The sequence below is a fragment of the Pinus tabuliformis genome, chromosome 1_1, assembly GCF_031772625.1.
Source record: "Pinus tabuliformis cultivar Carrire ecotype Pingquan chromosome 1_1, CPIR1, whole genome shotgun sequence".
NCBI lineage: Eukaryota > Viridiplantae > Streptophyta > Pinopsida > Pinales > Pinaceae > Pinus > Pinus tabuliformis.
The window spans coordinates 318,290,958-318,363,046 of record NC_142297.1 but is presented as its reverse complement, the minus strand read 5'-3'; the positions used below and the strand labels follow the sequence as shown (position 1 = coordinate 318,363,046).

At 37.6% G+C, this 72,089-nt stretch overlaps 1 protein-coding gene and 1 pseudogene across 1 annotated transcript; both read right to left on the bottom strand.

The window, feature by feature from the left end:
- Positions 1-27,993: 27,993 nt before the first annotated feature.
- Positions 27,994-28,488, bottom strand: LOC149212825 (wax ester synthase/diacylglycerol acyltransferase 4-like). The gene is made up of 2 exons (XM_089390673.1): positions 28,355-28,488; positions 27,994-28,179 (listed from the first exon to the last, which is right to left on the bottom strand). The coding sequence occupies exons 1-2, from the start codon at positions 28,478-28,480 to the stop codon at positions 28,021-28,023; spliced, it is 285 nt and encodes a 94-aa protein (XP_089246799.1). The 5' UTR covers positions 28,481-28,488; the 3' UTR covers positions 27,994-28,020.
- A 210-nt stretch (positions 28,489-28,698) lies between these two features.
- On the bottom strand, positions 28,699-55,369 carry LOC149212824 (wax ester synthase/diacylglycerol acyltransferase 11-like; annotated as a pseudogene).
- Between the last annotated feature and the right edge of the window lie 16,720 nt (positions 55,370-72,089).

The window sequence follows — 72,089 nt, the reverse complement described above, 5'->3', positions numbered from 1 at the left end:
CTCAAACTGATGGCCAGACAGAGGTTGTCAACAGGATGATTGTGCACATTCTGCGCATGTATAACTCAAAGCATCCACGCACATGGGACGAGAGCCTCCCCTATGTTCAGCACAGCTACAACCGAGCTCTTCACAGCTCCACTGGCCATAGCCCTTTTCAGGTGGGTTTGGGATTCTAGCCACTATGCCCCATTGATGTGGCCATGCCACTTGCAGCTACTCACATGAATTCAGCTCATGTCCAGTCCGAAACAGATAAGGCCACCAGCTTCATTGAGCGCATCCAACATATTCGCCAACAGGTCCATGACATTCTTGTGAAATCAAATGCCAAGTACAAGCAGCGACATGATCAACATCGGGTGCCACACAAGTTTCAGGTGGGCGACAAAGTCTGGTTGCATTTGCAGAAGGAACGCCTTACTGGAGCCTATCGGCAATTGAGACCACTCCGATATGGTCCCTACACCATTACTAAGGCCATGGGAGACAATGCATTTGAGCTCAGCATTCCCCCATTCCTTGGCCTGCACCCAGTGTTCAATGTGGACCGCCTTCGGCCATACTTTCCACCATTGCTAGACACATCCGACATTGCAGAACAGCTCAAACCCACAGAATTAAATCCAGATTGCATGGAACAAGCTGCAACTGATCGGATCATGGACACACAGATCAAGAACACTCGCCAACAGAATATCCAACTGTATCGAGTTGTCAAAGCAGGCCAACTCCTTCAACAGGGAAAGTGGCTCACCAGGGAACAAGTTCAGCAGAAGTTTCCTCATCTCATGGAGGAGCTCAACGCAATGGGGACCATTGCTTCCTAAGGGGGGAGGAATGATCTAGGTGGATATTGGTGGCCACCTGCCAAGTCCACCTGGACCTCCACCATTGTCTGTCTCAGCATTTTCAGTTTCCTTACTTGTAGCACAACTCACTATTTTTAGCAGTTTTTCGGGTCCTGAACTTCCGGAGCCGTTTTGAGGCCCTAAACGATGTTTTTTGGGGAATCCAGGGGCAAGATGGGTCCATGGAATGGACCGATGATGCCCGTTCCAACAATGATAGCGCTCAGATAGATCTTTCTAATGAGCTATTGTACGCGTCAAATGGAGATCATATGCCAAAGTTACGACCCCGGGAAGTTGATGTACCAATTTACCCCCAAACGGGGCCCACAGTTTGGCGTTTCATCTCCTAGGGTTAGGTTTTGGAATGTTAATGGTTTTCCATTGTTTCTCAACAATAAATAGGCCTTCGAGCCTCATTGTAACACAGTTCAGAGGCATGTAGCCATCACATCTCTTCTCAGAGATAAGCTACCATCGCCCTAGCTGGTTTATTTCCATTTCTGGTTGTAAGCATATTTCAGTATTTTCCATTAATGAAATGAAGTATTATTTCCGCTGCATCTTTGTGTATATGGTTATCTCTGTAATTTGTTTCGTTCCTGTTTAAATCCGGATCAATCCATATCCCGATGTGCCTCTGAGATAACGCAATACATGCTTTCCAACCTTCCAGAAGAGCTTGGTTGGCTTAACCATAGCTTGTGAACGCTGGTTAACAGCATAGCATATATCGGGTCGTGTATTGACCAGATACATAAGCGACCCCACCAACTGTTGATAAATAGTGGCATCCACTACCTCCGCTGAAGTAGCATCCTCCTTCCTCCAACCTCCATGAAGAGGAGTATCAATAGGCTTGCAGCCATGCATGTTGAACTTCTCCAGTATCTCCCGAGCATACTTACCCTGAGAAACAAATAGTCCATCACTGCGCTGCCAAATTTCCAATCCCAGGAAATAATGAAGGAGGCCCAAGTCCTTCATCTCAAACTCTCTAGCAAGATCCTCCTTGCATGAAAGTATCAACAGCTCATCTCCTGTCAAAATCAAATCATCTACATAAAGTACAATGATAAGCAACTTACCCTCCACCACAATCTAGTATAGGTTAGGATCCGCCTCACTCTTGGAGAATCCAAGTCCGGTGAAATAACTGTCTATCCATGTGTACCAAGCACGAGGTGCTTGTTTCAACCCATATAGCGCTCTCTTGAGCCTGCACACATGCAATTCGCTGCTGAAGATCTTGAAACCTTCGGGCTGCTCTATGTACACCTCCTCCTCAATGACTCCATTGAGGAATGCAGTCGTCACATCCATCTGATGAATGTGCCACCCCATTTGTGCTGAGAGAGCAAGAATCGTTTGTATGGAAGAATACCTTGCGACAGGTGAAAAGGTCTCCTCATAATCGATCCCCTCTATCTGTGAGAAGCCTCGGGCAACAAATCTTGCCTTGTACTTCTCCGCACTCCCGTCAGTTGTCTTCTTCGCTTTGTAGATCCATCTTGAACCCACCACTGATTTCCCCTCCGGTCTTGGAACAATCTCCCATGCACTGTTTCTGACAATCGAATCATACTCTTCCACCATGGCATCTATCGATGCGGGATCCTCCACAGCTTCCTTGAAAGAGGATGGCTCAGTCACGACACATTTGTTGACAAAAGCCATGTATCCAATGTACCGATCAGGTGACTGTCTCTGTCTGCGCTATCCTGTAGGTGGTCCTACAACCTTCTCTGCATCTTGAGCCAATCGCTCAGCTTCTGTAGTGCGCTTTCGCCCTTTGATGGTTGGCGTTGCATGAGTGGTCTCTTCCACTGCATGAACTTAATCTTGTGGCTGATCCACGTCCTGAAGCTCATCCTTAGGAACTAATAGCTCCTCATCTGCATGCAAGTGTGGCTCCCTCTCAAGTGAACACTTCATGGCTTTCTCCTCCTGAAATTTGATATCCCGTCGAACAACAGTCTTGCGACTGTTTGGAAAATAAACACGATAGTTGTGGGGCGTATCAGTGTACCCCACAAATATCCCAACCTCTGCGGTCAGCTCCAGCTTCTTCTTGGCATCCTTCGTCACATGCATGTAAACAAGAGAACCAAAAATCCTCAAATGGGAAATATCAGGCCTCTTACCAAAATGAGCCTCCTCGGGTGTACTCATCCCAAGTATCTTGTGAGGAAAACGGTTCTACACATATGCTGCAGTATTGCATGCCTCCACCCACAAGTGAAGGGGTAGGCCCTGATCATGCAACATCGCCCGTGCAGCACCCACGATCGTTCTGTTCTTCCGCTCAAAAACCCTGTTCTGTTGTGGGTTATGGGGAGCTATGAGCTCTCTTCGAATCCCTTTTGTGCTGCAGAAGTCCTTGAACTCGCCAGAGATGAATTCACCACCATTGTCGCTCCTAAGATCCTTCACCTTCTTCCCCAATTCCTTCTCGACCAGTGCTTTGAACTCACAGAACTTTGAGTATGTCTTGCTCTTCTTTTGCATGAAGAAGATCCAACACTTTTGAGAGAAATCATCAACAAAGATCATATAGTACCCATGCTTTGTTGTCGAAGCTACTGAGAAAGGTCCACACACGTCTGTGTGAATTCTCTCAAGGATCGTCATGGCACGACTATCCTTCTTGTGAAAGGTGGCTTTCATAAATTTTCCCAAAGCACACCCCTTGCACTGATCCGACTGCGCAAGAGTGCCTTTAGGAAGCCCAGTAGAAACCTGCTGTAGTATCTTCAAAGCTCCATGGTGAAGGTGGCCCAATCTCCGGTGCCACAGCTCGCCATCATCCCGGCTCACCAATCCTTCTACCTTGCATGCCATTGCTGCACAGTCATCTACATGCAATTGATAAAGGTTCCTGATTCGAACCCCTATCTTCCGGGTTTCTCCAGTTGTCTTACTGCGCAGGAAAGCCTTTCCCTCACTGAAAACAACATCATATCCCTTGTCTTCTAACATCACCACAGAGATAAGATTCTTCTTCAATCCTGGAACATGCATCACTTCCTTCAATACGAAGGGTTTACTAGACTCCCTCTCAAAGGAAATGGTACCGATACCGGTCGCACTGTATCTACCATCATCGCCCATCTCGATGTGCACTCCAAGATCTTTCTCATCCATATCAGAAAACAAATCTCGATCTCATGTCATATGAAAAGACGCACCACTATCCAAGAACCATACCGATCCCATCACACTTGATACCAAGCATGCGATCAACGAAAAATTCAGCTCAAACTACGAGGCTAAGGCCTCTCCCGTTGCAGATCCAGCAGCTTGCTTATTTTTCTTCTTCTACGGACAATTTGTGGCATAATGTCCGTGCTGGTGACAGTGAAAGAACTTCACCTTGGACATGTCCTGCTTCTTGCCTTTCACACCAGAATGAGAAGCTTTCTTGTTCTTCCCCTTCTTTGCTTTGGCAGCCAAAGCGCAATTTTCTTCATCAGATGCCTTTGATGAAGATACGTCCCTGGTATTCCGCCTGATCTCCTATTACACAAGATCTAACCAAAGTCTCTCCCATCCTGGCAATTTCTCCCGACCATTAACAAAGTCCCGATAGGGATGCCAACTCTTCGGAAGACCAAGGAGAGCCAAGCTCACCAAATCCTCATCATCGACAGTCACCCCCACACTTCCCAGCTCATCCTTGCACTGGGTGAACTTCGTGAGATACTTGGGCATACTGTCTCCTTTCTCACACTTAATGTTTCTGAGTTTATCCTTGAGCGCCAACTTCCTTTGGTCGCTCTTGCTTTGGAATAAATCTGTCAATGCTTTCCACATCAAGTATGGAGAAGCCTTTCCATGCAGGCTGGATACAATGTGATCCTTCATGCCCTCCAACAGAATCCTTCGACACTTTGCTGTCTTCTCTTGCCAAACCTCAACGTGAGCAGCATCAGTAGGCTTTGGGACCTCAGCCTCTATTAACTCCTTCAACCCATTGTCATCTAACACCACCTCCATCCTGTCTTTCCATGCAATATAATTCGAGCTGCCTAAAGGGCATACTCCAATCGCAATCCGTTGAAAGACATTTCAACTTTGACACCAAGAAAACATTGCTGCAAATTCGAATTCCACCAGCTCAAAACTCAACCGCTTCTGATCTAAAATTCTTGAGAACAAAGTATTTCTCATACAGAGATTGATTGTATGGGCTTTTACCGGATATCTCACCTTCCAAAAGAAGGATGAATCCAGAGGCTACCTAGCCCGATTACAGACTCTGCCTGAAGAAATAAAATGTAATCACCTTCTGAATAATAGATCTGATGATCAACTCTCCTCTGATACCATGTAGAAATTTTGAATAATATAACACTTATTCACAGAGATTATCCCGATTATACACTATTTGCGGAATGCATGCATAATACATAACCTCCTCTACGTTGATCATCAATTTTGCAGAATTAAGAAACAATCGCATGCGCACATTGAAACATCAATCACACATATCAACACAGTATGTACTAGGGAAAGCATACAACTAAAAACCCCCAACTATCTGTATATGATAATGATAGAGAACATGTAACAATACATAGTACAATACTCCTCACAAGTACCTAGTACTATCTCCACCTGCTTCACACAAACTAGCTTAGATCTTAATCAAGTCACAGGTTCAAATCTCCTCCGCTGTTTGCTTGCCTCTAATGTGCAATCCAATGTGAGAATAGGAATGATCCAAGCTCGTTTTCCTTGGCTTGTACTGCACAATCTCAATCATTGATTGTGCAAATCTCATGCACAGTTATAGTCACAACTGATAGTAGTCTCCACCTCTAACACTTGTCTCCACTGAACTGTCCATGCACTGAGTTAACTGATGTATTCTTTAGTTGATTTATGAGTTAATAATTAGTGAATTAATTAATAATTAATTCACATCACTCATCACTAGTGTATTCTGCAGTTAGACTAAATAAAACTAGTTCAACTAAGTCAAACTGAACACAACTCCATCAACTCCACCAAACTCAATCACTTGAGTTCTAACTGAAGTCCATCATGCAATAGCTCAACTAACCCATAAGAAAAGCGTATTTCCTTCTGGCAGTTGCATGTGCCACATCCGTAGCTCGAACTAAAGTTCTCCAAGAGGATAAGATAATGTTTATAGTCCAAATATTATTAAGAGATAATAATATTCGACTATTCTATTTTTAGCCTGGCAGTCTAAAAATAGACTCCGCCCATATGTCTAAAAATAGACATAGTCTAAAAATAGACTTTGCGCCAAAAATAGCCTGTGGGCCCACTTAGTGAAGGCCACTTCTTTTCACTAAACTCCATCATCTTGTTGCATTTTCAACAACATTCATCAGTGGTATGATTGAGAAGAGGTGTATATTGAGTAGATAGAAGGATTTGAGACTTCAATAGAGAGTCACATGTGTGCAGACTCAAGAGAACACTGTATGGACTAAAACAAGCACCTCATGCTTGGTACATGAGGATTGACATTTATTTCATCGGGTTTGGTTTCACCAAAAGTGAAGCAGATGCGAACCTTTACCATATTGTGGTTGAAGGTAAATTGTTAATTATAGTATTATATGTTGATGATTTTATTTTAATAAGTGATGAAATTCTAATAAAATATTGCAAAGAGAATCTTGCAAGAGAATTCAAGATGAAGGAATTAGGGCTCATGCATTATTTTATTGGTATGGAAATGTGGCATGGAGATGCGGAAATGTTTGTCTCTCAAGCCAAATATGCCAATGAGATACTGAGGAAGTTCCACATGGAGAGAAGTAAACCCATGGAGACTCCTCTAGCAGGTAATTGGTAGAAGGAAGACACTACCTCAGGTGAAGTAGTGGAGGTTACTATTTATAGACAGCATGTGGGTTCACTTATGTATTTGGTGAATGCACGTTGAGACATGTATTTTGCAGTTACCCCACTTAGTGAAGCCATGGTTAGGCCAAGCAAACTCTATTCGAAGGTAGCTAAACAGGTGTTGAGATACCTCAGAGGCACCACTCAATTTCGTATTTGGTATAAACGAACACAGAGAGTGAAGCTTCAAGGCTTCACAGATGTAGATTGGGCAATGAGTCCATCTAACAAGAAGAGCACATTAGGGAGAATCTTCAGTATTTGGTCAATAACAGTTTCTTGGTATAGCAGGAAGCAGAGATCAGTTGCACTTAGTTCAGCAAAAGAAGAGTACATGGTTACTATTCAAGCCGCTTGTGAGGATATTTGGGTGAGGAAGATCCTTGTTGGATTGTTTGGTCAGCACATGGATCCTACAGTGATTTATTGTGACAATCATAGTTGTCTCAAACTCTCTGAGAATCCAGTTTTTCATGATCCGTCCAAGCATATCGACATCCGGTATCACCATCTAAGATATTGCGTGCAAAGGAGAATCATGTTTCCTGAAGTGCATTCCTATAGAGGAGCAAGATGCATATATTTTGACAAAGACAATTTTAAGATGCAAATTCGATTTTCATAGAGGTAGGATCGGGGTAGCAGATAATTCCTTTCCTGTTGAGAGGGAATGTTTAAAATGCAACATGAAAATCCTAATTTAATTTGTCCTTGAATTAAACTGTAATTCTACATCTCATGAATACTTGTAATAGTTAACTAAGTTAATTTGACTTAGTTAGCTCAGCTAATATGAGTTGAGGGTCTAAATAAAGTCATGTAGAGTGTCTCCTACAATTAGAAGCACTAGTTGAGTTTATTTTGAGTTGTAATTATTTAAATTAGTTCAACTAAGTTAAAGACACTAAAACTAGTTCCAACTGATGGATGAATTAGCGGGAGATCCAATAGTGAGGTGTAACCTGCGGTAGTGGGGTGTACCTTACTGTAGTCGGGTGTAACCTGCAACCGTGGGGTGTAAATTACTATAGTGGGGTGTAACCTGCAGTTATCAACCAATAAACTGAAGATTCGCTCATAATTAACTCATGCATGTGAGGTTAGAGAAAAACCTAGTTGAGATTCGAGTTTAGGGAAAATATACTATCAGTTCTAAAATCATCTAAAATTAAACCAATGGTGCATGCAATCAAAGGAAGGCTTATGAGGATTGTGCAATTCATAATTCTAACATTTCCCAATTAAATATGGGCTAATTCCCAAGGGAACGACGCAATAAAGTAAGGATTTGGGCAAGCAAGAATTCGGCTAAGTATTGGTTTGAGCTTGTTTGGGAAGCATTGAGATAGATAAAAATAGTGCAGAGGTTGTTCGGGCTTGAGCAAAACAATGTAATCTTCTCATATTTAATAATTAATGCAAGATATAGATAGTAGGGGTTTTTAGATGTGGCTTTCCCCAGAAAATCATTGTGTTATGTGTGATTGAATTCTTTCTCTTATATTTTTTGTGATTTCATTGACCATTTATTGTTTTCACTAACGAGTAAAGTAGATTCAACTCAATTATTTTAACATATTATAATTTGCAATTTTAACCTATAAAAAATTTCTACATAAATAGTTTACAAAGCTCTTCCTCACATTGAAAAAACAATGATTTACAAACGCATCGTCCCTGTAGTCTTACTACTATTCTCATTCCTATACTAGGCAGTCGAGGTCAACGCCTCAAAATTATTAGCAGATAGGAGATGACATGGAGGAAGAGCCTCACTTTCAATTTTTTAAGAGTGTTTCTGGGGCTATAAAAATGCAAATGATGAGAATGCCATTAAATTGGAGACTGCAAATATAAATACAAATTGGAAACGTTCCGATGTGCAAATTACGAGGAAGAAGATGACTTATGAGAAGGGAGAAGAGTGTAATGAAAGTATTGGTAGAATCCTACATACACACACATTGTCTTTTAGTCATCATAGTTAGTCCCATACATCAATGTGCCATAATACACCCAAATCTACCCGTGGGCTTTGTATTCTGCTGTATTTATATCACAACTCGACAAGCTTGGTTAAAAGACAAGATCGAGAGAGGCCAAAGCTATTTTAATATTTTTTTGCAATTAGACATGTCCTAAGCAAACACCGACGAAAATTGGATCTCGCAAATTGGATCTCGCATTTAGACGTGCCTATGGATTTATTTTTGTCGTGCTTGAACAACAATGGAATTTGGATGCCAAATGACCATTTCAACTTTATACATATACCACTCGTGTTAAGACACGCTCCATTTTTATCTTTACCTTCAAGATGCTTCATTAAAATCCCCCGTACGTGTATATATATATAACTCATCAGGTTTAATGGCAGGTTCTTGTATTTATTATTATCATTAAGAATATTTTTATGTTTTTTTAATTTTAATTAAAATAGTATTAATTTACTTTTATATAAATTAATTTTTATTTTATATATTTTTGTGACTGTATATTATTTTATTTTTTTAATAAGAGTTGAAGTATTCTCATAACAAGTGTATATATTCAAATTATTTAAATTTGTTGTTACCATGGAGTACAAGTTTTGAATATCTATAAAAATATACATTTACCACTCATGGAAAGTATTTTTTCATTGAAAATTTTAAATTATAAGATCTTTATTTTTAATGAGAAAGAATATTTTTTATTTCATTTAAATATCCTTAATGTGAAATGTAAAAGACTTAAATTTTATTTCATCATAAATATTTTTTGTAATTTGTATAGTTGTTTTTTTAATCAAAGTTGATATTATCTATTATCGTAGGTTTATATTTATAGTATTTAAGTTTGTGGTTATGATTGAGTTCAAATTTTCAAACATTTATATAAAAGGTGACTTTTGTAACTAAAAAGGTGTGTATTTTTATTTTAAATTTCAAATTAAAATGAAAGCTGTCTTTTTTATTGAATAAATTATAAGATATTTATTCCAAGTTAAAAGATAAGATAAGATTGGTTAATATTAAATATATAAAATTTTATTTTATTTTATTATAAATATTTCTGTGATTATTTTATTTATTAATTGAAATTGAAATTTTCTACTAAATATATATTCATATTATATATATTTTATTTATTAATTGAAATTGAAATTTTCTACCAAGTGAGTGTATATATCATATTATATATATTGTGGTTATAATTTAGTGAAAGATTTGAACACTTATGAAAATTCACTTTTGTAATTTATGATTTTTTTTAATTGAATATTTCAAATTATAATTTATTTAGTTATTTTATTTCAAGGAAGATAAGATTTATTAATATTTAATGAAATAAATTAAATTTCATTTCATTATAAATATTTTTGTTGTTTGTATATTTTTCTTATTTTTTAATTAAAGATGAATATTTCTTTCCTAAGGATAAGGTTGGTTAATATTTATGTAAAAAATTAATTTATATATATATATATATATATATGTTTGCTTGTTTTATTTTTAAAATAAAGTTGAAAGTTTTTTATTATTAAATACATATGTTGAGACTCATTCTATAACTAGTATAATTAAGTTAGAGCTCATTGAGTCAAGAGGCTTATTCTACAACCCACTATAATGACTATGTGTAATTTTGTCCATGCTCAATGTAGAGTTGACATTTGTCCTTTTTAAAGTAAAATTAAATTAAATTAAAAATTAAAAAATAATGTTAGTTATGCCCACGGGGCATAGAATAGAGGATGATGATGATGAGATGTCACATGAAGGTCACCAATTCGAAATTCTATGGGAAAAAATCCAATCATGTTAAAGGCTGGTGTGGCAGAGGCTGGGTGTGATTCTTGACAGTGCCTCTTGGTTCCCGTTTATCAAGCCAAATATTAAGCCTGTAATTAAGGTTAAGCTTGTAGTTATCTCCCAAGGAATTAGACAAATCGACAAACAAAAAAGATAAGATTTTCTATAATCATATATATATATGGTTAGTTTTACTTAAATGTAATATAAAACGTAGTCCCGCTCTAATTGTGCTTATTGATATTACAACCAAATACAAACAAGAGATGGTAAAAATATTTCATCTAACTCTCTATCATAAAGGAAATATTTCCATGTCCACATCAAATAAGACACTTTTATAAAATTTGTGTAACTTAATTAAAACAAAAAATAAAAATTAAAGTTTATATTATTTACATTTTCATATTTAAATAAATAATTTTGATATCCATGTTAACTAATTTATTTTAATATCAATGTTTGAAAGAAAGAAATAATATATATATATACCAAATTAAAATATTTCAATGTCCAAAGAGAAAAAGTAATTCAAAGTAAACAGATCCAATTCTTTCTTTATAACAATAATAAGAGAGAGTTGTAATTAATTCAATGATTAATATAAAATTAATATATAATATTTAAAAAATATTAATAGTAATTAAAAAATCAAATTGCACCATAAACAATATATTTTGATATATATAATTTAGCAATATCGAAATGTATCTAAAAATAATTAATACAAAAAAACTTAATGCGGAGAATGTAATCTATAAATAAAGTATCTGAATGCTCATGTTAAGTGAATTATTTCAATTATTTCAATGTCAACAATTTAGATAGTTTAAAATAATAATAATAATAATAATAAATTTCTATATATTATATAAAGTGGTGGTGGTGGTGACGAAGACGATGAATAAGAATAATGTGATTACCAGAACTTAAAAAATTAAAAGATTAATTGTGACGCTTTAATATGTTATTTCTATTATAAAAAAGAAGTTAAAGAAGTGTTCCTACATCACCATAGTTTTGTTGAAATAACAAGTCAAGAATCTTGGTAGAGGGATAAATGTTTTGGGAATGAGAATGGATGTGAGTAAAATAGTTTTGTTGAAATAACAAGTCAAGAATCTTGGTAGAGGGATAAATGTTTTGGGAATGAGAATGGATGTGAGTAAAATTATAGCAATCCAGGAGAAAATATTTTTCATCTTCAACTCTCTTAGTATCGCAAAAGTGATAGATTTTTTCGTCCCAAGATGTTGAAGGAATTGACCAACCCCTAATTTCACTTCAAAGCTCATAGATATTAGTTCTTATGTTCACAATATTCCTTTTCTTCTTAGCATAGATCAAGACAAAAATATAATTTTGGTTAGTAAGAGTGGTGTTGATCACCTCCTTACGATACTTTAGCTTCCTTAACATCCCACAACTTATCCTTAAATTTTGAATTAATAGTATCTGTAATATTATCCTTATCCTCCAAAATGATCTCCTCCTTTACCCTCCAACGGTCAAGCCAAGATTGGTTGACCTTATGCTATTCTCGCTTGAACCAGTAATTGAAAAATTATTTATTTATTATTATAGCATCTCAACTATCATTATTTTACATGTTGCACATTTTATTTAGGGTTAATTATTAATGGAGAAAATATTTTTTGAAATTACATGTTTAAGCTATTTTATTTCAGGTATTCCAGGGATATCCAATGGGTTGAATCCATTTATGCATTGAAAAATGCAATTTAAAATATATATATATATATATGTTTTGCACTATAAAATGAGTTTACATCTAAAAGAGACTTATCCCTCTATACTCTTACTAAATCCATGATTAAAATAGATCTATAATAATATTATTTAATTTTGTAATTATAATTAAGTGCAATTTTTAAATACCTATACAAAAAAATTATTTTTTGTAATTCATAAAAGATATCTTCTTCATTGAATATTTTAAATTATAATATGTTTATCTCAAGTTAGAAGATGAAACTTGTTAAGGTTAAATACAAAAAAATAATTAAAAAAACTATAAAATAATATATATTGTTTTTATATATAATTATATTTTTAATTCATTTTTATTTATTTCTAATTACTCACTTATTAAAAAATAAAAATAAAAAACATTTATTTATAAAATGTCTTTCGACATTTTTTCAAAATTAAATAAAGAAATTATATAGTTCTTTATAATAAAAATAATAGATATAAATATTAAATAATAAAGAAATATAAAATAAATATGATACATTACATTTCTTTTGGATAATCTTAAATTGAAATTAAAATTCTTAGAGGTTTTAAGTAACTGTCTTGCCTGTAAACCAGAGTGATTTAGGAACGAACAAAAAATGACCTTTTGGGTACTCTAAGTGCCACTTCAAAATGGATTTTAGTAAATAGAGTTGGGTTTTCTCTCCTTAATTTTAGTTTGAATCATACTTTATTAAACACACTCTTAAACCTCTACATAGTAAAAAAACAATTTATAACCACCAATCAACTTGTATTTCAAAACCTTTTTAATACCTCCATTTTAATACTTTCAACATTCATGCTGATCTAGAAGGAAAAGATTAATAAAGTAAATATTTTAGATCATCCTCGACCTTTATCTAGAATAGTTATATCTACGAGATTAAGCCCAAGTTATGCTTTCAAGGCTTCTTATTTCATCCAATTTCTACATTACTTGGGAGAAGTTTCCTAGGACCTAAATGTTATTTTTTTTGGTACATACTTGTGATAGAAGTTGTCTAGGACCTAAATTCTATTATTTTGTATAGTGTTTTTCGTAAGTATGATATTTTAGCAAGTAGTTTTTCCTATTCAAGAAGCATAAGGGTTCTCCATATATATATGGTTTTTGGAAGCAAGAACAATTCTAACTATGTCAAATTACCATGCCAACTTGTATTTAATTTCTGTGAAGGATTTCTTACTTTGGATACAAAGTTCCCTTCACTTAAACAAGAGATTTAGTGGCGAGTAGTGACTAAATATTAAATTAGGTTTCTCCATGTTTACAATAAAGTCCTAAGTTGATGCATATTTTTATCAAGCTCTTTTATGCTTCCTTCCCTTCCATTGCTCTAATGATCCATTTGGCACAAAGAGCTTGTCCTTTGTTTAGGGGGAAATGACTATAATTCCTTTTCCTTTGAGGGTTATCATAGAGGATCCATATCAATCTATGAAAAAATTTGGCTCCACTAGAGTTAGTCCATAACAAAAAATCATGAGAAGATTTTCTACATTAACAAAGATACGAGCTAATAGAGGTTGTCATCATGAGTGATATATATAAGTTTCAATCAATACTTTAGTACAATTTAAAAATTTTCTTGCAAACAATAAAAGCTCCTGATCCATTTAACAATAATTTTTGAACTCCTAAAAACACTTTTCACATATTTCCTTTAGGGAGGCTTTCAAAAAGGAGGAAATACCAAAGTAATTGATCACCTAGCTAGGCTATATTTAAGCCTACCCTTGATACAATAAGAAATCGGCAACATCCTTAAAGATTTTTATATTACACTAAGTCTTTTGTTTATAGCACTAAGTTTTGACTATTTGTAGCTTTCATAATTAGGTCCGACCAAAAGTTTCTAGGTAGCACAAAGTGTTATTAAAAATATTATTTTCTTCAATAATGCATGAGAAAGAATCATCTAAGAAAATTCCATTCATAAGTTTACTTCCATATTGATTTGAGAGGAATGCCTTTAATGAGGCAGTTATGTTATTTTGAAATAAAATATTTGCACACGCAAATTATATCGCATACTATTAAACATCACATATAAATACATAAAGTATTGATTTAAGATAGAAATATTATCTTAACCACACAATAAACAAGTTGATATAATATCTCAACTAAACACTAAAATGGGAGTTATTTTAATTGGACTAAATCTCTCAAACTCGACTAACCAAATTACATTTTCTGATGAGGAACACCATTTAATATGCACCGGACAAGTAGGAGTTAAATCTTCAATACCATAACTTAATGAGTACTTATGTTTTCTTTTCTTGTTTGGAAACACTGCTATATATAAGGGGGCTATAAGACAATATTTAAGACATTGTTTGAGTAAATTGTTTGAACTTGAGACAAAAAGAAACTTGTAAATTGTCATAAATATTGTCTTTAAATGGATGTCTCAAACTATTGTCTTAAAAAATTGTACCTATAAAGAAAATATATAACATAAGTATTATTGTCTCTTAAGAGAAAATTCATTTTTGTCTCTCAAGAGACTATAACTACGATTAAATACAGATTGTCTCTATATTGTATCTTAAGAGAAAATTCATTTTTGTCTCTCAAGTGACTATAACTACGACTAAATATAGATTGTCTCTCTAAAGACACTAAAACATTATATTTAGAAACAAAATATGGAATGTGAATCTTGGTGTTTCTTCAGTCGTTAATTCATATTAGGGAATGATGGAATTTACCCACCAACCACCTTCTTGCAAGGAAGGTTCTCTTCCATTGAGCTGGCACCCTTTAAACAAATGTGATACCTTGATTAGAAAATATTAGAATCAACAAGCCAAAATGTCAAAAATAACATAATATCACAATTTATCCAATACAAGAGTATTCAATGGATTCTATAATTAAACCTGCGTATGTTTTAAAGTAGGCTAGATAAACGTTTATTTTTTTATTTGTTTTGAAATGCAAATCCAAGATCTGGGCATGGGATAGGTTGTTGAATTGTGCAAAACCATGACTCATCTACAAAGCTTGATCATGAACAATCAAGGTAGAATACATTAGGGATATTTCATTTCTTATGTTCTCTATGTGTAGGCTGCAAATCTACTAGATGCAATATTCTCGATGCATTTTTTGAGAATATTCCAAAATGACCTATCAAATTTGTATAATATTGAAATCTACAATAAATCTAACAATATCTCATAACAGGAAAAATACCTTGAAGCACTTATGGGAAGATATTGGATGGCAATTCTAATAATACCTCCACACACCCAAAATGATTAGAAGACTTAAACTGGTTCTTTTGCATATCTATATCTCAATGATAAACTACACTTTCTTGGACAAGTGCATCAAGAGGAAAAATGTCTTAGAGCAGATTGGGTATTAATCAAAGAATCCATGTGGTTAGAAAAATAATATGCATGTATGTGGTAAGCTCGGGTTTACTCACCCGAGCTCCATGGTGAATGTAGAATTTCTTCAGCTACAGGAGGACCAGGCTCACTTGATCCTACATATACCATCGCCGTTGGAGCTACAATATTGGGAACTCAAGCAACAAGAACATACGACAAATGTGCAGGGTGCATCGTTCATGGTGGATGGGGGCATGAGTGTTTATGGGGTTGACACATATTTTTTTTTAAATTAAGGAAATAATGTACAAGGCTTAACAGGAGCCGACCCCCAAGGCTCGAGACCTCCTCTCGCGACACACACATTAGGATGTTTTGTTGGAATTTCTTGTCAGGAACAAGGTAATGAGGACACCAGAGCTTCAGACTCAGATGAGTATTAGCCTATGGAGGATGAGCAAAACCTGGTAGACCACTCTTAGAGGTTAGGGGGAAAGAAAAAATCAAAATGTACCAAGGTGCATGAGCGGGGGCATTTGCTGGTATTTGGAGAAGGAATCAATATGGCACAAGCTGCCCTCACTAAGAGTATTGTGCTTGTCGGCAGGGTTTGAGGCTAGAACTATACGCCTACATGGTTGAAGCATTGGAGAATGGAAACTGGGGACACTTACTAGACCAGTTTCCACCTATTATTACCATGACGAGAGGATGGTTTGCACTTATATTCCTGCAACTAGACCAAACCACTTAGGTGTTGTCAAAATATTGGCATATCGAGATGACCCCAGTTCTCCTCAAGAGGTGGTTAGGATTGATGTATTACTACTACAAGAGACATTGGGAGAAGGTAGCATTATCAACAATATTTTGTCGAACATGCTCCTGGGTTGGATTTTCCATACTCTGGATGTGAGAGGGAGATCTGGGGGATGTGCATTGGGTTTCAATAACAAGACTATCAAGATCAACAATATTTGGGGTGGTGAAGGATTTTTGGGGGCTAACTTTACAGCCACTGAAATTGATGTACCTCTTAGATTGATAAATATTTATGGACCCTGTCATAATAGGGAGGGATTTTGGGATAAGCTCATGACTACATCATTTATGAATAATGAAAATATCATCATAGGAGGAGACCTGAACTTCTCCTTGGGTCATGTCGAATCTTGGGGTAATAGGGCATAGACTGACCCCTTGACGGAATACTTTGAACACCTGTTGGACTACAATAACCTCATGAACATTGACTCGGCCAAGATATTGCCGACTTGGCGGAATAGGAGAACTGGCGAGGATGCACTGGCTAGAAGATTGGATCATTTTATTATTATTATTAGACAATGGGTGGGATCGGGGGTTATATCTAACAACTCCCCAATTTATTTGGAAATTATGAATTCCAATTACAAGCCAAATTCTCCTTTCAAATTTAACTCAACGTGGCTTGTAGAAGAAGAATTTCACAAAATAGTTATGGAATCCTGGATTTGCTGTGGACAAGAAAACAACTCCACTCCGGCTGTGGTGATTGCCAGCAATTTAGCCCAAATTAAACTCAGGACTATAAGTTGGGCTAAAGAAAAAAAGAAAATGGATGAGGCTTCTATTCTAAAAATTGAATTTGACATATCAAAGTTTGAGGGCACTGATATTTCTATTTATTCATCTAGGGATAGTAAGGAACACCTGATAAGGTTAGAAACAGAAAAGATTCGCCTTCTGAGACAACAAGAGGAGACATGGAGATTGAAGAGCAGAGCCACTTGGCTAAAGGTTGGGGATGAAAATTCAAAATTCTTTCAACAATGTGCCAGGGGGTGGAAATTAAGTAATACAATTTGGACTCTAAGAGACCATACTGGAAGGGAAGCCAATACCTTCAATCAGCTTGCCGATATGGGTATTAGACATTTCTCCCAAATGTACAGGGCGCCTAGAGAAGCTACCATTGCTGAGGTACTCTGCATTGCAGGTACATTACCTAGATTTGTTGAGGCAGAGGATATAGAGACACTAAACGAGTTGGTTACTTTGGGGGAGATCGAAGTTGTTCTGAAGTGGTTTAAAAGAGATAAAATCCCGGGACCAGACGGTTGGCCTATGGAATTCTACCTTACCTTCTTTGAGCATATTGGTGTTGATCTCCTAATTGCAATTGAGGACTGCAGACTTTCGGGGAAGATGCATGAGGGGTTCAATTCAACTTTTATTGCTCTCATACCCAAAGTTGATAACCCTCAATCATTTGATGATTATTGTCCTATATCCTTATGTAATTGCATATACAAAATTATATCAAAAATCATTGCAATTCGTATCAAGCCTATTTTATCCAAGATGATTTCCAAGGAACAATTTGCATTCCTCAATCACCGCCAGATTCATGAAGCCATTGGGACTGCACAAGAAGGGATCCACTCGATTAAGCTCAATAATTCTAAGAGTATCATACTCAAGATTGACCTATCAAAAGCATTTGACAGAGCTAGTTGGACATACCTTCAGCTTATTCTAACCCATATTGGATTTCCTCACTCATTCATTAAATGGATTATGTGTTGTTTCACATCTGCATCATATAGCATACTCATTAATGGGGTTGCATCTGATTTTTTCCATACTAAACATGGACTGCGATAGGTGTTTCCTTTATCACCTCTATTATTATTCCTAATCACTGAGGGTTTAATTAGACTTATATCAAAATCTCAGGCTGAAGGGACTTTAGGTGGTGTAAAGATGACAAATGTTTCCTATCTTTCTCATCTATTATTTGTAGATTATGTACTTATTTTTTTAGAGGGAGAGGCACCAACAAGCTCAAAATGGGATTGGGGAGAGGCACCAACAATTTTTTTGAACTCAACAGTCTTAGACATCATCTCATTTTTGCACTGGAACAAAAATGCACTTGGGGACTCTAATATTGTTATAAATTGGATCAACTCTGCATATCATTGTCACGTGGACATGCTCAAGGGTTTACAAGATGAATTCATCACCTTAAAATCACATTTTGATTTTATTGTATGCTCACATATATACAGGGAAAGTAATTTGGTCACTGACTTTCTTTCCAAGGAGGTCGCGCATCAGATCACGGAGCAGTGGATGATTCAAGAACTCCAAGACATGGAGACATATCAGTACTCCCATCGACCATTCATTGAACTAGATGGGGAAGATTCTGAATGATTTGCCATGACCATTCAGTGGCTATAAGAATTTTTGTGTTTTTGTGTTTTGATCTATATGAATGGTTTATGTTATTAATTGTATATATTTATGTCTTTTAATGTATATAATGGATGATTTATATGAACAATGATTTGGATAGAATGGTTTGGTCCATTTATGCGATTTTGCATATTCACATACAAATGATACAACATGTAATTTTCTTATCTCTAATAAAAATTACAATTTTTTTCTTGGAAGAAAACATACCTTACTAGAGCTACATCTATTAAATGTTTCTTACGTTGCTTGTATTTTTCTTCTCTCCAAACCCTAGTGACTCCCATTGCTTCCTACCAATACAATGAGACTTTGACTTTAATATCTTTGTTGAGAAAATGCAATATATTAAGATATTTGTGTTCTCTATCTTTTGTGAAAGTAATGACCATTCTTAAACACCATCCAAAGAACTTCTTTGTCCGCGTCTCATCTCTTTAGATGTGATAATTTAACCACCAATGGCAATGGCACTACAGGGTGATTATACATCACAATTGAAGTGCACATTGATTTATATTTGCGTCTCTTTATTGTTGTCGTTATCAAGTTTTGTGCCACTAATTTAAAGAATTTATGTTAACATGGAATTATTATGTCAGTGGATTTACTTCATGAACTTCTTTGTCCACCTGTCATCTATTTAGATGTGATAATTTAAGCACCAATGGCACTACAGGGTGATTATACATCACAATTGAACTGCACATTGATTTAAATTTGCATCTTTTTATGGTTGTTGTTATTAAGTTTTGTGCCACTAATTTAAAGAATTTATGTTAACATGGAATTATTATGACAGTGGATTTACTTCATGTCACTGTTTTAAAGAATCTATTCTCACAAGAATTATCAAATTAGTGGTTTAAAAGAATCTATTCTCACGTGAATTATCACGTTAGTGGTTTAAAGAATATATTAAAAGAAAAAATAAATATATTATTTTAAAATTATAACAAAGATAAATTTAATCAAACTATTATATGCATGCATATTTGATTGCCTATTTGTATGGAATTTGTCAAAATACTGATTAAATCATTTAGTTTGTGTTACAATATATTAAATTTTAAAAAATATATAAATATTTTTAGTTGTCAAAACACTAAATTAGTAGTTTAATTTATGTTGCAATATAATAAATTTAAAAAATTATATTTTTGAATGATTAATCATTTAAATTCTAATTTAATATTTTGTATGTTAAAAAAAATCATATTTTTTATAATTTTAAATTTAAATTAATAAAATGATAAAATTGTAAAAAAAATTATTAATTTTTTTATAAAATAAAAATTAATTTAATTTCCAATTTCTAAATTCCACTCAAACAATAAATACATGTATAAAATGAAAAAACTTGTGAATTTAATTGGAGCAATATTCTCCTTTGTTACTCTGCAAAAAAATATGCAAACAATATCCAAGGTTGCAAACTATTGATTACATGTAACTAATTCACAGTTTGTCTCTTACAAATACCCAATATTTTGGTTTTTAATGATTGAAAGGCATATCGTTTCGCCCTCTCATGCGACCAGTCATTCGTTATATTTTTCAAGGCTTGCAAGTAGAAACTCTGATTAAAAAAAATGGTTATATTTTAATAACTATACTGAAATTAGGTTTATCTTTGCTTATTTTTACTGAGTAAGGCTATTTATATTATATGTTGCACAAGGAACAATTTTCAAAATTCTGGGTAAAATGTGAAACTAAATAAAAAATGGTTAAATTTGAGTAATTATATTACAACTAAGCCGATTCATATCTTTTTTTGGATTTTTTTATTCTCAATCCTCAAATTTATTAAAATTTATTTTTTCCAACCTATAAATGTATCACTATTATATATCACCATTTTGAAATTAGAAAGTTATCACCCATGCTCAAACAACATAACTCTAATTACACTATCATTATCCTTATTGAAGATCTATATGACTAATATTAACTTAAAAACTTGCCTTTCAATTTTTTGGACAAAACCATTCCCTATAATATCTGGGAAGATCCATATTGTATATTAACTGTCACTATTCCAAGAGATATGTTTGGAAGAAGATGTCATTAAATGTTGTTAAAAAAAACTCATGTTTCCAGCCCTGTTGCTTCCTTCAGATTAAAGTTTCAAACGGAATAAATCACAAAATTATAAGGCCAGCATTACAAAAATATGATGCGGGCATTCTAACACATAATTGCATATTCTGTTAATTGCAGATAAGTATAAACATTCTAATAAATAACAAAAAGTTAATGCGGACATTTTAATACATCATTGCATATTCTGTTAACTGCAGATAAGTATAAATATTAGAGAGAAGGTCATGTGCTGGTTCCATGATTCTCCAATACAGGATTTTGCCTTTTAGAAATGGAATATCAAGAAAAGATTCTCCTGCAAAAGCTGCGTTCTTCGGCTTCGATTTTCAAATGTAGAGCATGCCTTCGTTCAATCATTGGGGCAGCTGTTCCAGTACTCTCCCATCCCACTGCAAAGCAGGACAGTCTGAGGCATCAAGCTTCTCCAACAACATCAAATGTTCAACAACTTCCAGCTCTTCTATTTCTCTGCATCCATGAACATCTAGTTTAAGCTTTGTTAGCTGCCCCAAACCATGTATTCTCTTCAGCTTTTTACATCCAGATGCCCGCAGCTCCTGTAGAGATTCCAAAGTTTCAATACCTACTAGTTCCTCCACTTTTCTCCACCCGCTGATGTTTAGCATTTGAAGTTTGGCAAGGCCACAAAGGCCATCTATTTTCTCCAAATTACTACAAGAAATCAAGCTCAACTGGATGAGCGTACTCGGCAATGGTCCAACCTCAACCAGACGACGACAACATTTGACTTCCAACACAGTCAACAGTCCGTGGGAATTCGGTAAATGTTTCCATCTCGGGCAATCCACCAGTCTGAATTCCTTCAAATTCCTTAGGTCGCTGAGCGAAGGCGGCGGCATTTTCGACAAAGAGCCATCTAATTCCAAAACTTCCAGATTGCAGAGGTTTTCCACATTACTGGGTAATTCTGCTATATGTAATTGTTGGAGAGACCGTGGACGTTGGAGAGGCAATAATTGCTTCATCATTACGGTCCTCCGTGCCTCCTTACGCTCCCTATCTTGTCCCAAAAAGAAGAACTACAACGCATACCGGTCACCCTTTTCTCTCACCCTCGCCCCAACTCCGCTCGGCCCAACTCTCCCTCCGTCTCGCTCTCCCTCTCCGCCCTCCACGCCTTCCACAACCCCTTCCCCCACTCGTTCCGCGCCCTCCAGCCTCTCTTTCTCTCCACCGACTTAAACCTACGCTCACTCCACCACACCCTCCACTTGCTCTCCCATTCCCTCTCCCACTCGTCCCTCCACTTCCCCTCCCGCTCCTGCTCCCACTGCCGCTCCCTCCTGTCCTCCTCCAACATATCCCTCTTCATTTCCATCCTCTCCTCCCTCCTCTTGTACCTCTCCATCCGGTCGTACATGGCCAATTCCACGGACCACCCCACCCTTTCAGCTAGCCTTCCCAAGACATTTCCATGGGTTTTCGTCGAGATAATTAAATTATCGCTACCTTTTAGATCAAGATATTTAATGCTAATTAAATCCTCGAATGAATTTGGAAGCCTCTCCAAACTACGGGAGCACGACAGATTTAAATGTTCGAGGTTGACCATATTGCCAATTAAATCGGGCAGTGACTTCATTTTCCAAGCATTTATAAACTCAAAACGCTTCAAAGATGAAAGCTGACAAAATTCATTTGGCAACGATCTCATATTATATTATTCTCCTAGGGTAAACAAATGTAAATCTGTTCGAGATGCTTCAGCTGTCCAATGGACTTAGGAAACTTTGAGAGAGGAGCCAAAATCTCCAACTCCCGTAGCTGCAAAGGTACCTGCAAAATATTGAAGTATTTCAACTATAATAAAGAATATTCATCCTTGCTGTGCGATATATCAATGGTGATAAAGCTGAAACTCTTCGACAAATTTCTTACTTACCTGCGCTTTGCCTTGCCACAATATTTCCAATGTGTTCCCGACTACGTATAGGACTGTTAGTTTCTCCATTGGAATCCAGGAAGGCAGAGAAGAGTGGCCACACTTGTACCGGCGAAGCCATCTCAGATTTGGTAAAGCCACCGTCCTCAAAATGCGTTCCAATAGATGATCTTCGGTAACAAGAAGTTGCAAGTTGGAGATTGTAATACCAGGATAAAGAGTTCTGTGCCATCTGTTGCCAAGCTTCATCACGCGGTTCCCCAAAAGCTCGTGAGTCCTCCTGAACCATGGCATATCTGATCGCAATGATGCATAATACTTTAACTCATGTCCAACATCTGCACTCGGAACCGTCCTAATTCCGCGAACATCGCGATTCTGTAAATACAGAGAAAAATTGAAACATCATGCTTATTTAAAAAAAATGAAGAATTCGGACAACGCGATTTCCTAAAAACAGTCCAGATTTGGAGTATTGTGTTTCTCTAAAAACATTGGAGAATTTAAACATCGGACCCCGCTTTCTGTTGCCGTGAATATTGAATAAACTCTTTAAAGGTTTGAATGACTGAAGCACTTACAGGTGTCTGCAACAAGCTACCAATGTTCTCGTTCTCCGACCATCCCACAAGCAAGGAATGTGGAATCCTGAGCTCTTCGCGATCTCTCTTCCCAATTTTCTTAAGTGATCGTGCATATGTATACAGTCTTCACCGTCCACCTCAACAAGAGATTTGTTCTGTAGATTTTCAAATAGAAGAAAACCTTTCCACCCTCATTGGCCCCATACTTTTATGGCTGTAACCTTAGCCCTTCTAGTCGTCATTATTGGGCCCATACATCAGTGCGCCATAATGCATGCAAATCTACCCGTGGGCTCTGTATCCGGTTTCAACGAGGATTCCAGTGGATTTGGATCACAACTAGACAAGCGTGTTTGCAAAAAAGATGAGATCCAGAGAGGCCAAAGCTAATCTATACAATTATTTTAATATTGTTTACAATTTGACACGTATTAAGCAAACACCATATATAACAGTTATATATGAGTGTTCCTGTATAAACAGAGAAATGGCAGAAGAACTGGGTTTAGCATGAATCCATCAATAAGATCAATGCCGTAGGCAAAATAAATGAGAACCGTGAGATCGTTTAGATCGACGGACAGTAATGGCGGAAGGTGAAGAGAAACGAAAGTAAATTTGAGCCGTCGATCTCGTGGATCAACGATCATCGTGAAGTTTAGACACATGAGAGTTAGCGTGCGAAGAAAGTGGTTTCGCCACATGAATGGTATTTCGGGCTAGGTCACAAGTGGTAAGCAGTACTTTTCGATTTCCTCCGATTCCACTCATCAAATGACACGTAGCAGTGAGGAGGAGAGAGGAAACTGCTTTTTGGGCAGTTAATCCTCGTGCTACTTGTCCACTTGAAATCATCGTGGGCTGTTGGATCTTGTGCGAGTAGATCAACGGTTGAGGACCGTTAAGCAGCTTTGGTGATCGAAAAAGATAATGACCATCAGATCGGGAACCAGATCGACAGTCAAGATTTAATCGCAAATCACATTAGACAGAGGTCAAGGGACAATGGAGATGGAATTGTGATACGCCGATGGACCGATTTAGCGATGCACCAAGAGCCATTGGATCGTGGAATACAATGGAGGACGGAGATGGACTGGGTGTGTGGATTCAATGAAGTTATAGATGTGGGTGGATAATATTTGAGATCTAGCTCATGGTTCAGTTGCGGGTGTTTCTCGTATTTTCCTTTGTATCCCAATAAATGAATGGTTCTGGGTTTTTAAAGGAAAACCCAACTATAGTGTTGTGGTCCGAGTTCTATGGCATAAAACGATAAAATGCTTCCAATAGGGTTTGTGGACCATAACCAACAGGCCTAAGGATCGAATTATTTAAATGAAAGGGGAAATTGGCTATACCCCTATTTTCCCTATCATCAAAAATGCTCTTTATTAAGATTATGGAACCTTTATAAGTAAATGACTTAAATCAAACATTTCATAATGCCCAAGACATCCTCTTCAGCTCCCATGCTCATATGGATCACATTGTAAGTGTTTTCATTGTTAATTGGTGTTTTTTTAAGGGGTTGTTAAATTTTTGATGGTTCATATTGAAAAGCAACTATACCTCAATCTTTTCAAATGTGTAGAAAGCTCCATGGCAATTAAAATTACAATTTGAATGTTATTCACTTGAAATATGCAACTATACCTCAATCTTTTCGAATGTGTAGAAAGCTCCATGGAAATTAAAATTAAAATTTGAATGCTATTCACTTGAAATATGGCAGCAGACTCGTCCTAGATATTGACATGTTTATGTGTAGAGCTTGACATATTTTAATTGTGTAAGATAATCTTCGGCAAACCGGTCCTGACGATGAACCACATTGGTTGGTTCGAAACGCGTCGACAAAAGATTCGTTATGTGATTTTGCCGAAGATTATCTTACAATATTATGGATCACAGAAGTCTAAATTCCTCTATATTTTAATTGTGTGTGCTTTCTTTTAAACAATTTGGCAATTTGTCATAGTGCATATTTCTCTTTGGCCTCAATGTTACTATGAGAATTTTTCGATGGATAATCAGTCAAATATCATAATTTGAATAATGGATCAATTGGTTTTAACGTCCAAAAATCGAGCATATAAAAAAGAAATAATGATGTGGGTTCCTTTCACAAGTCAATCGAGCATATAAAAAGAAATAATGATGTGGGTTCCTTTCACAAGTCAAGACCGAGCATATAAAAAAGAAATAATGATGTGTGTTCCTTTCACAAGTCAAGCCGATAGCTAAACTATGCTCTAATAAGGGGAATGGAAGTGCAAATTAGATGGGTAGTTAACCATATATAGAATTTTATTGTAATGCACATAGAAATTAAATGTCATTATTTAATAAACTAAAATAATGAACATTTCACAAGTCAAGATGATCACTTAACTATGCTCTAATATGGGAAATTGAAGTGCAAATTAGATGGGTAGTCAACCATACATAGTATTTCATTTTTATGCACATAGAAATTAAATGTCACTATTTAATAAACTAAAATAATGAACACAATTATAACAAAATGAAGGGAATTTTAGCGGGTAAAAATTGATATTTTTCTGCAAAGTAATATTTAAAAATTTCTAATGAACTCATATTTATATTTTAACTTCAAGTAATAATTCATTTTTTCCCCGAAAATAAATTCTTAGGGCCTATTGCGTATTTCTCACACCTATGATGCTTTTCTCCAAATTGTTATTTAGTATTTCTCACACCACAGGTAAAAATTGATATTTTTATGCAAAGTAATATTTAAAAATTTCTAATTTATATTTTAACTTCAAGTAATAATTCATCTTTTCCCCTAAAATAAATTCTTTGGGCCGATTGCATATTTCTTACACCTATGATGCTTTTCTCCAAATTGTTATTTAATATTTCTCACACCTATGATGCTTTTCTCCAAATTGTTATTTAGTTTTTGTTTATCCATCTCATAAAATTTGTGAACATATAATGTTGGATATGTGTTTTTCTCACATCCTCTTCAGCTCCCATGCTCATAGGGATCACATTGTAAGTGTTTTCATTGTTAATTAGTGTTTTTTTAAGGGGTTGTTAAATTTCTGATTGAATGTTATTCACTTGAAATATGCAACTATACCTCAATCTTTTCGAATGTGTAGAAAGCTCCATGGAAATTAAAATTAAAATTTGAATGCTATTCACTTGAAATATGGCAGCATATGCAACTATACCTCAATCTTTTCGGATGTGTAGAAAGCTCCATGGAAATTAAAAATAAAATTTGAATGCTATTCACTTGAAATATGGCAGTGGTCCTAGATATTGACATGTTTACCTGTAGAGCTTGGCATATTTTAATTGTTTGTGCTTGTTTTTAAACAATTTGGCAGTTTTTCATAGTGCATATTTCTCTTTGGCGTCAATGTTACCATGAGAATTTTTTTGATGGATAATCAGTCAAACATCATAATTTGAATAATGGATCAATTGGTTTTAAAGTCCAAAAATCGAGCATATAAAAAAGAAATAACGATGTGGGTTCCTTTTACACATCAAGATGATTGCTAAACTATGCTCTAACATGGGGAATTGAAAGGAAAATTAGATGGGTAGTCAACCATATATAGAATTTCTTTGTAATGCACATAGAAATTAAATGCCATTATTTAATAAACTAAAATAATGAACATTTCACAAGTGAAGACATCACTAAACTATGCTCTAATATGGGGAATTGAAGTGCAAATTAGATGGGTAGTCAGCCATATATAAAATTTCATACAAATATTAACCCTTAAAATTTCCATATTTATAAAATTTGAGAATTATCACATTTTAGTATATTTTTATATTTCTGTATTTAAAAAAAAATAACTCAAATTATTTTTTATTGATATTAATGTCATATTTGATTTAATTTAATATTTTTTAAATATTATTTTGAATATTTCTGAAAAGTTTGAATGAAGAAGCCGACCAAACTGAGAAAAGTGCGAAGATGGATTTAATAAGAAAATGGCCTAATTCATGCATTTCATTTACAGTAACTATCAAGTACCAGATCAAGAGAGGAGACTTGCTATTGAAATATGTGGTTGATAATTTCAACCCGCAAAGTGTGCTAATTTGCATGGTATTATGTGGTATAATATTATGTATGATCATAATATACGTAATTCTTAAAATTACAAATTAACATAAACATTACAAATTACAAATGTTTATATATATCTAAGCATTTTACAAACTTTCTTAATCGGCCTATTATTATTATGTTATTTTATGATAATTTATATTATAATTATATTTTTAAATTATTTAATTTAATATATCTATCTATATATATATATAAAATTTTATAATTTTATAAAAAATTATAAAATAACTAAAATTTAAAATGATTAAATTGAACTTTTCCAAACATATCCTACCACTATGATAGACAACGCTTCATGATTTATCGACATAGATAAAATATCTCATTTAAAAACTATTAAATGATCATTACTTGAATGATAAAATTTACAGACATTGTAGTGATTCAAAAAATGCTCATAATCTTATATAAGAAATTACAAATTACAGGCGCTAATGACTGCTGCCAGCTTCATGCGGTGTAAAGCTTCCACACAATCTATGCACAGCTGTTTTGGATCCCTGATCAGATCCGAAGCTGCGATTATCACCAGTGTCACTTTTTCCATATAACTCTGAAAGTGTATAGTTAGTGACTGCAAAAACCAGCACAACAACATCAACAATTCAATCAAATACTGATATTTATTAATAAACTGTATTCTCATAATGGAATTCAACATCAACGATTCAATCAAATACTGATATTTATTAATAAACGGTATCTCAAAATGGAATCCAAAGAAATACTTCTTCATTCATATGTCATACATGAGGGTGTCCAGACACCGTGGGAATCAGATGAACAATTGGGTGACCAAAAAATTCCACCTCCTCCACTGGTCCAACTATGTTGGAGAATGAAATGCTTGTGTGTGAGATCATTCTGTATGTCATAGCAGTGGCCGCCTGTCCGCCATTATCATCATTAACCCCAACTTTAAATTAAATAATGATAAAACAGTAACTTTCATGAAGACGTGTATAGATTTAAATAGGGAATTACAAGATTCAGAAAAATAATCCTCGTTAGGAACCAACATTCAACGAATTTATTTGTAAGTTTCTAAAGAGGGAAACTGATATTTTATAATCATAGAAATTATTGTGTCCCAGGACCTTCCAATACCAAATATGCATTGCGTTTGCCAGAGAAAGAGAAAAGGAACCAAAAAGAATAAAAAGATCTGCTGTTACAGACCGAATTCGCGTTCTAAATACCGTAAGATCCCTGCTGAAGTCATCGCTAGCATAACATCATTTACCGTCTGCGATTCTTTAACAGCGTCAGCATTCAGCTTGACAGCTCAACCATCCAAAATTTATAAAGATTTAAGATTTACAAGGCACCAGATGGCTGAAGACAAATAAAGTCTAGGATAAAGAGACAACGAGGCGCCATACTTATCCCGTTTACAACAGTCTTGATAATCTTGAAATCTCCTAGACTCAGGTCACGTATTCAATCTGCTTAGAGCTCGTTTCTATGCCCGGATATCCCTTTATTGGTGTATCTATGTCCTTTATACAGACAACTATTGCTAAAAAGTACATCATGTCCACAATAGTGTACATTCAATATTGTATACTATCATGATCAAAGGACGCTACATTCAATATTCTCTGGATTTCACCGTTAATCGGCCTTGTGTTAAATTTTGGAGTTTCACATGGGATTGTGGGAAGGGATTGAGGATCAGTGGCCTTTCTGGTATAGGCCAAGAAAAGTGACATGAGACAAATTTCGTCTCCTAAAGAATGATGTATTCTAAAGACGACATTGGACTCTACATCCTCCGATTTAACGCGCATAAAATGAATCTGCCAGAGTGGCCTGGAGGGGAGGGCTGTCGCCAAATTAGCTACATATTTCTTCACAAAATCCAGATTGCAATTGTCTGCCGGCTCGATAAACGAGACTATAACATGATCAGAAATATTGACATGGACAGACAACCATTTCAAAACCCCGCTTTTGTCTTCCTTCTGCAATCATATAAATAATCAGTTACATGTTAGCCTAAAGAAAATACTAGACAGAGCGCGCATGTAAGCCATATATAAGATTCATATTGAAGATTCGAGGACCAACAACAATGTTGAATGGAAGGTGCAAAGCATACCAATGCATACCACTTCGTAACCAATTTGTAACTATTTCCAACAAATTTGTAAGTGTTTTGATCAGATAGTTGAAGTTTTTGTAATCGTGTAACATCTAATCATATGGCGTCCAAGGATGACAAGTAGGCAAAAAGGGGAATGGATTTCAGAGGGGAACGCCTTACAACGTAATAAATTTTAAATTAAAAAATAATGTTGGCTATGCTCAGCGGGCATATAATAGGAAACAATGAGGTGTATTGCTAAGTTACTTCATGACATGAAGGAAACCAATTAGAAAATACAGGCAAAAGTCCATCCATGTTAAAGGCTAGTGTGGTCTAGGCCGACTGTCATCCCTAGGTGATTTTGGCAGCTTAGATGCCCTTGGATTGTGGTTTCTCAAGCCAAAGGTTAAACCTATAGTCATCTCTAGAGGAATTAAACGACTTCACAAACACAAATAAAAATTATGTGGCCTATAATCAAAATAAGAAACATATCTACAAATTTGGTTAGTTTTTCTTAAAAGCGTTATAAAAGGTAGTCACTCTCTAACTATGCTTGTTGATATTATAACCCAATACAAAAATATGTGACATTTAAAAAAAATTAATAGTAATTAAAAATTCAATTTGTATCATAAACAAAATATTTGGATATATACATTTAAGTAATATTGAAATGTATTTAAAAATATATTAATACAAAAAAAAAAGAAATTAATGTGGAGAATGTAAACCATAAATAAAATATCTCAATCCTCATGTTAACTAAATTATTTCAATGTCAACAATTTACATATTATATATGATTTCAAATAATAATAATAATAATAATAATAAATGTCTATATATTATATAAAATAATTGAAAAAGTGGTGATGATGATGATGATGATGATGTCCACTAAAAACAATGTGGTTTATAAGAATTTTAAAAGGTAAGAGATTAGTATTTAGTATGTTATTTCTATGACCAAAAACAAGGGAAAGAATTGTTCCTAGATCACTATATAGTTTTGCACAGATAACAAGTCAAGAAGGTTGGTAGTGGGACAAATATTTTGGAAATGAGAATGGCTATTTGTAAAGGAAATCCAAGAAAAAGTGTTTTTCATCTTTAACTCTCTTAGTAACCCAAAGGTGACATATGCTCCAAGGTGTTTTAGCAATATACTATCGTGTGGCTTCACTTCGAAGCTCATTGCAATTAGTTCTTATCTTCACAATATTCACTTTGTTCTTGGCATTGGTCCAGAAAGATCATTCTAGCTAGCAAGAGTGATACCTTAGCTTCATTTTTCACTATAGCTTACATTTTGACCCTATTATTAAGGGTTAATTTTGAATGAAGCAGATATTTGTTGGAATTGCATGTTTAAGCTATGATATTCCATGTATTCAAGGGATTTTCAAGGGGTTGAATCTATTTATACATTGATCAATTCAATTTTAAAAATAAAAAATAAGATATATATAGATATATATATATATATATATATATATAGAGAGAGAGAGAGAGAGAGAGAGAGAGAGAGAGATGCAATCTTTGGAGGTCAAATATTTTACGTTTTTCACTCTAAAAAGGATTTGAACCTCAAGGGGCTTGATCCTTCTAGGCTCTTGCTAGATCCATGGTAAAGATGGATCTATACTGGTATTATTTAAGTTTTTGTTTATGATTAAGTACAATTTTAAACACCTACTAAGAAATGAAATTTGTAATTCATGAAAGGTGTATTCTTCATTGAATATTTCAAATTATAAGATGTTTATCTCAAGTTAGAAGATGAAACTTGTTAATATTGAACAAAAACATTTAATGAAAAATAAAGAGAGGAATTAAATGACTTCACAAAAAAATATATATACATATTCTACCTATAATCAAAATAAGAAACAAAAAATTATGCGGGCTATAATAAAAATGAGAAACATATATACATATTTGGTTAGTTTTACTTAAGAGCATTATAAAACCTAGTCTCACTCTAACTATGCTTGTTGATATTACAACCCAATACAAAAACATGTGACATTTAAAAAATATCAATAGTAATTAAAAATTCAATTTGTATCATAAAAAAATATTTGGATATATAAATTAAGTAATATTGAAATGTATTTAAAAAAAATATTAATACAAAAGAAAGAAAGAAATGTAGAGAATATAAATCATAAATAAAATATCTCAAAACTCATGTTAACTAAATTATTTCAATGTCAACAATTTACATATTCTGTATGGTTTCAAATAATAATGATAATAATAAATGTCTATATATTATATAAAATAATTGAAAAAGTGATGATGATGGTGATGGTGATGATGATGTCCACTAATAACAATGTGGTTTATAAGAATTTAAGAAAGCAAGATATTAGTATTTAGTATGTTATTTCTATGACAAAAAACAAGGGAATGAAGCCTTCTTAGATCACTTATAGTTTTGCAGACATAACAAGTCAAGAAGGTTGGTAGTGGAACAAAAGTTTTTGAAATGAAAACGGATGTCAGTAAAGGAAATCCAACAGAAAGTGTTTTTCATCTTCAACTCTTTTAGTATCGCAAAGGTGACAGATGTACCAAGGTATTTTTGGAATATACCAACGTCTGGTTTCACTTTGAAGCTCATGAGAATTTGTTCTTATCTTTGCAATATTCATTTTCTTCTTATCACTCGTTAAGACAGAAAGATAATTTTTCTTAGCAAGTGTGGTTGATCACCTCCTTATAATACCTTAGCTTCATTTTTCACTATAGCTCCTTAACATCCCACAACTTATCTTTAAATTTGAAAGTAATAGTATTTTTAATATTATCCTTATTCTCCAAAATTATCTCCTCCTTTATCCCCTAATGTTTGAGCCAAGACTAGGCGACCTTACACTAGCCTCACTTGAGCCAATGATTGAAAAATTAAATTCTTATTGTTATACCATTTCAAGTATCATTATTTTGAATTGCATGTTTAAGCTATTTTATTCGATGTATTCAAGGGATTATCAAGGGGTTGAATCTATTTATACATTGAAAAATGTAATTTAAAAAATGAAAAATATAATATAATAATGATATATATATATATATATATATATAGAGAGAGAGAGAGAGAGAGAGAGAGAGATGTGCAATCTTTGGAGCTACAATTTTTTAGGTTTTGCACTATGAAAAGGGTTTGCACCTCAAGAAGCTTGATACTTCTCGACTCTTGCTAGATTCATGGTTAACATGGATCTATACTGGTATTATTTAAGTTTGAGATTATGATTAAGTACAATTTTTAAACACCTATGAAACATGCTTTTTGTAATTCATGAAAATTGTCTTCTTTATTGAATATTTCAAATTATAAGATATTTATATCAAATTAGAAGATGAAATTTGATAATATTAATAAAAACATTTAATAAAAAATAAAGAGATTATAAATTTATAGATAATATATATTGTTTTTAGATATAATTATATTCCCAACTTATTTTTATTTATAAAAATATTTACAACGTTTATTCAAAAGTAAATAAAGTATTTATATACTTACCTATATAACCATAATAGATATAAATATTCAATGATAAAGAAATATAAAATATATATGATACATTACATTTCGTTTGAATTGCCATTAAAATGCTTAAGGTTTTAAGCAATTGTCTTATCGGTAAACCATGGCGATTTAGGAACGAACAAAAATTGGCGTATGGGGCTGTAAGTGCCACTTGGAGGAAGGGTTTTACTCAATTGAGTTGGTTTTTCTTCTCTCAATTTCAGTTTTAACCCTACTTTATTAAGCTTAATCTTAAACCTCTACCTATTACAAAACCATTTATAACCACTAGTCAACTTGTATTTGATAAAAACATTTTAATGGCTCCTTTATGCAAGCGATTGGGGACCGAAACCTTCTAATATTCCTCTAAACCTAGATTCGCTCCCATAAGCCTTTGTGCCAACGTCCAAGGGTCTATAGTCAATCCCATAGGCTTATGTGTCAGTGACTAGGGACGAGAATACCATGTTCTATGCCAACGACTGAGATCCAGAAGACCCTAACCCAGAGCAAATCTTTCGCCTATGATTTTGGACCCTTGAGCAAAATCCTTTTGTTGAACCTGTGTGAACCAAGATAAAATAGTAGAGAAGATGTGTCAAAAATATCTTGAGGTATATTTTATTTATAGGCTTTCGTGAAGGTTCACTTTGGGTTAAGACTGACCCAAGTAGTTACCCATGTGGTTAGGGGCCGACCCATTCCATAATATATATATGAATAAAATAATTCATAACTCAACTTCCACTGAACCAAATTGGGTGATCTTTAGGTCGATTTTGGTCCTATGGAAAAGAGGAATCTAATGTAATCATTATCTCGGTCATTTGGGCTGTACAAGGTGGAATTTTACCACAGTTTAAAAAATTAACATTCCCCCTCAACTAGGGAGAATTCCACCTGCCAATATTTGTCCATCGAACAATATTCCATTATGGAATCTTCGAGTGTCATCAGGTATCATGATGGATTATTTATGTCTTATAGTTGTCATGTCGTGTCCATATTAAGTGTCTCATCATCACAAATCATCATTGTACATATCGATATATCCTTTGCTTATTCCTACTTATCTCTTGATTGTTCCTTCTCATATATTGATCATTCTCAGATCTAGAAGAAGAAGATTTTATTACTGGAGGGGAGATCAAGCTACTACCCTCTATCCATCAAGTTGCTACTTGGAGTCTCTGTCAGCGGGCTACTACCCAGATCATCATTAATGATCATTAGAAAGCATATCATCACGGAGCGCATCTCAACCTAGAATCACAACGAGGAGTAATAACTTCCACCCATACCAAGAAATAGGATAAATCATCACATAGGGGAGTAAGCCCTTGACCCTAGATCACACAGAGGAGTACACCCACGACCCTAGAATTTCAACGGGGAGCTTTACCCTCAACACGGAATTTCATCAGGGAGCTTTACCCTCAAACTAGAATCCTATTTCCGATTGATCTTCCCAACAATGACTCTCAGTAGTCATGTGGTAGAACAATTGCATCATAATTGCCTTGGGTTTTACACTCAAAGAACACCCTCATATCGTTGGCCAAATGACGAGTAACATTTCCAAAAAAAACTACTTGTAGGTATGATGCCAACTGGGTATACTCTACAAAGACCAAATAGGGGAGTAAAACCCTCAACCCTATGGGTAATAGATAGGGGTAATGCACTATTTTCTAGAGTTCCCTCAACCCTAGGAGCCCTTATCCCTCAATTAGTTTAAAATAAGCTATTGAAAATTGTGGCCTCTTGTAATTCTATGCATTGCAACACTATCTAGATGTAAAAAATAAAATGTTTTTCTAATATTGGTATTTGTAATCGTAAGATTAAGGTTGCAAATGAAATGTGACTGTAAATTTGATAAGCTTATTGGAGCATAGATTATTTCACTTTACCTGACATCTGCCTTGTGTATAAAGATAATATGTAGCATGAGAATATGGAGCAGCTTTGTCTAAGGAAAACATCTATGGGCATGAAATTTCTCCAATGTGCAACATCTATCTATATATATATATATATATATATATATATGGAGAGAGAGAGAGAAAAAGAGTAGATCATAAGTATATGAAACAATTAATATATAGCAACGACATGTATGGACAAGTTCTCTACCCAAAGAATCCATAAAATCATTCAAAATTGTATGAATAACAAAACCAAAAAAATGAGCCAAAGGAAAGGGTGGATTTACCATCAGATCTAAAGTCTTTGAATAATCGAGATACAAAGATATCATTAACAAAAGAAGCATTGAAGCACCAACATAGTATCAACTTGGTGGGTAAAAGAAGATATCTTGCTTATAATGTCTTGATGGGTTAAATGTTGGGTGTGATAGGTTCATACCTGACATAAGGTTACCCCTTGTTTAAATAATTACCTGAGTTACCTACGAGCTTGGTACACTGGCCATCAATTGCAATGTTTCACTAAGAAAATATTTTGTTCTCAAAATTGCTAACTATTTATTGATGTCTGCATCTAAAATAAATAAATAAATAAAAACTAGGATAAATAGTAAATAGTGTAAAATTAAATATAAACGGAAAATACTTAGTGTGTTTACCTTGCATGCATTTTACATGTTAGAGCGAGCGATTGAAAAAAACCACCGATCTTTCATAGCTTGAGCTGTTAGTCCTCCAGTTTTTTATGTAGGTAGCTTTTCTCTTTTCTACGGGGATGATGATAGGATCATAACGCCATTCTCAATTTTTCCCATATCTCAGTTATTCTTCAGTCGTTTCAACACCATTAGTTGAAGCCATTGCATTTGATCGAGTAAAGTAGCTTATGCGGTTTATTACGGTTAAATATTTCCGATAGGTAAGAAACTTGCTTCCTAAACTTTCTTCCACGAGGAACATGGGGCAGGCTATTGTCCAGGAAACATTTTTTTTTTCCAGAAATTGATTTTTATGCAGTGGTGTGCCCACAAATATGATGTTGATCACAGGTGTTTCAGATATTTCTTATCAAACCCAGTTCTGTACATAAATAAGTGTTACATATACCAGGGCTATATGGGGAGGGTTTAAAGGGAGTCAACATTGAAGTCCAGGCTGCAGTGCATAACAGGCCAGATCATTCTTTGTTTTTTCTTCGTCGTTGTAGTCCAGAGGGATCACTTTTTCCACTCATGATGCTTTCATTCCTTATTATGTTTTGAGATCACTACAACTTTTCCTGCATGATTAGGACCAATAAGTAAAATGAATGAAATCGCTCGACCAAACGGAATCGACTTGGCTCTCCTCCGACCTTTGTCCTAGCAGCCCTTTCCTAGTGGGTCATAAAGAGGGTGTTGTTGCTATTTTTGTGCCTTGGTACAACTCTGGCATAATCATCAATAGTATATAGCTCACACACATTTCTCATCATCCTTTTGCATAAGGACCAGTTATCGAACAGCTGGTGCAAGGAAAACCAGTAATCGAACAGCTGGTGCAAGGAAAACCGTGAACTCCTGAGAGGATTAGAAAAACAAATGAGAAATAAATTAAAATGCTTTGTGCAAAGTTAACCCTTAGGCCTGTAATTCTCTGCATCACCTGTATTGTTTCGAATAATTTCCACTTGTATTATGTCTAGATATTGTATTGTGTCTGGATACTCTTGGATGTTTCAGACTCTTCATGTATTGTGTTTAGGTACTCTTGGATGTTTCAGACTCCACTTGTATTTAGAAAGAAAGGTTGCATCAAATTATGGATGAGGCAGAAGCATTTAGAGAAGAATTCTACAATAAGAGGAAGATCCTCTGTGAGACCAATAAAAGTAACAACAAAGGAAAAAAGGTGACCTGCATGTATATTTTGTAAAATATGTCTTATTTTCTATATTTTTGCATCTTTTTCCATGTGATGAGGATTAAAGAAAACACTTCTTTAAGTCAAGTTTTAACTATTTTTTGGGCTATAGATAATCATGGTATATGATTCTCAATGTATAAATCTGATACAGAGCTTCTTTTTTCATTAGTATGGTCATATTGATGAGGTGACTTTCTTTTGCATCATAATAAGTCTACACTGCCTGATTTGCAGATTGAAATTTGGCTTTCTTGTATGCAAGGCTACATAATTCCTACAATTGTAGTTGTATTCATTCATAATTCCTACAATTGCAGTTGTATTCATTTTTACAAATCCAAGTAAGAAAATAGTTGTTTCAGCTTTATATTTGAAGTGAAAATATAGTAATTTACAAACTCTCTATCTGATCAATTTGCTGGCTTTGGTCAAGCCACAATCAGCTTCATCCTGCCCCTAGGGAAATTTCATGAAATGGCCATGTTCAGTAATAAGAAAATCCAATACTCTTAATGGCTGGGTGTGGATTTTTAGGCAGCAAAATCATAGGCAGAGTTGAGTTTATTTAAGTTATAGGAACATGCCTAGAGATTTCAACAGGAGACCTTGGAACCAAAACTATGAACTACAGAAAACAATGGGAAAAATGGCTTTCCCATATACAATGGCTCATCTAAGAGCATGTCTAGAGATTCCATTTCCATAATCAAAGTAGTATGAGTTTTGAGTTCAAAGATGAGCCTACCCCTATTATTCTCAATTACTGCACTACAAGAATCCAGTGTTCGTTTTGCAAGAATCTAGTGTTCGTTCTATGTTATCCCATGGTATAAAGACTATTATAGCTATATTTTTATTAGCTTTAGTTCCGTAGTAGCTGCCTTAGTTTTTTGTTCTCCTTGTTCTCCATCATTGTTCCATTGTGGCATCGCCTTAGTTTTTTGTGTTTTTTTTGTTCTCCATACAGTATAGCTCAAGCATCCTACCATATATGCAGTGTGGCTTTAACATCCTGCCATGAGAATAAAAAATGCATCCAACATTGGAGTAATTTGTGTTTCTGAAATATGCAAAAATCTAATGAAGTCTGGTTGTGATATAGTCTTTGGCAGTGGACAAATTGGCAATGCCATGGAAACTACTTTCAACATGGGTTATCCATGTATTTAAGCATCTGAATTCTCTATACGACAGTGTGGAAGTTGACGGGTGGGGGCAGACTAAGCGTCGTGGTACCAGGAACCTTTGATAATTAATTGAATGACCCCTCGCAAACCAAACATTTAATGCTAGGAACTAGTTTATATTTTGAAAATATTAATGCAACCAATCCTTGGTATATAACCTTTATAATGAAACCAATCCTTATTATATAACTTTTATAGTATCTTCACCTCGTGAAGAGGTCAAATAAGATGAAGAGGTCAAATAAGATGAATAATATTCTTACTGGCCATAAAAATCAATGCCTCTATTTGATAGGTTAATCAATCGTATTTCATGAAATGGAAACAACAAACTTTATGTTACTTGAAAATAGATTAATGCTAAGATTAAAACTCAGTTTCTACAGTGGCATGCCGCAAGGACTAGTAAATGTAATTAAATAATTTTGTTCGATCAATAATAAATCGCATTGAAGTAACTTCATATGTAGAGTGATAAAAAAATTTGGATAAGAATGGATGACACAGGATGACCGTTGACCTCAATCAGGTAACTATATGTAAAAATGATTTGGTATTAGCCAGTGGCAACCTAGTGTAAATAAATATATAAAATATTATATATATAATTCAGAACTTGTGATTTTCTTCTATGCCTGTCACCTTGACACTCTTTTAAGAGTGACGTGGTTATTTTGCAATTAACTGTATTTCGTGGCTAAAAAATGGATAAATGGGTAAAGAGAGATCAATTTTAAAGTCTGATCCCCACTATGGAAACCTTTGAAATAATCGAACTTCAACAATCCCACCTCCAAAAGGCCATACTCTGATGTATCATCACTCAAACAATAGATGTGTTATTTATCACACATCATTTTCCTTCCCGCTAAAGAGCTTAATAACCAAGACAGTTCACACTCAAATACCTGTCACGCAATAAATTAAAAAAAATGCAAAGCGAAAAACGAAAACTTGCAAAGCGAAAAACGAAAACTTGATTCGGGTGGAAACCCAAAACATAATTGTGGGAGTTCAAAGATTCCATCAAGTACAAGTAGTAGCCATGTTCATTAATGTAGCACACATCATACTTTTGAAGAGTCCATATCTGTCTAAGGGTATAAATTTTCCCTCACTATCGCAACGGGCTAGAATCCGGTAATTGTTTTTCTAATCTCGTAGTAGGTGTTTTTGAATCAAGTTTTTGATGGTGGAAATAGATTCAGCACCATCAAGAACCATTAGGGCACCTAATATCTTAAAGTTTGACAGTTGTAACCTGGATTTATAAAAAATATTTCCATATTTTACTAAAATCTTACCAGAATTTCCATGATTTTGAGGGAAAATTTGAAGGCTAGGTAGACTATGAAACTTAAAACACACTAGTGAGGATTTATAGATTCCATCAAGTACACGTAATAGTCATATTCATTACGCAACACACATCATACTGTTGAAGAGTCCATATATGTCATTTACTGCCAAATAAAAAACAAAAACATGAATGTCATTGTACAATTTTGTTTTAATAACATTTAAAGTGGAGATAGAGAAGATTAAATTCTATACATTACTTCATTTTAATACCATTGAAGGAGAGAGTAGAGAATGATTAATTTGTAATTGTTACTTCCTTTTAAGGCCATTTAAGGGGTTCTGTGTCAAGGTAACGACAATTCAGAAACCAAAAGCCAAACAAAATGTAACAGAGTACAACCCTGAATTTTGTTAAAACACATGCTAAACATTAACAATTGTATTTTTCATACTAGATTACCCCCGAAGCAAGGGAATGAGACATTGAAGAGTATAAAGTGTGGATATATTGTAAAAGGAGAGTAGAGAGTACTTTTTAGGATAATGGGTCAATGTTTCCATTGGAAAGTATAAAGTTTGTTAAAGACAATAACAAAGAGATTTATGTATAATTAATATTGTGACATCAATTATAAGAAATATGGTTAGAGTTGTCTACAGAGGCAGAAGAATTGCTCGGATGGCCAAAAGTGGCTGGAATCCAGACAAAAAATTTCAAAAAGTATTGTAGTAGTAGCATTTTAATCATGTTTTTTTATGGTGGAAATGGATTCAGCAACATCGAAAACCTTTGGGGCCCCCACAATCTTGAATTTTGATAGTTGTAACTTGGATTTACAAAAATCCCTTCCAGATTTTATCAAAATATGGCAAGAATTTCCATGATTTTCAGGGAAAAAAAGAAGTCTGGTTAGACTACAGCGATGGTTAAATACATATTATCATGTAATCAAAATGGTGAAATTTCTAAGTGATAAGTGCTTCTAAATTCTAACATATTAATGCTTACAAATTTTCTTGTCCCTTGAATATACCAATGGATCACATTATGTAATAGTGAAATGGCTATATGTCGGTGAGCCAAAGTTTCCCCTATTACAAGAATTACATGGAGATGAAGATAGATCAGGCATGAAAACCAATATTATTCAAGCAAACGGTGTTTTTGAGAAAAAAATTATATGGATGTGCACATGTTAGTAGTGTTTCAAGTGGTCAGGGTAATAATTATTATCACTCACTTTTCGATCTTGATTACCTTACCAATTTATAATATTGCATGGGGATGATAGATGCATTGAATTCAAACTAGTGAAATGAAAATGGTTGATTCTAGCATGTTGCAAGTAACATATTGTCATGCCAAAAATCCCAATTATAAAAGTCAAGAAAACTTGTGTAAATTGCATATGATCAAGTAACATATTATCACGCCACCAATGCGAAGTCCATGATGCTTATGTAAAATATTGTCGTGAAACCAAAGTTAGCCCTAAAAGAGCATAGTATTTGTGTAGATACTGTAATATACCTCAAAGAACCATAGTCCCATAGATTTGAAAAGAGATTTCCAACCTTTTCTTGTAATACAACCACAAGTTCTTAGTACAAACACAAACCTTAGATGAATATTAAAAAGGTCATAAAGAAATATCTCAAGTCTTATTTAGTTTTCAATGGGGTATTTTGGCTGAATTAATTTTTATTTTAAATGATTTTAACTTATATCAAATCTTATATAGGAAATTAATATGTTGACCAAATACAACATTTTATTGGTTTGTTTTTGCTGAAAATGTTAATTTAGATGTAATAAACATTTGACAAATTACCAAAACATGCATGTGGCACATGAAGTTGAGACATATAGGGGAGATCAACAACTAACAATCTTTACCCTCTCTAATTGCATAATTCAGTTGTTCATTTCATACCCATCCTCAATAGTCCTAGATATTTATAATGTCTTAACATAAAATGTATACTATAACATGCATCAATGTTAGCATGAACGGAAATTTGTATAATTTTTTTGTCATTTAATATTTGGTGGGATTTTGTCTACTAATTAATAGGTTGTGTAATTTTACCAATGTTAACATGTTTTTATTCAAATTACCTTTAAGTAAACTTGGTGGCTAAAAATAATTCACTCAAAATCCTAAATAAAGAACAACAATGTTAAGCTATAGGTTTTCCCTCATGGAAAAATAAATCTAAATGTTAGTAAATTAAGTGCCACACTAACAAAATTTCAATATGATCAAAAATTTAACTGTAACATCAAAGGAAACAAAGCAAGGATCAATGACTACATTTCAGTGAGATGGAAATGAAATGTACCTACTTTGTAATATCAAATCCATCATTTTAATATGAAAATACGAAATTGATCCAGGTGGATCTTTAGACACCATGGCATGGAAACGCTCGAAAATCAAATTGATCAAAATAATGTCGAACCAGGACCATAGTGTAGATCTCATTTTCCTGATCATGGAGATGTGAACGGTTCGTCAATCTGAGTCTGGATGACGAAGTTATCGCAAAAAGTGTTTACCTTAGTTCCTTTGAAAAAGGAGGTTTTTTCATAAAAAAATGGACTTAAAGCATTTATAAGGCAAATTGCATAAGGAATCGCGGACTTAAAGCAGGCCTTTGGAACCCCCGATCAGCGATCTCCAACTAAACAGGATCAGGGGCAAGAAATCAGCGATGGCGGAGAGTTAAGTTATGTAATCGGTGATATCATCGCTTTTAATCGGCGATATCGACACTTTTAAATCGGCACTGTCGGCATCGGCGGAGCCCAAAGGCCGAGGACCAGGACTCTTGGATATCAGCGATGCGATTAGCGATTGTCGATACGGATGCTGATGGAAGGACCCCAGGCTGAAGCGATATCGATAAGTGATAAGGCACGGACCCGATGGACATTATAGGTCCAATCTTATAAAATTTTAAATCCGAACTTACATATTTTTCAATGTTTCTCAGTGTTTTACGGGTTTTTGTAATATCGTTTTAAAATGATAATAAGGCTATTTTCTTAAGGTTGTTGTGCTTGCTCATTTTTCTATACAACGTCTTCCATTATTAAGCAACAGACCTCCGATTTTGAAGTGCTCTTGTCCCAAACATGTTATAAAACACGATGGGTGACAGAGAGCCAAGGAGGGAAGAAGGGAGAGAGAGCTTGCATGCCAAAGAGTGCTTGAGAGACTGAAAGCCTATGCTAGAGTTCCGAGAGCATGGATGCAGAAAGCCGAGAGCGGTGAAATGATATTTATCAGTGGGCAAGGGTAGTATAACAGAAAGCCCAAGAGCCTGAATGCACAGAGAAACATGAAGCCAGAGTAGTGCTTCAAATGCACAGAGCCGCAGTGCTACAGAGAAACATGAAGCCAGAGTAGCGCTTCAAATCCACATAGCCACAGTGCTACAGAGAAGCATGGAAGCCAGAGGGCGCTTGAAGATTTGACAGATCGCAGAGCTGCAAATAGAGAAGTCCAACACTGTTATTCTTTTATCGATTCTTCTTTTATGATCGATTATTCGCCTTTTGGATCGATTCTTCTTCGTGTGTGTCTGATTCATCTTTTGATAAATTCTCTATGATTGATTCTTCTTGATTGCTTATTCTTCTTGCAATCAATGTTTAAGCAAGTTTCAGGACTTTGATAGTCTGATTCAGATGTCCACTTTCTTGTGCAAGCAGCCATCTTCATGAGGTTCGATGCCTTGAGAGCAATGGTTTGGTTAGCCTTAGCCGTGTGACATCTTCTTCTTCATATGGCCCGTGGTGTCAGGTATATGGTCATTGTCCATGTACTTCTTATTTTACATTATGCTGCATGGATCCTTGATTGATATTAATGCAACATCTTATTTATGATCTGCTGTCATGATTCCTTGCTTCATGTTATGAGGAATCTTCATATGATGTACTTTATGCTTTGATATCCCTTGTTGTATGTTGCTGGAATACTCTTGTTGTCATTGTGCATGTGTTTTTCTTTGACATCCCTTTTGTGCCTTGTTGGCGGGTTGCGCACCATGCATTTTTTGTGTCATACTGATAGGAGTTTTGATTGAGAGTTATAGTTGTGGAATATCTCTTAGAGCCACTCCTGCATGAGGGCCTTCTTCGTTATATGATCGAGACAGCAAACTCTTATGTACATAACTTTTATTGACAACACCTAATGCAGCATCCTACACCACCTTGATTGGGGCTCGGAGACGTAGTCCCTCCTGGACGAACTCCGTTAACAATGGCTTTTGTTGTCATGTGCTGATGATTGTTATTTTCCTCTTCCTTACAGTCTGCAGCTGTATTTGTTAATGTTCTTTTAAAAAACAATTTTAACACATCACGAAAGTAAAAGGTCTTGGAAGGGTCCTTCTTCACACTTGGACCTGGATCAAGTGGTATCAGAGCAAGTTTTAATGTTGATGTGAATTGCAGTGTGAACAATGATAGAGGATGAAAGAGCAATGTACGAGACCATGCTTAACATTTCCAAGAAAGTGGAAATTGTGTATGAAACTCTACAGAAAGAGACAGAGGAAAAGGAGCGATTGCAGCTTCAGTTGCAAGCCACAGAAGAGGCCATGGAAGAACTGAAGCAAAACAAACATAATTTTCAAACAAAGAATGATGAATTGAAGATGTGCTTACATGAAGAGAAGGAGGAGAAGCAGAATTTTCTACTACAATTGCAAGCAAAGGACGAGGGTTTGGAAAAGCCGCAGCAAGACCCATGCGAGGTGAAAAGTAGTTCTCCATCTTCATGTATGTTTCCTAATGATGATTTCGTTGTGTTTTAAAATCATACCACAGGAATTGGCTCCAAATTGCTGAAGAGAATGGGATATCAAGGAAAAGGCTTGGGCATTAATAGCCAAGGCATAGTCAATCCCATCCAAGTAGAGGAATTACCGTGTCAAGTAGGACTTGTGTATGTCAGGAAAGAAGTTGGGGAATGCACTGAGACAGTTAGCAAACCACCAACAATGGATGATGAGTAGCCCTCATCAGTTCTGTCCAAATCGAAAGACAAGGTAAAAGATGTTGATTTCCTTTCGACTTTATCTTCTGATAGTATGATGTCTATTGGAGATTTGGAGATCCTAATTACAGGGACAAAAATGAGGCTCCTTACAAGGACAAGGCACAAGGAGAAAGAACTTGGTGCTAATAACCAAGGCATTACTCAACCTTTGGAGGTTATTCATGAACCTCGATTTGCAGGCTCGAGGTACACTAAAGGAGAGTGCTAAAAGGTGTCAGATTTGTCCGAGACTTCGTCGAGAAAAGAGAACGATGGGAGAACATCCCCATCATCCCATGGCAGTTTCCATTGCAAGGAGAGAGCTGAGGCAAGCCCTCATCGCCATGTTGACATCAGAAACAAAAAAGGAAGGTATAATCACTTTCGATCTTTAAATGTTCATTTTGATCATGTTGGTAATAATGAACGAAGACAAAGGCATCGAAAAACATGCACTTTTTATGGTTTACCTAACCATTCCTTTTCCAAGTGTTGGAAAAGAATAACAGCACTTGTGAGGTGTGAAAAACCCTCTCGATAACATGAAAAGAAATAGGTTAAGAAAGTATGGAGGAAGAAAACATACTACAGTCATTGCGACAGAATTGGCCATCAGAGAGCCACTTGCTAGAAGCTCCATCCAGAGCAACGCCTTAAAGACAAAACGTTGGTGCGTGAAGCAGGAAGAGTGGTTATTCAACAAGCAAAACCACCTCAGGGAGGTGACCCATTCACATTGATCAGTGAAAAATGGTTTCTAGATATGTTGCCATTTCATGGTCATTCTTTTGTAAATCACTTGTTGCATTTTCAAATGTAAATGTGATGATGTGTTTCCATCATGTAGTCAACAACAATGATGTTTGGTCATGTTTTGAGTCGTATTTTGAGTTGCATGTTAAAACTCTAAAGAGATGTTATGTTTCCCTCACGTGTCGAAACAATAATGTTTGGCCTTATGTATGTAAATCATGCATTGTAGTGATGATGTGTTTACCATCACTTTTTGAGGCAACCATGATGAGTTGGCCTTGTTGTCATATCTGGACTATTACTTCCATCTTATTTTAAACTTGTCCACTCAATATGAGTTATAAACTCGTGGCAAGTATGGGACGTTTGGGTCTTTAGTTGGTCATGTTATTCAAAGCATGTGATTTGCAAACAATGTACTACATGGTGTATAAGTAGCAAGTGTCGGCTTGTAACTTAAGGCTCCGAGGAACAAAGGTGAAGGAGATGGAAGCGAGACCTTTTCAGGACATTTGTGATGCAGATAGGGTATAGAGAAAGGTGCAGATTACTTTTTATGCTTTTGGAGTACCAAAAGCTCCTCAGTGGGGAGGATTGATCCAGGTGGATCTTCAAACACCATGGCATGGAAATGCTCAAAAATCAAATTGATCGGAATGATGTCGAATCAGGACTAGAGTGTAGATCTAGTCTTCTTGATCATGGAGGTGTGAATGGTTCGTCAATCCGAGTCCAGATGACAAAGTTATCGCAAAACGTGTTTGCCTTAGTTCCTTTGAAAAAGGAGGTTTTTCCATAAAAAAAAATGGACTTAAAGCCTTTATAAGGCAAATCACATCAGGAATCGTGCCAAGGGCCAACTTAAGGCGGGCCCTTGGAACCCCCGATCAGCAATCTCTGACTAATCGGGATTGGGGGAAAGAAATCGGCGATGGTGGAGAGTTAAGTTATGCGATTGGCGATATTAGCGGATCGGCATCGGCGGAGCCCAAAGGCCAAGGACCAAGACTCTTGGATATCAGCGATGTGATTAGCGATTGCCGATATCGACGATCTGTGTCGACGGATGCCCAAAGGAAGGACTCTGGGCTGAAGCGATAGTGATAAGTGATGAGGCGCAGACCCGATGGGCATTATAGGTCCAATCTTATAAAATTTGAAATCCGATCTTTCATATTTTTCAATGTTTCTCAGTGTTTTATGGGTTTTTTTAATATCGTTTTAAAACGATAATAAGGCTATTTTCTTAAGGTTGTTGCGCCCACCTATTTTTCTATACAACGGCTTCCATTCTTAAGAAATAGACCTCCGATTTTGAAGTGCTCTTGTCCCAAACATGTTATAAAACACGATGGGTGACAGAGAGCCGAGGGGGGAAGAAGGGAGAGAAAGTGTGCATGCCAGAGAGTGTCCGAGAGCTCGAAAGCATGTGCTAGAGTGCCGAGAGCATGGATGCAGAAAGCCGAGAGCGGCGAAAGGCTATTTATCAGTGGGCGAGGGCAGTATAACAAAAAGCTCGAGAACACTGCGTGGAGATGCTATGTGGAGAAGGCCCGAGAGCCTGAATGCGTAGAGAAACATGAAGCCAGAGTAGTGCTTCAAATCCACAGAGTCGTAGTGCTACAGAGAAGCATGGAAGCCAGAGGGCGCTTGAAGTTCTGACAAATCGTAGAGCTACAGAGCAAGAACTCCAGCGATGTTATTCTTTTATCGACTCTTCTTTTATGATTTCTTCTCCTTTTGGATCGATTCTTCTTCATGTGTGGCTATTTCATATTTTGATCAATTCTCTGTGATTGATTCTTCTTGATCACTTATTCTTATTGCAATCGATGCTGTGAAATCGATGTTTAAGCAAGTTTCAACACTTTGATAGTCTGATTCAGATTTCCACTTTCTTGTGCAACCAACCATCTTCATGAGGATCGATGCCTTGAGAGCAATGGTTCAGGCAGCTTCAGCTGTGTGACATCTTCTTCTTCAGATGGCCCATGGTGTGAGGTATATGGTCATTGTCCATGTACTTCTTCTTTTATATTATGCTGCATGGATCCTTGATTGATATTGATGCAGGATCTTATTTATGATCTGCTGTCATGATTCCTTGCTTCATGTTATGAGGAATCTTCATATGATGTAGTTTATGCTTTGAGATCCCTTGTTGTATGTTGTGTTAGTGTTCGAATCTGCCTCAGGCTGAGGAAGGCAAAACTCAAGGCAACATCAAACCAAGCTCAGCCTCGTAGCTAGCCCTACGAGGACAGGAGAGGGCTCTCTCCGGGTCTATCTCGGCAAAAGGTCTTCAAAGGGGCTGAGATGACTCAAAATTAATATTGTGTTTAGGCTAGTAAAGAGATAGGAAAGTTTGATTTATATTTTTGAGTTTTTTGTTGGAGAAACGGGAAAACCAATTTTGGGTCCGGGGATAAGGCCAGATCTTTGCAGAATTCGAGTTGGGGTGAGGTAGGCAGTAGTCTTGATGCCTTTGATCAGGTGTATGGATGGATCAGAGTGACAAGGAGCTAAAGAGGGAAAGGGAGAACATAGATCCTCTCCAAACTGGCGAAAACATGTAAAACTAAACAAATTTAAAGGAAGAGCATTGTAAACAATGGATTCAACCTCATTTACTCATTCATTTAGTTTCAGAAGCATAAGAAGGGAATGGAATACATTAAACATGAATAAACTTACAATAAACTGAGAGATAACACCATCAAGAACTGAAAGCCACAAGAATCCCAACAGGTGCTGCAAAACCTCTGATCTTTCCTTAGGCAAAATATGAAAAATATGTACAATAGTGTGCCAAAATCTTCCCAAGAGTCCAACCCTTGCTACTGACTGAAAATTTACATCATATAGACCAAGCTAACCCATTACCTAACCTCTAGGGGTCGAGCTCCTCCTTCTAGGAGCAATTTGAACCAATTCTAAACAAGGAACTGAAATCTAGGTAGTCAAACAACTAACCCCTATATGCTAGGAAACTGATTCATTACATTAAATTTTTGCTATTTTGTGAATGAATCATCTAGAATAAGGTAAATAAGTGCCAAGTTACCTCATACACATCAAATTACATCAATTTGGGTCAAAAATCACATCAAGAAGTGAAAATGGTGAAAACTGGCCGAATTCTTGAGCTGGAGGATGAAAATTTGACCAAAAACCTCTATGCGTAGCGCCCTGATCTCTATGCATAGCGCACCTTTCAGCCTATTTTTGGGGCACTTCCCGACATCCAAATTGAGCTCATGATAGCTCGTTGGAAAGCCCTAGATGTCGACTTTCCAACCCAAGTGGAATTTTGCAATTTGGAGCTCATTTGCCCCTTCAAAACTGCATTCTCCTAGAAGTACTTCCTACTGTTGCAAAAGGTGGCAGCAAGGTGGTTTTCATGGTGTTTTTGGGCCTTTTGATCATCCAGAACTTGATGAAATGCTTCAGAAATAATTGAGCATGCATAAATTACCATGAAAAACCCAAAAATATAAAGTTTTCCTCCAGCAAGTGTCCCAATCATAAGCGAGCGCGTCGACGCGCTACTCGTATAGCTGAAAAATCTGTTTTGGGACCAAAAAATTTCAAAATGACAAAAATTTCTCCGAATTTGCTCAAATTCGGAGCGAAGACCCTCCATCATGTATCATGCCCAGCCAGCGAAGCCTCGGCCAAAATCCGGAATGGATCAGGTGTTTCACGGCGCTTCAGTGTCCTCCTGGTGTATGCAGTTCAGTGGTGCAATCTCTGTCTTGGTTGTATGATGTGTTGTTGTCTGCCTCCATGATGTTGCAAAATCTGTGTTGGCTTAAATGAGATGAAGAATGAGGATTTGGTGCTTTTTTTTCAAATGCCAAATGTGGGAGGAACTATGGGAAATAGGGCCGTGTGAATAGTGGACTGCAAGAGAGTAGGGTTTGTGTTTTTCAACATTCATACTCTTACAACTGATCTTCAAACAGCTCCAAACACTGACCAAAGATAATAGCAAGATGATTTAAACTTACAGGAGGCAAAGGAGACTGAGAGAATTTGAATTTTGAAGAGCAGTGGCAAAAATTTTGTGTTCTGGCCCAATGTGTAGCGCTCCTTATATGCGTAGCGCCAGTGTTATTTTACAAAGGCAGGGGAAGCTATATGCGTAGCGCTCCTTATATGCGTAGTGCCATTTTTCAGGAGGCTTTTGGAGGCCTTCCCGGTGTCCAAATTAGGCGCAAGATAGCTCGTTGAAAAGGTATTTGAGTCTAATTTCCAAAACAATTAGAATTTGTCAATTTGGAGTTTATTTGACTTGTCAAAAATCAAATCTCCCTAGAATGGTAAAAATGTGCCAAATGAGGCTGCCTCAAGGCAGAGTGCTGTTGCAGTGAACTTTTGAATGCCTTCCTCAACTCCAAATTGGTATCATAATATCTCATTGGAAAGATATTTTTGTCTAGTTAACCTTTGATGCATCAAGAAATTTATTTGGCCAACCAAGCTAGGAGAAAAATTGAATTTCCCAAGGTCACTTCAGAGGTGCATCAATTCTCCCGAGGCGATTGTATTTTTGACATTTCTCCAAAACCATTATACTTGTGTAAAACGTGAAGGAGGTTTTTCTTTCTTGGCATGTTGTGAACAAAAAACTCTCTCCGTTTTCCAAATTTCATCTTTTATTGCTCTGAAACATCATTTGAGTGAAACCTATCCCGATGTGTGAAACAAGGGATTTTGTCGAAATGAAGCGAAATGAAGGAGATAAGGGGCTTCTAAATTCTTGGGGAAATTTTTGGAAGTAGGGAGGGATGTTAGGAAGCAGGGGAAAGTGAAATCTCAGAGATTGAGTGAGGGTAAGGGGTCCAAAAGGGCAAAACACAGGCCTAGCCTAGAAAATTGCCAAGTTGTGGCAAGAAACTAGGGTTTGTGGAAAAATGAGGAATTTGGGAAATCTCAGTGATGGGAAGTGTTTAATAAGCTACATTAATGATAGGGGAAGGTGTATGAACATCAGGATACAAATTTTGCCGATGATTTGACCATCCAAGAGAAATTACCTCCAAAACCCTAGGAGAGGGAAATGGACCTTACCAAGGCACAACTGAAGCATGAACAAGGTGTAACATGACCCAATGGAACCTGATATGATGATAACAACCATATGAATGATGATAGACTCAGCTGAATAGTGACATAGACTAACATTTTGGCAACTTTGAAAAGAGTGAAAGAAAACCCTAGACCTAATGCCTAGTGACCAAATTTTGCTTGAAGACTCTTTGAAATGACAAAATTGACCTTGACACCTTAAAATCACTTTGTAAGAGCATATTTGATCACTGGAGGAAGGCTACAAAGGCTGACACTAACATGTTGCTGGGATACTCTTGTTGTCATTGTGCATGTGTTTTTCTTTGACATCCCTTTTGTGCCTTGTTGGCGGGATGCACACCATGCATGTTTTGTGTCATACTGATAGGAGTTTTGATTGAGAGTTCTAGTTGTGGAATATCTCTTAGAGCCACTCCTACATGAGGGCCTTCTTCCTTGTATGATCGAGACAACAAACTAGGCCTTCTTCCCTTTATGATCGAGACAGTAAACTCTTGTGTACATCACTTTTATTGACAACACCTAATGCATCGGCTTACACCACCTTGATTGGGGCCCAGAGACATAGTCCCTCCTGGACAAACTCCGTTAACAATAGCTTGTGTTTTCATGTGCTGATGATTGTTATGTTCCTCTTCCTTATAGTCTGCAGTTGTATTTGTTAATGTTCTTTTAAAAATAAATTTTAACACATCACGAAAGTAAAAGGTCTTGGAAGGGTCCTTCTTCCCACCTAGACTTGGATCAAGTGGTATCAGAGCAGGTTTTAACGTTGATGTGAATTGCAGTGTGAACAATGATAGAGGACGAAAGAGCAATGTACGAGGCCATGCTTAACATTTCCAAGAAAGTGGAAATTGTGTATGAAAATCTACAGAAAGAGACAGAGGAAAAGGAGCGATTGCAACTTCAGTTGCAAGCCACAGAAGAGGCCATGGAAGAACTAAATAAAAACAAACATAATCTTCAAACAGAGAATGATGAATTGAAGATGTGCTTACATGAAGAGGAGAAGAAGTAGAAATTGCTACTACAGCTAGAAGAAAAGGACGAGGCCTTGAAAACGCTGTAGCGAGACCCATGCGAGGTAAAAATTAATTCTCCATGTTCATGTATGTTTCCTAATGATGATTTCGCTATGTTTGAAAATCATACCACAAGAATTGGCTCCAAACTGCTGAAGATAATGGGATATGAAGGAAAATTCTTGGGCATTAATGGGAAAGGCATAGTCAATCCCATCCATGTAGAGGAATTACCATGTTGAGCAAGACTTGGGTATGTTAGGAAAGAACTTGGGGAATGCGCTGAGACAGTTAGCAAACCACCAACAACGGATGATGAGCAGCCCTCATCAATTATGTCCAAATCGAAAGAGAAGGTAAAGGATGTTGATTTCATTTCAATTTCATATTTTGATAGTATGATGTCTATTGGGGATTTTGAGATCCCGATTACAGGGACAAACATGAGGCTCCTTACAAAGACAAGGCACGAGGAGAAATAATTTGGTGCTAGTAACTAAGGCATCACTCAACCTTTGGAGGTTATCCATGAACCTCGATTTGCAGGCTCGAGGAACACTAAAGGAGAGTGCTCAAAGGTGTCAGATTCATCTGAGACTTCGTCGAGGAAAGAGAATGATGGGAAAACATCCCCATCATCCCATGGCAATTTCCATCGTAGGGAGAGAGCCGAGGCAAGTCCTTGTCACCATGCTGACCTCAGAAATAGCAAAGGAAGGTATAATCACTTTCAATCTTCAAATGTTCATTTTGATCATGTTAGTAATAATGAACGAAGACAAAGGCACCAAAAAACATGCACTTTTTGTGGTTTACCTGACCATTCCTTTTCCAAGTGTTGGAAAAGAATAGCAGCACTCGTGAGGCGTGAAAACCCCTCTCGACAACATGAAAAGAAATAGGTTAAGCAAGTATGGAGGAAGAAAACATACTACAATCATTGCGACAGAAATGGCCATCAGAGAGCCACTTGTTGGAAGCTCCACCCAAAGCAGCGCCTTAAAGACAAAACGCCGGTGTGTGAAGCAGGAAGAGCTATTATTCGATAAGCAAAGCCACCTCAGGGAGGTGACCCATTCACATTGATCAATGAAAAATGGTTTCTAGACATGTTGTCATTTCATGGTCATTCTTTTGTAAATCACTTGTTGCATTTTAAAATGTAAACGTGATGATGTGTTTCCATCACGTAGTCAGCAACAATGATGTCTGGTCATGTTTTGAGTTGTATTTTTAGTTGCATGTTAAAATTCTAAAAGAGATGTTATGTTTCCCTTACGTGTCGAAACAATAATGTTTGGCCTTATGTATGTAAATCATGCGTTGTAGTGATGATGTGTTTACCATCACTTTTTGAAGCAACCATGATAAGTTGGCCTTGTTTTCATATCTGGACTATTACATCCATCTTATTGTAAACTTGTCGACTGAGTATGAGTTATAAACTCTTGGCAAGTATGGGACGTTTGGGTTTTAGTTGGTCATGTTATTCAAAGCATTTGATTTGCAAACAATGTACTACATGTTGCAGAAGTAGCATGTGTCGACTCATCACTTAAGGCTCTGAAGAATAAAGGTGAAGAAGATGGAAGTGATAGCTTTTTAGGACATTTGTGATGCAGATAGGGTATAGGGAAAGGTGAAAATTACCTTTTATGCTTTTGGAGGACCAAAAGCTCCTCAGTGGGGAGGATTGATCTAGGTGGATCTTCAGACACCATGGCATGGAAATGCTTGAAAATCAAAGTGATTGAAATGATGTCGAACTAGGACCAGAGTGTAGATCTCATCTTCCTGATCATGGAGGTGTGAACGATTGGTCAATCCGATTCCGTATGACGAAGTTATCGCAAAAAGTGTGTTGGCTTATATGGCCCTGACCCAGGTTCGGAAGATTTATTTAGCCAAACAAATCCCGCAGCTACCGGCCATTTCGGCAACAGCCCGCGGAGCACGGACTGAGGTCTCACGTGAGGTAGCAGGGGAGGGTGCTGGAACCAAGTTTCTGCACCCTTGGGATGTCTTGATGTGGTCTGGAGGGTTTGCGTGCCATTTTATGGCTTCGTACCACTCTACTTCCATGTAGATCTGAAACAGGGCTATTTCTTAATACTTATTACTTAATGATTTGTTATAGATAAGATCTAAGTGTTATGGTCTTCAAGCAGACATTTAATAGAGATACGCAGTGCGCGCAACCAGAAAAGATATAGATTTGCATAAACTCATAACGTAAGCATAAGCATACAGATCAAACAAGAATATCAACTATAAATTAACCAGATCCACAATATTTCAGATTCAAACACAGTATTTCAAAACCAACTTATCTTAATTCAACTCTTTTACCAATACAACTAGATCTGTCCTGCGCACTCAGCTCCAGGGGTCTGCGCACACAGTTGCAGACTCTACCAGGCCTTTGCCACACAGCTGCAGAGCCTCTATCTACCCACAAAAACCCTTGACACAAACTTATAGATGCTCCAAAACTTCTTGCCTCATAAACCCATTACAATTCAGATCAATAATGCATAAAACTAACTGCCTCCTAACCATAGAGCCTTGCTCTATTTATACATTTCCATGGTCTGCAGTCCATGGGCAGACCAACTCACTTTACGTTATTTCTGGGCGGAAAACCCTTTGACTTGACTTATTACACTTCTCACTCCGCGCATCTCGCAGAATATTTACCATATTTATACCAAAATTTTGGGCTTTGAGCCCCACAATCGTTACGCGGGGCTTCTGCTACCCAACATTCCCCCAACACAATCAGTGTGACTCGTCCCAAGTCACTCAGCGGGTGCAATAATCTTCATGCGGAGGTCGGTCAACAATTTTTGCGTGTCGTGTGTGCTTTCAACAAACTCCACCACTATTCTCTATGCTTGTTCCAAGCGAGCCACTGATGTATCCGTATCACTTGCAGTTCCCTGCTTGGTATCACATACTGCCTACATGTGTGCTAACTTGCCTTCAATAGTGGTAGAGACCATGAATGCTTCATCAAGCTAGGGCTGGATGCATTCTTTAAGCACTGCCTCCTATTGCCGCATAGAGTCAACTTGTGCCTTCAGTGCCTGGGCCTCCTTAATTTTGGCCAACTGCTGCGTGATAGCAACCGTTTGTGCAGCCCCTCGGGCTGTGTCATAAGCCTGCTGCAACTCTCGCACTTCAGTTTCTACTTGTTGTATGGTTGGGTCTTCCTAGAGGGAGGTGAGCATAAATAGAGACTGATCTAATAGTCCCAAGCAACCTTGGACAACATGCTTATCAATTCCAGTCTGGCTTGAATTTCACTGTGGTGCCGTTCTCTAATTTCTGAAGGTGTGGGTAGCTGTGCCTTTAGTCTTAGCTCTGCAATTTGTAAGTTCAACTCCCACTAAGCCTTCGCGGCCTCCTACTGGGCCATACGGAATCATGTGGCCATGTGATGAATCTTGGCAGTTGTTGGGAGGTCTATGGGGATAGCTAGCTCTAGTACCTTGCTACAAGCCTCTGTCACGACCTGTTCCACTTCCTAGTAGTGTGTGACCAAGTGATCATGCTAGAGAGTGACCTGTTCCAAATTGGCTTTGTGCTATGTCAGGGTTTTGAGGGCGCGACTTCCCCTGGTACGAAGATCGTTCGTTACCCCATCTTGCAGTTGGTATAGTGTTTCTCTTGGAAGGGCAGCCAGATTCAATCCCCAACTATGCTCTTCCCCTGCGACTTCTTCTAGGACCGCGCCTGCTGGCAACGCTAAGGTGTTCATTATGTGAGTGCGCACCATCGGCTCGGCTGTGACTGTGTCCTCTGCTAGGTTGAGGATGACCCCGCCCGGGGGTCGCACCTGTAATGCCTTCAACTGCGCTCGGACCTCCCCCAACATAGTTGTATGTTCTGTGATTAGTTCTTCCTATGCACTGGTAGGGACATTGCTCACTGGCTAGCTACTATCAATAAATTCTTTCTCCAAAGCGTTCGCTGTTTTGGACTTTTTGCATGTGTGTGTTGATTCCTTACTGCACGGCCGCTTGACCTGGGTTGATTTTGTAAGATGGTCCATGTATTCCTGAGTCTCTGTTTCCCTTTGCGTGTCCTATTTCAAGGCCATTTCCTGAGCTGCCACGGTCTCTTCGGCTATTGGTTTCTGGGTTGCCTCCTGCTGCAAGGCTGCCTTTTGTCCCTGTCGTGTCTTTTTTGCCAATTGAGTGAGTTGTTGCTGGAGTTCCTTTTTCTGCTATTGTGCTACCATTTTGTCTAGGACAGCCTTGTCTGGGGCGCACCACTAGGGAGGCCATGTTGCTAATACCTTGTAAATGGCATCGTCTGTTGCAATGAACGGAAGTGTGATCCATGATCTCTTTGGATCCTTCTGCACCAGGATATATAAGTGATGCATGTCCACTTTGAACTCGGTCGTGCTTTGAAAATTTTTGTATATTATGGGAGACATCCACAGTCTTCAAGTGATCCGTGTCTGGATACTCCCTTCAATGAAGGTCCAAAAAACCTTGATTTCAGAAACCCTGGCTACGTCCTTTGTAGCCCAGAGTGAAGTATACCACACTGCTTTAGGTAGGCTATCTTCAATGCTGGGAAACTGGCTACCTTGCGATAGTTCTCTTGCAACTAGAAGGATTGATAGTAGCAACCATGCATAATGAAATGTCTCACCTTTGTCTTGTGCTTCCTAACAATTTATCAAAAATTCGTCACATAAAAATTGTGCCCAATTGAACTAAACCCCTTCTGCAAACTACTCTGCAAGTGCAATGACAGGAGCTGGCACCTCATCTATGCGACACTTCCTCATGAGTTTACTAGCTAATAGCTGAGTGGTGACTCGTACTAGCGTGGTTGTTGATGCTTGCTATTACATACCCACGCTTCCCTTTTTCCAGCTAATATTTAGCCTTCATTGTTTTGGTGAGGCCCACCTTGCTACTTGTTTTAACTATGTATGTGGGATCATTCCCTTTAATCAACAGGTGCGTAATTCGGTGGACTAAGTTGGCTGTGATCGGAATCGGCTCTTCCAACTAGAGATACCCATCATGTATCAAACAGAGCAACTTCTGGATCATAAATATGGTGATGGTCGCACGGTGATAGTGGGGTATCCACCTCAGATTGAGTAAGCCTGCCTTTTCCACACCTAATAGCCATTTCAACTGTAGTAACTTGTCTGTGGCCAATTGGTGGAACTTGTTGTTGTCTGCTAGATCCCAATCTTTGAACTTGATACCTGGTATGCGGACCAGCGGCAAATCATCAAACCTTATCTCATTTTGGAGAAGCAGGATCTGTATCGTACTCTTTGCAGCATCTAGGTCCTTCGGTATTTTGGTCGTCCCATTCCATGGAGAGAGATATGGAGGTAATGAAGTGATTTGGAATGCATCTTCTTCTTCCTCATCTTGTGCCTCAATTTGGTCAATCAGGGCTTGTAAATCTTTGTCATCCTCAGCGGGTTCGGTGGTGACTACTTTTCCCTTTTCGACTGCTGACCTTTTGTTGAATCTCGGTGAGGCCCTGATTGTCCTTATCGGCTGCTTGTTTTTCCTGGGTTGCAGTGTGCATGGGGACTTTGGAACCTCAGGTGCTTGAGTCATGTCATCTGGTTCTTCCTGAGTTGAGTGCAGTTCCTTCGTGAACCGTGCTCGGGTTTTGGCCATGGTACTCATGGGGTGCCTGGTAGCTAAGTGTGTGTTGCTCTTCACTAGTTCAAATCGCAAATATTCCAGTGTCATCCACAGGTTATTATAGGAGTACGTAACTTTGAATAGATCCCTTCCTTCCACTTCCAGTTTAGTGCCAGTGTCTAGGCGGAAGATCCTTGCGGATCTTACTCGGAACTTCCATCTTAATGGCCCACCACCCGCTCCTCCCTACCATAACTTAACTTTCTTGTCAGGAATAATGGTGTTAACAATCACTTTCCTCATAGTAGTGTAGCCCTCCGTGTGTAGCCGTGATCTTGCGGACCAAATGACTCTTGACAGGACCTGTTTTCCCCTCCAGATTCTCGCAGACTTGTTTATAGTCCCGTGCCTTCTTTCAACTACTTGGGGCGTTGAGACTGTGATTTCCACAGCTAGTCAGGCAGTCACACCCTAGGTGCTATGTTCCAGCTTTCCTGCTAGTGTTATAGACATTTTTGTGCCTTGCGTCACTGAGCATGAAATGTCAATAATTAAGGGATCCAAAGTCCCTAAACGTGTTGTTCCTACCCCTAGAGGAACAAGGCCAGCAAACCACAGCAGTTCACAAAAGTTCTCCACCTGAAAACACCCAAAAACAGGCCATTTCTGGATCATGTCAACTGCTCCACTGAGCATCTGCGCTGAATGTCAACTGCTCCACTGTCTACCTGCGTTGAATGTCAACTGCAAAGAAGGCTACCTGCGCTGAGCGTAACTGGACAAGTGGCAGGTTCATTTCTCAAGGTGTCAATGCCCAGGAAGCTTCCAAAATGACACTTGGATCAGGGAATTCGACTGGTGATGAGTAAGAGGTTCCAAATCTCCAAATGGAAGCAAGAACCTCCAAGTGGACTCAAGAACTGAAGTGAGAGAGGACACTAGTCAGTTTCATACCAGCCTTAAGCTGACTCATCCTTTCTCCAAAACTCCTTTATATAGATCTCTCTCCATGAGGTCAAGGGAGGCTGGAATATTGTAATTGCAAAGAATTGCTGTTGGTTTGTGGTTGGATCATTGGGTGTTTATGCTTTGAAAGGGGCTGAAGAAGGAATTCTATTCTGCTGGGAAGGAGATGCTGGGTTGGAACCCTATGGGTTGTATCTCTTCCTGAACCTTGTTTATCAATCAATAAAGCTTCTTGGTTCTTTCCTATATGCTGGTGTTTATTGTATGATTTGTATTAGTGTATTTGATTTACTTCTAATCCTGAATCATTTATGAATATGTATATTTGCCTTTGTGTTGTGTGCTTCTAGCTGTTCTCTTGTCACAGGTAGCTGTTCTCTTGTGATCTCGTGGGAATCAAGTAGCTGTTCTCTTGAGCAAACGAGGAGGCGAGTAGTTGTGGACACACAAAGAGGAGAGGATTTAGATCGAGGGACAACCGGAAGATAATGGTAAGTCTACCAATCTCCTCTCTTTCATATTTCATAAAGGAAGGAACCGAAGTAGCTGTATTCGTTTGTTGCTAAGGTACTGTCACACCTTAGGTGGATAGGATCGTCCTGCATAGGCATTTTTCCCCACAACAAAATGGCGACTCCGCTGGGGATGAATTTTTTTTAGTCATTTTGTTTGTGTTTACATCATTGTTTACTTCATAGACTCACAGCAACAATCGAACTGCTTTGCAAAGTAGAATGTTGCTGCCTTGATCCTTCACTGGATTTTGTCTATGATCTCAACAATGGACTCACAAATGACTTGATGATCCTTTGTGATAGTCTTTAGTACCCTCTCAAAGCACCCCTCTGTTTATACCTTGCTTGTGTTTCTGATTTGGCCTGAAACAGTTGATTTTTGAGCATTTTATGACCCAGAAACCAAGAGAAACGAGAGTTTCTCCTTTCAACGCAGACACTGTGAAGGCAGTCTGCATTTCAACGCAGGTCTCGTGAAGGCTACCTGCGCTGAATGTCAAACTGACAGTGTTGTACCTGCGCTGAACCAGTGTGGCCTTGTGCATCTGGGGTTCCTTGCTGTCTTTTGCCTTGTTTTGATCTCTGTTTTTGCTGCCTTTAACCAGCATAGGTATCAATCTGAAAACCCCTTTTCTTTGCTTGGATTCCGCCTCATTTTTGTACAAAAAGACTGTAAGTGTTTTTATGTGTTTGTGGCGTCATTTACAGTTTTCCTTTGCATGAGCGAAATAGTCATCCTGTAGCCTTGATTCAGATCTGATTGATTGGTTGATTGTGATCTTAGGAGAGAGTTCCTTGGCCGTTTGCAGTTTGATTATCATTTGCTTTTGCTTATTGGTTTGAATTTGTCACTTTTAAGTGTCGAAACAAGTATTTCTTTCGAAAAATCGCAAAGTGATTGTAATCTCTTCTACCCTTGCTGATTTTGGAAAAAGTAAACTTGTTTATTTTCAGTCATTTAAAAGCAAATTCGAAGTTGTACAAAAAGCTTTCTTTGTAGGCATTTATACTAAGAAAGTGAAAACAAACACCTGCATTGTGCATTTGCATTTTGATAAGTTTGCATGCTTGATTTAGGAAGAGTGCATTAGAGTGTGCTGATTGCTCTTTGAGAAAAGATAGTCGCTCTCTTTTCCCTTAGTAGCTAGGATTTTGAAAGTTGAAAGATTATAAAGCTTGCTTATCATCTTAGACTGCATTTAGGAATTTGTACCAATACATCTCGTGGTGATCCTGAAAGACAAACTTCAAAAAGATCAACTTAAAATATATTGAATGAACCTAACAACGCTTTGCAACATAATGCACAACATAGAGGTCTAGGTAGAGACGTGTTCCGGCTTCGTTAAACGTAGTGACTGTCGATCTCTAAGAAGGTGGGTGATTCCTCCTGAGGGACGATAGCACTAATACGGACTTGTGCTCCCACGTACCGTCGCGTATATATTGGGAGACTCCTATAGGCATATATCCTTTATCCTTAGGAAGCCGTGTCGGCCGCCCTACTGATCGCAATGCAGTGAACACAGCATTCACGAAGATCGACCACCCGTACCGTAAAAAGTATTCTGTGGTTTTACGAAAAGTTTGGCACACCCTCTGCCTAGATCTCCAGAGCAGTTTCTTTTGGCCTTTTTCAGACTCTATAACAGAAAAAGTCCATCCGAGCATTTTTCACTTCGGGCTCGTTAAAACATCGAAGGAGACTAGAGTCATCTTTAGCTTTTTCTCAACTCTTTAAAACTGAAAAAGCAAGTTGTGTCTAAAAGCATCGTTAACAATTTATTTTAAACGGAACAATCACCCTTATTCCCGCGTTGATCTTTAGGTTGAAAAGATGGAGCATACCAAGCAAGGAGTTCCCCTTGATGGAAATCCTAGTCCTTTCTCCTCTTGGGGAGATGTTGGTGCGCCCCACATGGCCACATTGTCGCTTCCAGCACTGACAATTGGCCTACCAGTATGGCTCTTTTCAACCAATGTCGTTCAGAATACCACCATTCCTGAACAGTCGAGTCAACAGTTAGATCAGACAAGAGTTGCCCACCAGCCTTCCACTTCATCTTCCTCTCCTCCTTCCTCTTCGCTTGACGGAACTGGTCGGTCAAAGAACCGAGTTCCTAAGGAGAAAAAGGAGAAGAAGAAGAAAGAAAAGAAGCAGAGGGAGCCTAAGGCGACTGGGGGCAAACAAACGTCATCTAACAAAAATACACACACAGCACTCGTAAGGCCTAAATCGCCATGCGTCATATGCAGGGGAGACCACTTCCATAGAGATTGTCCATGTATCCCTTGGATACTGAGAGACTGGTCCCCCCGTTTGCACAATTCGGTAGCATTGACCTCTGATAGCCATGTCGATTGTTCACCGTCAACTAGTGGGAGTGAAGCTCCAGGACAGAGCGGGAAAGCTAAATTTCCTTGCAGACTGTGTGAAGGCGATCACGCCATCCACCATTGTCCCTTCTTAGACGAGGCGAAAAGAGTTCTGGAAGATCGCCTGATATTACGAGCGAATCTTCCTCCTGGATATCAAAAACTCTTGCCAAGTCCCTCGCTAGTTGAGAATCCGGTTGACCCACCCAGGTGGTCAGCCGAAGCACCTGTCATTGAAGATGAACCATCTGAATCCATACCTGACGAAAGTCTAAAGGTTGAAACGGCAGTTGACCCGGTTTTGCCTTCAGAGGCTCTATCTTCGAATGACACCATCACAGAGGAGAATAAAGACGACACCGTCCAAATTCTCTTCATCAGCACTGACTCTGATGATCAAGGGGGAAATGCCACCATTCCTTTACCGTAGGAAGGAAGTTCATCAGAGTGCTATCCGGCCGTTTACTCGGTCCCACCACCAAGCAACCTGGTTGTGTCCTTTGACTGGAACCAACTAGGCAGACCCCGCTTGCCTGCTAGCATACCATTCAGAATTATTGTCCAAATATATAGAATGGTAATGGCTGGTACAATTATTGATGAAGGGGCATCTGTGAGTATCCTTTCCTCTATTGCTTGGAAAGCGCTTGGTTTGCCTGCGCTTTTGCCTGAAATGAGAAATCTATCAGGCTTTGATAAGGGAACCAGTCGCCCTTTAGGGATCCTCCCCAATGTGCCTGTAACATTGAAAGGGAAGACCGTTCAAATGAACGTGATGGTCGTTCAAGGACCCTTGGATTATAACCTACTCCTTAGATGAGACTATATATATTGCATGGGAGCAGTAGTCTCCTCACTCTTTAGAGTAATGTGTTTTCCGCATGAAGGAAGAATGGTCAAGCTCGTGGACCAACTTTCGTTTCCCGGATCACACATCGCAAATAGTCATATACCATCCCTAAATGGTCTATTCACGCAAGAAGTGTCTCAACCCACGGTCTGTCCTCCTGATGAGCGCGAGTGATCAGGGAGGACATGACTGGAACGCAGGGGGCACGTGTCCTGGTCTGCTTCGGCAGAGAACTTTGGGTATAAGGTAGGTTTCCGCGAGAGAATATGACTAGTCCGTACCCTGTCCGTCTAGGAAAGAGGGTTGTTCTAGAATAATATTCTTTTGTCAAAGTTATGTGAGTGGAATAATCTGCTTTTCACTCACCTTTGTCTATTTCGGTAGGCATTGCCGAGGAAGTGTTTTGTTTAACGAGACAATCTTTAGGTAACCTGAGAAAGGTAGGCCAAGGAAGTGTTTTGTCTAACGAGGCAATCTTTGGGTAACTAGAAAGAGGTAGGCCTCCCTCAGTAAAACAAATGTTTTGTCTTTGAGTAGTGTTCTTCTCTTGTCGCAAGTAGCTGCTCTCTTGTCGCAAGTAGCTATTCTCTTGCGATCTTGCAAAAAATCTATTAAAAGTTGGACTAACGAGAAGACAAGTAGCTGCTCTCTTGTGACCTCGTATAGACCCGTTGAAACTGGAATAGCAAGACGACAAGTAGCTGTGAACACCCAAAGAAAAGCAGATGTGGGAAGAGGAGGGGAAACCTTGAAATTGTATTTTATACCTGGGGGCATGCAAACCTTTTGGAGTGCAAGGAAAGAGCGGTTATTTATCTGTTTTTTGGGTTAGCCGTTTCCGAACTTGCATAAAGAAAGGATGTGGAGCAAAGCGTGGTGAGATGAAGCTCCATAAAAAATAGCGATCTCCAATGAGACACTCTTATCATATGACTGGTATATCGAGCAGTTTTACCGCGGAATTTATGCTCGTTAAAAAATAGAAATGCGAGATCCGAGCAGTTTTAGCACATAGTTCATGCTCGTTAAAAAATAAACATAAGATTGAGCAGTGTTTTGGCGCATTCAAGCTCATTAAAAAATGAACCCATACCGGTAAATAACCATTGAGTATGTAACCTGATCAACCATAAAAGCCTTGGTCGTGTTTGTGCACCATCACCTCCACTTTTCATTTGGCCGATCGTTTACCTCCATATGATTGTTTACCCATTTTGAGGAACAGCTACGAAGAGTGATTTCACCTAGCCATCCTTGTGACACTGCCGTGATTGGAAAATTCCAACCTGTACCTGGAATAAGTTGTTAACCCCGTTCATCACTCGTTCCTCAGAAGACGAGTCTTCTTTAAGCTCTTTTCAACTGACTCGTAAAATATGAAAAGATTGCCGAGTTTTGGCCTTCCAGCTCGTTAAATGACCGGAAGAGCTATCCCTCCTCTAGATTTTAATCTTTTTGGACCTGAGGGATTATTGCACAAAAAGATCGAGTGCTTGTTTTGTTCGGCTTGTTAAAACTATCGAAAACTCATCCCTTCTATATTGTTTTATACTTTTTCGGACTTAAGGGATTAGATGACGAAAAAGGAATTTTGGAGTTAACTTTATGTACCTTTTCAGACTCTCTAAAAATGAAAAGGGCCGAGTTTTCCTTGTCGTTAGACTCGTTAAAATCACTAAATAGTGACAAACTTGTCTTTAGACGAGAGCGAGTTTCACTGTCGCTAGGCTCGTTAAAACATAGCGATGGGCTTGCCCGAAGGGCAGGTTATAGAACAAGCATATGTTATCCTCTTCAAGCTTGACAAAAATAAAGAGGTACTGGTCAACAATGACTGGGGAAAAATTGGGAAAAAATCAAGAAGTCTTTGATGGTAGCAGGTCGCTCTTGAACATGACACTTTTCCTTCGTACCACATCGGGTTGGGTTGTTTCATTCACCGGTCACATCACCATGGTCTTTGCCACACCATCCATACTTGGGGTAATGCTACCAATCCATCGCATCAGTGTCGCCATATGTTCAAGAGAAGTCGTTCAGAAAGAGTCAACCGGGTCCCATCCACTGCCATACATTATCCTTCATCCATTCATGACCGCCACCCTGAATCATATGTCACAGATTGTTTTCACCTCCATTAAAGTCATTAGCTCCGTTCCGTGTCAATGATGTGGGATTCATTAAGGCCCTCCTTTGACGGATCGCTTCTTGTCGACATCAGCTCATTATCCAAGAAGTTGATCTAGGAACAACCCCTTCAGTACTTTGAAGCTTGCATGCCTCAATGGCAAGTTTCTCACTTCCGGCGATAGGTATACATCAATGACCTTCGACCAGAAGATTTTGTGTGGTGTTCGACGCCAAGTCCTTTATTCACACCACGTGAATTGTACTGCAGTACCTTGAGGGTCATTATCATTATCGGTGATTCCTCTCACGCTTGTTAACGGTTTACATTATTGACCGGTAATCAAGCGATGTCTTTCCATGTTCGACTTCAGCGCAATTCTCACATGGATCGACTTGTACTTAGAGTGAAGATCGAATGAGTTTGAAGACCCCGGATCTAGTTTCATCCATCTGGGCTGCGATATATATTCAGGAAAATAAAGACATTTGACATGTACATCATTGCAGCAGATGATCATCCTTCTCAAAGGATGATAGTTTCGCCAGAACTATCAGTCTACCATCAGACAATCGTCTATTCTATGTACCAAAATGTATTTATAAAGCTGAGCATGGGAATGCCCGCCTCAGCTAGATCATGAAAGCAGAATGAATCATAATGTATTATATTGTATCTTATTACGGGTCTCCTCCCAGCAAATGGATGAACTTCGGACTCCCCTGGATAAAGCATTTCACCCGATAAACGGCCTCATACTTTAGGGGGCAACTGTTATAGACATTTTTGTGCCTTGCGTCACTGAGCATGAAATGTCAATAATTAAGGGATCCAAATTCCCTAAACTTGTTGTTCCTACCCCTAGAGGAACAAGGCCAGCAAACCACAGCAGTTCACAAAAGTTCTCCACCTGAAAACACCCAAAAACAGGCCATTTCTGGATCATGTCAACTGCTCCACTGAGCATCTGCGCTGAATGTCAACTGCTCCACTGTCTACCTGCGTTGAATGTCAACTGCAAAGAAGGCTACCTGCGCTGAGCGTAACTGGACAAGTGGCAGGTTCATTTCTCAAGGTGTCAATGCCCAGGAAGCTTCCAAAATGACACTTGGATCAGGGAATTCGACTGGTGATGAGTAAGAGGTTCCAAATCTCCAAATGGAAGCAAGAACCTCCAAGTGGACTCAAGAACTGAAGTGAGAGAGGACACTAGTCAGTTTCATACCAGCCTCAAGCTGACTCATCCTTTCTCCAAAACTCCTTTATATAGATCTCTCTCCATGAGGTCAAAGGAGGATGGAATATTGTAATTGCAAAGAATTGTTGTTGGTTTGTGGTTGGATCATTGGGTGTTTATGCTTTGAAAGGGGCTGAAGAAGGAATTCTATTCTGCTGGGAAGGAGATGCTGGGTTGGAACCCTATGGGTTGTATCTCTTCCTGAACCTTGTTTATCAATCAATAAAGCTTCTTGGTTCTTTCCTATATGCTGGTGTTTATTGTATGATTTGCATTAGTATATTTGATTTACTTCTAATCCTGAATCATTTATGAATATGTATATTTGCCTTTGTGTTGTGTGCTTCTAGCTGTTCTCTTGTCACAGGTAGCTGTTCTCTTGTGATCTCGTGGGAATCAAGTAGCTGTTCTCTTGAGCAAACGAGGAGGAGAGTAGTTGTGGACACACAAAGAGGAGAGGATTTAGATCGAGGGACAACTGGAAGATAACGGTAAGTCTACCAATCTCCTCTCTTTCATATTTCATAAAGGAAGGAACCGAAGTAGCTGTATTCGTTTGTTGCTAAGGTACTGTCACACCTTAGGTGGATAGGATCGTCCTGCATAGGCATTTTTCCCCACAACAGCTAGTCCGGGCTGCGAACACCATTCGAGTGCCGTTGGAACTTTTATTTCTTCTTGTGCTGTTGTGTGGGGTGTACCATTTCGTAGGTCTAGGTTCAACCACGATAACTGGATCGCGGCCCATTCTAGTTCTCCAAGAGGTCTGACCGGGCCAGGTTCCCTTCCGTGTTGCCACCTGCGGCCAACGTGGGCATTACTACTTGCCATCCTACTGATTCCCTCCCTTATTAGCACACTTTTATTTCTTAGCTGCGCCACTAATCGGGACCGGGGGCAAGCAATAACAACTAATCGGGTTCGGGGGCAAGCAATCGGTGATGGCGGAGAGTTAAATTATGCGATCGGCAATATTGGCACTTTTAATCAGTGATATCGGCACTGTTAAATTGGCACTATCGGCATCGGCAGATCGGCGTCAGTGGAGCCCAAAGGCTGATGACTAGGACTCTTGGATATCAGCGATGTGATTAGCGATCGATGATATCGACGATCGATGTCGCCGATTGGCGATCGACGTCAGAGGATGCCAAAGGAAGGACCCCAGGCCAATGTGATAGCGATAAGCGATGAGGGACGGACCCGATGGGCATTATAGGTCTGATCTTATAAAATTTGAAATCCGAACTTTTGGATTTTTCAATGTTTCTCATTTTTTTACGGGTTTTTATAATATCATTTTAAAACGATAATAAGGCTATTTTATTAAAGTTGTTGTGCTCGGTAATTGTTGTATACAACGGCTTCCATTTTTAAGCAACAGACCTTCGATTTTGAAGCGCTCCTGTCCCAAACGTGTTATAAAACATAATGGGTGATAGAGAGCCAGGGGGGCAAGAAGGGGGAGAGAGCCTACATGCCAAAGAGTGCCCGAGAGCCCGAAAGCCTGTCCTAGAGTGCCGAGAGCATGGATGCAGAAATCTAAGAATAGCGAAAGGTTATTTATCAGTGGGCAAGGGCAGTATAACACAAAGCCCGAGAAGAATACATGGAGAGGCTGCATGGAGAAGGCCTGAGAGCCTGAATGCGTAGAGAAACATGAAGCCAGAGCAACGCTTCAAATACACAAAGGCGCAATGATACAGAGAAACATGAAGCTAGAGTAGTGATTCAAATCCACAGAGTTGCAGTGCAACAGAGAAGCATGGAAGCCAGAGGGCACTTGAAATTTTGACAGATCACAGAGCTGCAGAGAGAGAAGTCCGGCGTTGTCATTCTTTTCTCGATTCTTCTTTTATGATTGATTCTTCTCCTTTTTGATAGATTCTTCTTCGTGTGTGGTTGATTCATCTTTTGATCAATTCTCTGTGATTGATTTTTCTTGATCGCTTATTCTTCTTGCAATTGATGTTGTGAAATCGATGTTTAAGCAAGTTTCATCACTTTGACAGTCTGATTCAGATGTCCACTTTCTTGTGCAAGAAGCCATCTGATTGAGGATCGATGCCTTGAGAGGAATGGTTCGGGCAGCTTCAGCCATGTGACATATTCTTCTTCAGATGGCCCGTGGTGTGAGGTATATGGTAATTGTCCATGTACTTCTTCTTTTACATTATGCTACATGGATCCTTGATTGATATTGATGCAGGATATTATTTAGGATCTGTTGTCATGATTCCTTGCTTCATGTTATGAGGAATCTTCATATGATTTACTTTATGCTTTGATATCCCTTGTTGTATGTTGTTGGGATACTCTTGTTGTCGTTCTGCATGTGTTTTGCTTTGACGTCCCTTTTGTGCCTTGTTGCCAGGATGCACACCATACATGTTTTGTGTAATACTGATAGGAGTTTTGATTGGGAGTTCTAGTTGTGGAATATCTCTTAGAGCCACTCCTATGTGATGGCCTTCTTCCTTGTATGATCGAGACAACAAACTCTTGTGTACATGACTTTTATTGACAGCACCTAATGCAGCGGCCTACACCGCCTTGATTGGGGCCCGGAGACGTAGTCCCTCCTGGACGAACTCCGTTAATAGCAGCTTGTGTTTTCATGTGCTGATGATTGTTATGTTCCTCTTCCTTATAGTCTGCAGCTGTATTTGTTAATGTTCTTTTTGTTATCACCTGGTTTGACCTCAGGCTGAAGGAAGGCTATTCACAGGGTAACCACAAACCAAGCTTAACCTGGTAGCTAGCCCTACCAGGTTGGGAGAGGGCTCTCTCCTTTAGAATATCAGTCAGGATGATTGAATCAGGTAAAGATGTTAGGCCATGTATAGTAGCTCGAAATGTTTTGATTGAATTTTTTGGTGTTTTCCAGATCAAGAGGAGCTTGGCAATTTGGGTCTGGGAAACTAAGTTAAAATTGTAGGGGATTATATGGGACAAGGTAGGTATGATCTTTAGCACCTTAGGCTTGATGGGGTGAAATGATAGACTAGTGAGGAGCTAAGAAAGGCCTGAGAAAGTCAATAATCCTTCCTAAACAGAATAAAAACATGAAATATTGGTGTTTTCCCAAGGCAGAGCATTAAAACCTAATGTATTCCACCTATCTGACTTGAAAACAACCAATAAGAAGCAATTATATGAAAGAGGCATACATAAATAACACGAGAAAATATTAATAGAAGAAGAAACACTTGCTAAAGGCCATACCACAGGGAACCCATAAAAATAGCTGCAACTTTATTAGTTTCCTACCAAAACTGCAACAAAATGATAAGTGTTCAGTACATGAGCATCCAGTTGAATCCAAACTCACCAAATGAACAAGAAAACACATAATATAGACATATAAAATACACATCCTGACCTTCAGGGTCAAATCCATGAGAAGAGGGGTTGTTTCAACCATTTCCCAACAAAGAACAAGAATATAGGTAGTCAAACAACTTGCCTCTAAAAGAGGGGAAACTGATTCATTTGCCTCAAAACCACCTCTAACTAATGAATCTACCCTCTAACATTGTTTTACCATTACATCTACATGCCATGTCATCAATTACATCAGTGAAATCATCAATGAGGAGAGATAAATCAAATTCATAGTCAAAACAGGTGAATTTTGGCTTCCTAAGGAAAATGGCCCTAAGCATAGCGTCACTAGTCCTAAGCGCAGTGCCACTTTCCACTTGAATTTGGAGGCCTTCCCATTATCTAAATTGAGCCCATGATAGCACATTAGAAAGGTCCTCAAGTCTAGTTTCTGGAACACCTAGACTTTTTGAATTTGGAGGTCATTTGCCCCCTCAAAACGTGAATCTCCCAAGACTACTTCTATGTGTCCAAAAAGAGGCAGAAAGGTCTTTTTTTGGTAGTTTTTGGACCTTTTGGTGAGAAAAATCTACTCCACAACTTCTGAAAATTTCCAGGGTGCATGTCTTCATCATTCTAAATCCAAAAATGTCAACTTTTTCTCCAATGGATGCCCCAGGAAAAAGTGGAAAAATTTCTGTGTTGTGAATTTCAAAATTTTCAAAAATACAAAAACTTCTCAAAACTTGCCAAAATTTGGCATGGAACACCACCATCAACTGCTTTGATTGGCCAAGGAGGCTTCAGCCAACATCCTCAACCTATATTGCTCTTTCTTTCCCTCTAAATCTCTCCTTAACCTAGCATTTAGCTTCCTCATCCTCATGTTACAAATTTTGTTATGAGTCATGTAATGGTAGGCCATGTGTCGGAGCAGTTTCTTATCCCTATTGGCCTTGTTAATGAGCCCTTCAAGATGTAGGTTGACTCTTTAAAGCCAAGTTTACCTATCTTGTTCAATTTCTTGCTCAATAGGAGTCAAAGTGACATGAGCCTCCTTGTCACTTTGCCTCTTTGTCTTTAGTAGCTCAAGTTCCATGAGGACCTGTTTATGACTTATTTGTTTGTTTTCTTGCTCCAAGTAAGTGGTGACAAACTTAGCTCTCTCGAAGTTGTCCATCAAAGCTTGTATTTGGGCTTCTTTCTCCTTAATAGTGACATATTTGACATTTTCCCTCTCCTAAGCCCCTAGATCAATGATCTCAGTGTCATGCTGCTCGGGTTCATCATCATGCTCAAAATCACTTCCTATGTCCATGATTTAGCTGAATCTCCTAGTTTTTAGTTTTGATAATGTACGGAATGGGTGTTGTGCAATGGTTGTGGAGGAATGGATGTGAGTGAAGCCATGGGAAAAACATGAGAGGGAGAGGGTTTAGGGAGTAATGAATGGATGGTAGAAGGTGATAATAGTGATGAGGATTAAGGGTTTAGTTTATAAGCTGAGTGGTAGGGAGAATCGAAGAACTAGGGTTTTATAGTGGGAACTAGGGTTTTGTAGTGGAGATTAGGGTTTCAAATATTAGAGTGAAAACCATGAAATTCTTCACAAATGCAAACTAAAAATACAAGGGAGGCAATGATACTTTCTTGCTAAGTAGTGAAGAGGAGGAAATTTAGCACAAATCAGAAGCTAGGAGTGTTTTTTTGGCCTGGATGGCCTAATTACAGCACCGCCACCCAGGAGCACAGTGCCAGGCTAGGAGCGCAGTGATAGTTATAATTTACACTGTGAAATTTTTCCAGGAGCACAGTGCCACTTCCCAGCAGCGCAACGCCACTTCAGGATGACTTTTGACTGCCTTCTTGATGTCCAAATTGGGTGTGTGATAGCTTGTTGGAGATCTTGTTGAGTTTAATTTTCATAACATCTTGAATTTTTCAATTTGGTGTTCATTTGCCCTGTCCAAAGCTTAATCTCCCAAGACTGGTCAAAATGTGCAGAATGAGGCTGCAAAAATCGATAGTGATGTTGCAATCAACTTTTGAAGGTCTTCCTCAACTCCAAATTAAGCTCATGATAGCTCAGTGAAAAGCTCTTTGTGTCTAGTTATCATTTTACTCATCAAGAAAGTCATTTCATCAACCTAGCTAGGAAAAATATTGATTTTCCCAATGTCACCCCAGAAGTGCATTAACTCTCTTGTAGCAACTGTATTTTTGACATTTCTCTAAAACCATGAGACCTGTGTATAAAATTAAGGACGTTTTTCCTCTTGGTTCTATGATGAACAAAAACCTCTCTCAGTTTTGTCAAATTCATCTTTCCTTGCTCAGAAACACAATTTGAAGAAAACTCATCCCTTATTTGTGGTGAATGGCTTGTTCCTTGGAATGACTTCTCGACAAATGATGGAGACTTGATGTTTGATATGAAATGGCCTCATACCTTGTGATATCCCTTATGCCTCCTCTACTCAGATATCTTTGATCCCATAGCCAACCCTAGCTCAGTGGGAGAGGAAATTAGGGTTGAGTGCTTGTTCTCTTTTGCTTTTGCAGGTGGATTTGTGCTCATGATAACCTGATTTTTTTTGCAGTGGTAGGTGCTTGGAAACATCATAAGATGTTTAGGAGCAGCTGGGAACCAATATTACATATGAAAACATAAAATTACATCATTAATGGAGATAAAAACAAAATACCATATTTTCACCTCAAAACAAGTTTTGAGGTGAGAAGTACATTAGGCTTTCAAAATGATAAATTATGGCTTTGTTAATCATTATTGGCCTCCTCATGTCCTTGCTGATCATTATTGGCATGTAATTATTAGATTTGACCATGGTGGGACCCTAAAACCTAATGACACCAAACCCTAAGACCTAATGAAATGAATTGCAAAGGGAACATGAGCCATGACTGAAATTTATGAAAGAGGATCAGCAAGTACAGATCATGAGGGAAAACTGAAGTAAACCCTACCATCAATGAATCCATGACCTAATGGAATGCAAACTCATAAGTATGGGACTCCCACTATGAAATGCAAAAGAGCAAATTTTGATCACTGATGGCAGTGTGAAACACTGACACTAACATTGGATCCAATGGAGATGGTAGCTCCTTGGAAGTGCCAAGAACACCATAGACCTAGTAGCCTTATCCATTGGGCATGGAGTAAGAAAAAAAAAAATGCATGACTGAATACTGATGATTTAAAGACACAAACTGACTTGAAACTGACTCAATACTAAAATACAACTAACAAACTAGAAAAGACGCTCGAAGTGGAGCTTATTCAATAAAACCTACTCTAACTGTTTCATTCATCACCTGATCAAGTGAAATGAAACAACCAATGAAACCAATATGCATTTTGGATGTTTTTTGAATTCTCCGCAAGTGCTTGTTTATGAGCAAGAAGAAATAACTACTGAAATGCAACTCCCATGAAAACTTGTAAATAGATCCAATTTTTTCTAGATTGAATAATATGGATGCTCTATCTGACTCCAAAAATACTGCATAGGATCTTGAAATTCATGTGCACTGGGACTTTTCTCAT

Bases quoted from the DNA above. Each gene is read 5' to 3' on its own strand.
- LOC149212825 (XM_089390673.1), bottom strand. From the start codon at position 28,480: ATGACATACAGAATGATCTCACACACAAGCATTTCATTCTCCAACATA. The intron at 28,180-28,354 runs GTATGACATATG...TGGTTTTTGCAG, and splicing joins CGGTGTCTGGACACCCTCAT to TCACTAACTATACACTTTCA.